Here is a 72,089-nt window from a genome sequence, read left to right as displayed (position 1 = left end):
GTATTCGTTGGCAATGATTACAGAAAGTAGAATTAGAATGGCCTCTAAGTCTACAGCTCTGTCAATGACATAAACTACTGATAAAATTAGCTGAATCGTTCTCTAAAGAGATTTCTCAGACAGAGATATTTACTTCCCTTTTACCTTAAGATTCAGAGCTGAATCTGGGCAAAAGAAAGAGAGAAAAAAATAATTTCTTTCTTTTTGAATCTTGTTTTCCCCAAGATGGCCCACTTCAAATGTGATTTTTCCATAAAAGACCAAGTGTATGAACTTCTGGCTATCAAATAAATAGACCCCTAGGCTATATTTAATTTAACATTTATCTTTTTTGAGTTAAAATAAAAATCAACAGCTACAAGCCAAACATTTATTGATTCATTAACATTTAAAAATAGATATTTATAGATCACCTACCATATGCTAGGCCCCGAGATAAAAATGATAAGCAAATCTGAGGCTCTACAAAGTAAAATTAGCATAAAATATTTGCCATTTTTAATTAGTAACTTGCAGAGCCTAGATAGGATCAGAAAGAAGTCAATGAAACTTAATTTTCATACTGCTATATGACCTAAGAAACATGGTCTATTAAGGGCAGCTTTGGAACTTTGGGTAAGCAAACCAGTATTTCAGCTGTATGATTTGAACCTAGATACCTTAACATATATGTTTGGAGAAATCACATTAAATGGGAGTTTTCTGAAGTAGAAATAAAAGAGGAAACATCAGTCAAATGACCCTAAGTTTGAGATTGGTCAATTGCAACTTTAGTAACTCTGCAAAGATTGATTTTTACTAGTGGATAATAAACAAATTCTAAAAATAAAAATGCTTTACTATTACTTCCTTCCCTACATTTACCACCTCTCTCCTTTTTTCTCTTAAAATGTAAATGTCAACTACATTTTGTTGGACTTCAAGGGCCATCTCATTGTGCTTGTTAAATTGATATGTCAGTCTCACTTAGTTTAACAACCTGGTGCCTTCATAAACTGTGGTACTATGGTTGACTTTGACTTGATGAAAAGCAATTGTCAAGTTTTTTAGCTACAGATGTTGAGCAGTTATTTATTTCCATTGATGGAACTTCTTTCATCTCTTGTTAAAATTCACTCAGCACTCAAAATGGTGTTTGCATCTCTGCCTATAATATTTACAAAGTCTAAACTGCCTAGATAGTATATAAACATTGGTATCGTTGAATACTGTTGCCCTTATTCAGCTGAGCTGAATTTCCATGTGTTTGGCTTATAATGCTGGAAATAAGACCAGTTTTAGTGCATATAAGTTGAGTTTAATTGTAATATCCAAGTGTCAATTAATAAAAATTAGCTTAAATGTGTCTTTATTTTCATATGTTCTATTTTGATTTGTATAGATCCCTGCATAACTAAAATAAGTTTTATTAATTAGAGTTATTCACAGTCATGTCACACTGACTTAATGCCTTTCATTCATTCAACAAATATTTAGTTTTTCTTTCTACCTGGCCAGTTACTAGAGAAGTGATAACTTATAGTTACCAATTTGAAAAAAAAAAAATTATCTATTTTAAAGGCATATGCAAGCCAGCAATTAGGGTTGAGCACAATGAGTGCTTTGCTAGAGATAAGCACACTGTAATATTCTTTGGATAGATATTACTTTTGAGTTAAGTTTGTAGGATGATAGTAATTAGATGAATAAAAGATATGGAAATAAGGTGGCCAGGCTGAACAAACATAAAGTGTAAAGATTTTCTACAATAAGTATGAAAATTTTGTACAATGGCAAATAGTTTAATATGACTGGAAAGTAATATGTACATGAAACAATGTCATCAACATAAAAAGGGCCATTTCCATGTAAGCCAAGTAGGGAGCATGGAATTTTACTTGAAGATAGTAGGAAGCCCTAAAATGTTTTATGTAGCTAGTAACATGGGTTAAGTATATCAAATTTGTGGAAGAATTGGACTGTTAGAATGAAAGAGTTGTAATGAGATAGAAGGCGGGGAATAGGTTAGCATAATCCAAATTACAAATTATCAGACCCTCAACAAGGCACTAATACTGAGAATGAAGAAGACTGGGCTCAGAGTAACTTGACACATGGAATATAAAGGACTTTAAGGTCAAGTGGATTCTGGGGAAGTGGTAAGGAAGAGGGAAAACTTGAGAGAGAAAGATATCCTATTTTATTGTTCAGGGAAGTAACTGAGCAGTATTGATTCCAACCATTGAAAAAGGGCTCTAGGAAAAGGAATAGTTTGCATTTTGGGAGGCAATACAATGACATCTAATTAGTTCCTGATTTATATGTTGTATTAGTTAGGGTTCTCTAGATAAACAGAATCAACAGGGAACACTGGCAAATATAAAATTTATGAAAGTGTCTCATGTGACTGCAGGAACGCAGAGTCCAAATTCACATGGCAGGCTGTGCACGGTGTGCACAGGATGGCCTGGATGAACTCTGCAGGAGAGGCTCACCAGCGGAAGCAGGAATGGGGCCTGTCTCCTCTGAATCCTCCTTAAAAGGTTTCCTGTGATTAGATTAAGCATCACTCATTGTAGAAGAAGACACTCCCCTTTGGCTGATTACAAATGGAATCAGCTGTGGATGCAGCTGACGTGATCATGACCTAATCCTATGAAATGTCCTCATTGCAACAAACAGGCCAGCGCTTGCCCAATCAGATAAACAGCCACCACAACTTGGCCAAGTTGACACATGTTCCTAACCATGACATATGTAGAGTTTAAACGAATTGTAATTTACCAGTAAGGTTCCCCCATACTGAATATGGATATGTAACCTAGGAGAGGTGTCTGGACTATAAAGGTAGATTTGAGAGTCTCCAGTAACTAGGTACACAATAAAACCATAAATTTGACTTTGTTTTCACAGAAAGACTATTTCGAGAGAGAAAGTAAAGAGTATTAAACTCTGTAGAGCCCCATGGCTGGCAGAGAAGAGAGACTTTTCAAAAGTTTTTCTGGAGTCAATGGATCCTAAAACATAGAATTCAACTCCTTGTATTCTCAATAAGATTCTGTATTAAATGAAATATTGTTTAGTACAGGGTTTTTCTAATTTGGAAGGAGATGAAATCTTGATAGAAGGCCAGTATACAAAACAAGTAGATTAACAGCTAATCTGTTTAAGGCAGGACATGCAAGCATGAACTTTTGACCTAAACCTGTTCAGTTTATAGTAAGTGTCAAAGAGTTGCTCTTTGTAATACTCTCAGATGTCAGAAATTATCGTTTGAGAATACATGCTTTAATTTCATACCCTCTTTGTACTTAGAAGAGAACTCATGCACTTTATTGATGATTGCATCATTTAGGAATTAATTTGATGAACAGAACCACATTGACCATTATGCAATGAATGATTTATTATGGGAATTAGACCGAATTGTGGGAGAAGATGGGGAACTAAGGGTTCAAAAAGAGAGTTTGGAGAATCAGAGCAATGTCAGCAATTATATCTCTTGAAGCACTGATACTGGTGAAAAAGTCAGAGCTTACAAGGGACTGTGGGAAGCCAGGTACATCTGGTTTCCACAATAAGATCAGGAAGCAGAACTAGTGGAAAAACTCAATGGAAGCTGTTGCTGCTGATTTAGTGATAGATTTTTCAGAAGAAAAACTGAACACAGAGTGGGTGAGAATGAGTGCATGGTAGAATTCACTGGTGTCTCTGCAGCTTCTTTTTCTATATGTAATCAGGACAACTCTCAGAGAGTAAGCTGTTATTTCACTGCTACCTTCCAACTCTCAGGAACATTTATATTTTGCATAATTCCCATCCAGGAAGAGGATTTCTGGGAAATGTAGCTCCAGTTTAGGAAAGTTGTCATAGAACGAAAACACCATAGTGCCACTGACAAAATTTGAAAGCAGTTTCTCACTGAATAATTAATAATCAACTCATTCAGAGATAATTTTATCACAGTATTCATTTTTCAGTTTATAAGAATATGCTTTTTTGTTCCTTTATTTTTAAGTGGATGTTCTTTTCTAATGTCTGCAATTTTCTCTTGCATCTTCCTGAAGATAGTAATTAAAATTTTATTAAAGTATATCTTTGTTTTATGTGTTTATTGTCAGTTAGATGAACACTTGAATTAGCGGATGTAGATATATGAGATGTCACACTAAAACTGGAATATCACTGTTGTAATTGGCAATTCTGCCTTTAAGCATGGACAATTGGGGACCATGACCAGGGTACCAGGCTGCAGGGGACCCCTGTCTTCCATGAAATTGTCTGGATTTTCCCTCTAGTGCTGTGGAACAGCTAGGCTAGAATAGCTGTCAAAAGAGGATACCTCAAGCTAGGAGAAGACCTACATGGATTTAAGTTATATTCTTCCCAGCATACAGAGTTGATATGATGCACCAGTGAGCACCAAAGACCTCATGGCTTGCCCCATTCAAGAAAGACAGTTTGACGAGCAGATCACTGCCACTGGGCAGGCTGATATTTCTTTTTCAAAACCAGTCAAGTTCCAGAACAGTTCTAACATGTTGATTTTAGGTGATGTCCCTCATGTATGACACAGGACAAGTGCTGGCTCCAGGACATCAATGCTACAGCACTGATCCTTGGCCTTCCCCTCCTTACCTATAGGCATATATCTGGGTTCTCTTTCATTCAAGTTCCAACTGCTGCCGTGAGGATGCCAGCAGTTGTCTTTTATCCATTGCAGGTTCTGTGCCATGTGCTAGGCAGTACTCCAGAGATGGCCTCTCCTTTGTCCTCAAAAGTTCGGAAGCCTTTGTTCTGTAATGCCTACGAGTCCTGATTAATGTACTTTTCTGCCTCTGATCCATATGGTGACATTGAGCTTAACTGGTGGGTCTTAAATCAGGCCTCAGGAGGAGCTGACATTTATGGCAAATAAGTCCATTCTTCTCACTCCATCCATGCGCTCCTCAGCTCTTTTCCCCACTGGTGGCAGTGCCTGGAAGTCAAGGGTGTAGTAAACAATGAAAGAGATCTCCTTCTGGAAATGCAGTGATTGTGGCCTCAAATATTTGTTAGGTGACGTGGTTGAAAGATGTGCTGTCCTACCTTTACCCTGTAGAATATGAATGATACATTTAATATGACCAGAAAATGAGCTATTGTTTATAATTTTCTACACACTGGCAGGAATTTTATTTGTAATATTATCACTGAGACACATTAACAACGTTTAAGATACTCGTTGGAAGTCAACATTGACCGACAGCAGGATGGAGGAAACAGTATCATGAATAATGATGTAAAAAGCATTAAGTAAATGATATTAAAGAAATGTAGAAACTGGATAGCTGTATAGTTTTCATTTAAAAAAATACATTTCTGGAGAACCATTGCCGTGTGGATAAAACCCTAGTGGCTACTTTATTCTCACACGATAGGAGATAGGAAATAGATGGTTCTGGTACATGAACAGTAAGATTGTACTTAGACACAATGGATGATCCTCAAGTGATGGGACAATAAAATAAATATATTAGTACCTTTTCTCTATCAATGATTACAAATGTTTATCAAAATGTCAGTATATCTCACATGGACTGATGAACTGCATAATATATTGTCTAATCAAATTATTTATATGCCAACATATACTTACCTGGGATCCTACATACCTGGGCAGCACTGACTACTGGTAATCTTTACATTTCCATCGCTATTATGATTTAATTCTCACATTTAAAAATCAGTGTATCTATCTATGTATTTGTTTGCTTCTTTATTGTCAGTTCAGTGGAAAATTTTCAGTGGGGGCTTGTGATATGTGATCAGTGGTATTTTGGGACTGAAAGACCATAGTTGGCCTCTCTAAGCTCATTTAAATGAACATCAGCCTCTTGTAGCTCTAAAAACATAAGGAATGAGCATTTATTGCAAATATAAAAGAATATCAGTATTCCACTCAATGTGTGTGTTTATTTGATTATCCAAAATTAAAGCTTAGTTTCCATCGTTCTCTTTCAGAAGTAGGCACTTTGAAAGAAGTATCTTCTTTCTTAATTGAATGTTGCATAATAGTGTCAATAGGAATGCCGTAATGTACTGAAAGTTAGTTGTGTATAAGATTAGGATACTTGTATTTTTTTCAGCCTCAATTTTAGTATGTGCTGAATTGAGAGAAAATTTAAATCATAAAATGTAATGTGGCATCATTTAATATGTTTTCAAAATCCTTCAATAATGATTAGTGATTTCAAAACATAAAATATACAATATGTCAGTATGTCAGTCTCTAATCAATTGTTTGAATGTATTAACTATTTCAGAGCCTATAGTTAAGGCCAAAATCATAGTTCAAATAGCAACTTTAACCACATACTTAGAAATCAGTGCATTATGGTCTCCAATACGTATGAAAATAAATTTTTACCAAAAATATTATATCAGGTTTGGTATTTTAAGGAATCCAGTGGTACATGTGCTTGCTACTTAGAAAGTTTTGCTCACTTTGTTCCCTAATATTTTTTTTCATAAAATTGAAATTTTATTTATAGGATTTTTTGTTTGTTTGTTTTTTGTTTTTTGTTTTTTTTGCATGGGCAGGCACCAGGAATAGAACCCGGGTCTCCATCATGGTATTTATTGGATTTTAATCATCAACTTTGATAATAACCAACTTTGAAAGGGGCATTTTAATGTTAAAGTTAATTTAGTAATTTCCTGGAAATATGAAATCAGAATTTATATACTCTAGATATACAGTTGATGAGGTAAAGATAGAAATAAGCTATTTGACATTCATGCAGAATCTCTTTGTGGAATGGAGATTATTTTTTATTACAAATACCATATTGAGGTTAAAAGAAGACTTTAATTATGTTTAGTCCCAGTTGATGAAAAGAGTAAAAAAAATATTTAGCTCATTTTCAGTACCCAGTCTGAATTTCTTTTCTAACTAGGAATACAAGGACAATTGTCATTTTTTTAATAAGGAAGTTTTCTTCATATCCTCATAAAACTAAAATATTTTTTTCTACAATGCAATTATAATTACTTTAAAAATATGTTTATGTAAGACAAAAAAGGTATTTTAAATAGAGAAAAAAACTTGCTGTTTTTCTTAACAGTTTTAGAACATCACATAGATCTTGTTGACAGACCCTTTTTATAGAGTAAATGTGGTGTCTTGCTTGAGCTGAGGACAGCATTTGGAATTTCTGTATGTGTATAAATTTGTACTGTACAAATTGACAAGATTCTTGATAACATGTCAAGAAATATTTGCAAATATTTCTAGTGTCAGCACAATTCAAATAAGAACCTGGCTGACACAAACCCATTTATGTGTAAGCTAGTAAATAGGATGGAAGGAGAGGAAAGAAATGAGATGAGCTTGTTTGGAACCCACTGCAGGATTTCAGAGTGTTAATCAGTATATATCCTGTAAAAAATAATTGCTTGTCATAAAATAAGTGACTACAGAACATTTTTGCTATTTGTCCCAGCCAGAAGAGGCACAATGGTTATGCAATTAAAAAACTGTGAACTATCTCATATAATGTATTATTCAGATTGCTCTTCCTAGTGAGATCAGACATTAGATTTACTATCCTCAATACCGACATTTGTTATTGAAGAGCTATTTGATCATATTGATTAAATCTACTCTAATCTAGTCCTTGAAACTAATTGGGACTCTTCTTGCGAGCCCTCACAATCATGTGAAACAACTCCTTAAGATAAACCTATTATATTACCTATGATTCTGTATCGTGAGAGAACTCTGACTATTACAGAGTTTGGGGAGTATGATCAGGAACAAAATTTTAAAGGCAAAATTTTTAAATTGATTTCTGCACTTCTGGGGTTGGCTTTCAAAGCTGGTCAGATAAAAAGGCACTCTTGGCTCTATTTTCCATGTTAAAGAAGGTATTGAAAGTTTATGGCATGATATGGTGATAGAAATATACAAAATATAGCCATTGGATGCTCTTCATCAAATTCTGTGAATGATGAGGTGCTGAGTGACTATGTGTTTGATAACGTAGAATAATTTTCTCAAGTTAACAAATATAATGAGATAGGCTGGTAGCTCATAATTATACTGGAGAAAGTGGAGAAAGAAAGGAATGGGCTCAGGGCTTCAAGTTTTCAGCTCAAGCACCACATAAATAACCTTAAATGCCTAAAATTTCTATGTTTGTCCTATCTACCCCTAAAAAAAAAAACATTATCTCCTATAGCCACAGAGCTGATATTTATGAACTCCAAGCCCAGAATCTCACCCTTTGAGAGAAAATTATAATGCAATTTGAATTCTCAACTTGTAGGGTTTCTACTTTTAAAGTGAGGGCTTTGATTGGGAAAGAAAGGGATCCTGAAAAAGCTGGGAACATTGAACTAAATTTTGCTGAGTTCTTTGCAAGCAGGAGTAACCTTTCCACTCCTGTCTTAGGAAGTTAACCATGCTTTGCCTGAGAAATCTCTAATGGCCTCCCCTTAAGTAGTTACATTGTGGGAGACTACTGCTTCTATCCAGGGCCAACCCCACAAATCCACTTTGTTTTTAGATATATAACTAGACTAAAATCCCAGCAGATCTCCAAAGGTGAAGTACAAAGTTGAACTTGTGAGTAGGTATGTTATACTCCAAAAGAACTACATGATTTTTCCAATTTATACAGACAAATAGAAGGAATACATGTGGAAATGGATATTAGGTGTGTTGGATAAGGGCTGAAGGAACATGAAATTGGATCAGGTTAAATTTATTGATATTAGCCCTACTAAACAGAGATTAAGGAGTCAATGTTGTAGCTTGAGGGATTAGAAGGGCTCTAAATGCATGTTTTGTTGTGTGGCTGAACAAAAGGTCACATAAATGAAGTGAAATTCAAGAACTGCCTTCATGTACTGTAGAGGAAACATGCAAAGATTTCCAGAGAATCAAATGTTGAAATGCATTTAACACATATAAGACTTACTCACACACACTGATAACTCCAGAGGGTAGCTTATCAATAAAACAGTTGGAAATAAGTTTGTGAGGGTAGTTCCATAACCCTTGAAGAGCTTTGTGGACAAAATCACAGTGGAAATTGCTGCCATTGAACTTGGATATTTAATACAACATGATGATTGGACTTCACAATGGTAGAGACGATGCTCAATCACCACAGACAAGGCAGGTATGATTACCTGAATGGGCAGCAAAGTCAAAACTGGCATTGACCAGTTGATCATGATCTTCCTAGAAGTGAAAAGTGGGTGGTCAACCAAAAAAAAAAAAATCATGTCACAATGCTATATTTCTGGAAGGTAGGAAATTTTCAGACCCAAATCTCATGAATGAAATCAGTTGTGTCCTCTGGAGGAAGGTTATTACCACACCACAGTAAGATAATCCTCCCCCTAGTCCTTTGTCAAAAGGAACTATTGCCATTGACTTGGGCAACAGTGTCTGGGGAGAGGAAACATCCAAGGACTGTTGGACTCAGGATCCAAGGTGACATTAACATCAAGGCCAAAATTAACTATGGTATCTCTGTTAGAGTCTGGGCATGAGAGGGCTAGGTAATAAACAGAGTCCAGGCCAAGGTCCTGCTCATAATAGGTTCCCTGGTTTCTGGGGACCGAGCCAGCAGTTGTTTCTAGCCCCTAAATATATAAACTGAATATGCACACTTGGGTCTTTGGCCTGAGAAGTGAAAGCTAATATATTTGGAAAAGTGGTATTCTCTGAAGCTATACAAGTACACACTCTCAAGCCATGATGGTAAATCAAAAAAAAAAAAAAAGTATTCTGATAGTATGATGTATGTAAGTGCTCCTGTTAAAAGTCAATGGAGGGCTCTCTCCGCCGGACCGCCGCGCGGCGCACGCGCCCCGCAGCAGCCGAGCCGCCCGACCGCCCTACCCCCTCTCTCTCTCCGCCGGACCGCCGCGCGGCGCACGCGCCCCGCAGCAGCCGAGCCGCCCGACCGCCCTACCCCCTCTCTCTCTCCGCCGGACCGCCGCGCGGCGCACGCGCCCCGCAGCAGCCGAGCCGCCCGACCTCCCTACCCCCCTCCTCCCCCTCCTGCTCCGGCTGCTCTCCAACCAACACGGTGCCCTCTTCCCCCGCCTTCACCGTGCTCCTCCGCCACCAGCCTCGACAGCCTTGCCGCCCTCACCTTTCCTCCTCCAGAACAACTACTGGGGGAGTGGAGATAATACAGAGCAGCTCCCGGAGCCACGAGGGAGATCAAAGGGACAGCGTACCCCATCCTGGAACGGCTGACTATCTGGGAGAACCAGCTCCGGTGAGATCACCAAGAGGCACGGGCTTTCCTGGGTGGGACAGCAAGCGACCGGAGTCCCTCCCTTCCACCTTCCCAGGCCAGCTGGTAGAATTGGACAGGCGGTCCCCTTAGGCCACGGCGGCTGGTGCCCCCACCACACGAGGCCCCCCGGAACAACTGAGATAGTTGGGTCGGAAATCCCCAGACTGCGGAGAACAGTGACCGGGGGATCCCTTCCAAACACGTGACTCCCCCGTCGGCTGGGAGCAGTGCACTCTCCCGGGCTGCGACAGCTGGCGCCCTCCCGCCACGCTTGGTGCCCCGGGCCGACTAGCCAATTTGGCCAGACGCTCTCCTGTGCTGCGACAGCCGGCGACCCGCCCCGCGTTTGGAACCCCGGGCCGGCTGGCATTCTTCCAAGACGCTTCGGTTGCCGAAACTCCCCTACGGCGAGAGTTTTCCAGAGTTGAGGGACCCACAGCAACTTTCGCTGGTGGAACCCACAGACAGGCGTGTGCCACGTGCGCCACCTACGGGGCAGGATAGGAAGAACAGAACCCAGAGACTGCGCAGAAAAATCTTTCAACCCGTGGGGTCGAACACCCGGGGAAATCTGACTAAATGCCCAGACGCCAGCAGAAGATAACGGACCACGCTCAGAAAATTGAACATATGGCCCAGTCAAACGAAGAAACCAATAGTTCAAATGAGATACAGGAGCTGAAACAACTAATGCTGAATATACGAACAGAAATGGAAAACCTCTTCAAAAACGAAATCGATAAATTGAGGGAGGACATGAAGAAGACATGGGCTGAACATAAAGAAGAAATAGAAAAACTGAAAAAACAAATCACAGAACTTATGGAAGTGAAAGATAAAGTAGAAAAGATGGAAAAAACAATGGATACCTACAATGACAGATTTAAAGAAACAGAAGATAGAATTAGTGATTTGGAGGATGAAACATCTGAACTCCAAAAAGAAACAGAAACTATCCGGAAAAGAATGGAAAAATTTGAACAAGGTATCAGGGAACTCAAGGACAATGTGAACCGTACAAATATACGTGTAGTGGGTATCCCAGAAGGAGAAGAGAAGGGAAAAGGAGGAGAAAAACTAATGGAAGAAATTATCACTGAAAATTTCCCAACTCTTATGAAAGACCTAAAATTACAGATCCAAGAAGTGCAGCGCACCCCAAAGAGATTAGACACAAATAGGCGTTCCCCAAGACACTTACTAGTTAGAATGTCAGAGGTCAAAGAGAAAGAGAGGATCTTGAAGGCAGCGAGAGAAAAACAATCCGTCACATACAAGGGAAACCCAATAAGACTATGTGTAGATTTCTCAGCAGAAACCATGGAAGCTAGAAGACAGTGGGATGATATATTTAAGTTACTAAAAGAGAAAAACTGCCAGCCAAGACTCCTATATCCAGCAAAATTGTCCTTCAAAAATGAGGGAGAAATTAAAACATTCTCAGACAAAAAGTCACTAAGAGAATTTGTGACCAAGAGACCAGCTCTGCAAGAAATACTAAAGGAAGCACTAGAGTCAGATACAAAAAGACAGAAGAGAGAGACATGGAGAAAAGTGTAGAAAGAAGGAAAGTCAGATATGATATATATAATACAAAAGGCAAAATGGTAGAGGAAAATATTATCCAAACAGTAATAACACTAAATGTCAATGGACTGAATTCCCCAATTAAAAGACATAGACTGGCAGAATGGATTAAAAAACAGGATCCTTCTATATGCTGTCTACAGGAAACACATCTTAGACCCAAAGATAAATATAGGTTGAAAGTGAAAGGTTGGGAAAAGATATTTCATGCAAACAACAACCAGAAAAGAGCAGGAGTGGCTATACTAATATCCAACAAATTAGACTTCAAATGTAAAACAGTTAAAAGAGACAAAGAAGGACACTATATACTATTAAAAGGAACAATTAAGCAAGAAGACATAACAATCATAAATATTTACGCACCGAACCAGAATGCCCCAAAATACGTGAGGAATACACTGCAAACACTGAAGAGGGAAATAGACACATATACCATAATAGTTGGAGACTTCAATTCACCACTCTCATCAATGGACAGAACATCTACACAGAGGATCAATAAAGAAATAGAGAACCTGAATATTACTATAAATGAACTTGACTTAACAGACATTTATAGGACATTACATCCCACAACAGCAGGATACACCTTTTTTTCAAGTGCTCATGGATCATTCTCAAAGATAGACCATATGCTGGGTCACAAAGCAAGTCTTAACAAATTTAAAAATATTGAAATCATACACAACACTTTCTCGGATCATAAAGGAATGAAGTTGGAAATCAATAATAGGCGGAGGGCCAGAAAATTCATAAATACATGGAGGCTCAACAACACACTCTTAAACAACAAGTGGGTCAAAGAAGAAATTGCAAGAGAAATTAGTAAATACCTAGAGGCAAATGAAAATGAAGATACAACATATCAAAACTTATGGGACGCAGCAAAGGCAGTGCTAAGAGGGAAATTTATTGCCCTAAATGCCTTTATCAGAAAAGAAGAAAAGGCAAAAATGCAGGAATTAACTGTCCATTTGGAAGAACTGGAGAAAGAACAGCAAACTAATCCCAAAGCAAGCAAAAGGAAAGAAATAACAAAGGTTAGAGCAGAAATAAATGAAATTGAAAACATGAAAACAATAGAGAAAATCAATAAGACCAGAAGTTGGTTCTATGAGAAAATCAACAAGATTGATGGGCCCTTAGCAAGATTGACAAAAAGAAGAAGAGAGAGGATGCAAATAAATAAGATTAGAAATGAAAGAGGAGACATAACTACTGACCTCACAGAAATAAAGGAGGTAATAACAGGATACTATGAACAACTTTACGCTAATAAATACAACAATTTAGAAGAAATGGACAGGTTCCTGGAAAGACATGAACAACCAACTTTGACTCAAGAAGAAATAGACGACCTCAACAAACCAATCACAAGTAAAGAGATTGAATTAGTTATTCAAAAGCTCCCTAAAAAGAAAAGCCCAGGACCAGACGGCTTCACATGTGAATTCTATCAAACATTCCAGAAAGAATTAGTACCTACTCTCCTCAAACTCTTCAACATAATCGAAGTGGAGGGAAAACTACCTAATTCATTCTATGAAGCCAACATCACCCTCATACCAAAACCAGGCAAAGATATTACAAAAAAAGAAAACTACAGACCAATCTCTCTAATGAATACAGATGCAAAAATCCTCAATAAAATTCTAGCAAATCGTATCCAACAACACATTAAAAGAATTATACATCATGACCAAGTAGGATTCATCCCAGGTATGCAAGGATGGTTCAACATAAGAAAATCAATTAATGTAATACACCATATCAACAAATCAAAGCAGAAAAATCACATGATCATCTCAATTGATGCAGAGAAGGCATTTGACAAGATTCAACATCCTTTCCTGCTGAAAACACTTCAAAAGATAGGAATACAAGGGAACTTCCTTAAAATGATAGAGGGAATATATGAAAAACCCACAGCTAATATCATCCTCAATGGGGAAAAATTGAAAACTTTCCCCCTAAGATCAGGAACAAGACAAGGATGTCCACTATCACCACTATTATTCAACATTGTGTTGGAAGTTCTAGCCAGAGCAATTAGGCAAGAAAAAGAAATACAAGGCATCAAAATAGGAAAGGAAGAAGTAAAACTATCACTGTTTGCAGACGATATGATACTATATGTAGAAAACCCAGAAAAATCCACAACAAAATTAATAGAGCTAATAAATGAGTACAGCAAAGTAGCAGGCTACAAGATCAACATTCAAAAATCTGTAGCTTTTCTATACACTAGTAATGAACAAGCTGAGGCGGAAATCAAGAAACGAATCCCATTTACAATCGCAACTAAAAGAATAAAATACCTAGGAATAAATTTAACCAAAGAGACAAAAAACCTATATAAAGAAAACTACAAAAAACTGTTAAAAGAAATCACAGAAGACCTAAATAGATGGAAGGGCATACCGTGTTCATGGATTGGAAGACTAAATATAGTTAAGATGTCAATCCTACCTAAATTGATTTACAGATTCAATGCAATACCAATCAAAATCCCAACAACTTATTTTTCAGAAATAGAAAAACCAATAAGCAAATTTATCTGGAAGGGCAGGGTGCCCCGAATTGCTAAAAACATCTTGAGGAAAAAAAACGAAGCTGGAGGTCTCGCGCTGCCTGACTTTAAGGCATACTATGAAGCCACAGTGGTCAAAACAGCATGGTATTGGCATAAAGATAGATATATCGACCAATGGAATCGAACAGAGTGCTCAGATATAGACCCTCTCATCTATGGACATTTGATCTTTGATAAGGCAGTCAAGCCAACTCACCTGGGACAGAGCAGTCTCTTCAATAAATGGTGCCTAGAGAACTGGATATCCATATGCAAAAGAATGAAAAAAGACCCATCTCTCACACCCTATACAAAAGTTAACTCAAAATGGATCAAAGATCTAAACATTAGGTCTAAGACCATAAAACAGATAGAGGAAAATGTTGGGAGATATCTTATGGATCTTACAACTGGAGGTGGTTTTATGGACCTTAAACCTAAAGCAAGAACACTGAAGAAGGAAATAAATAAATGGGAGCTCCTCAAAATTAAACACTTTTGTGCATCAGAGAACTTCATCAAGAAAGTAGAAAGACAGCCTACACAGTGGGAGACAATATTTGGAAACGACATATCAGATAAAGGTCTAGTATCCAGAATTTATAAAGAGATTATTCAACTCAACAACAAAAAGACAGCCAACCCAATTACAAAATGGGAAAAAGACTTGAACAGACACCTCTCAGAAGAGGAAATACAGATGGCCAAGAGGCACATGAAGAGATGCTCAATGTCCCTGGCCATTAGAGAAATGCAAATCAAAACCACAATGAGATATCATCTCACACCCACCAGAATGGCCATTATCAACAAAACAGAAAATGACAAGTGCTGGAGAGGATGCGGAGAAAGAGGCACACTTATTCACTGTTGGTGGGAATGTCAAAGGGTGCAACCACTGTGGAAGGCAGTTTGGCGGTTCCTCAAAAAGCTGAATATAGAATTGCCATACGACCCAGCAATACCACTGCTAGGTATCTACTCAAAGGACTTAAGGGCAAAGACACAAACGGACATTTGCACACCAATGTTTATAGCAGCGTTATTTACAATTGCAAAGAGATGGAAACAGCCAAAATCTCCATCAACAGAAGAGTGGCTAAACAAACTGTGGTATATACATACGATGGAATATTATGCAGCTTTAAGACAAGATAAACTTGTGAACCATGTAATAACATGGATGGACCTAGAGAATATTATGCTGAGTGAATCCAGCCAAAAACTAAAGGACAAATACTGTATGGTCCCACTGTTGTGAATGGACATTCGAGAATAAACTTGAAATATGTCATTGGTAACAGAGTTCAGCAGGAGTTAGAAACAGGGTAAGACAATGGGTAATTGAAGCTGAAGGGATACAGATTGTGCAACAGGACTAGATACAAAAACTCAAAAATGGACAGCACAATAATACCTAATTGTAAAGTAATCATGTTAAAATACTGAATGAAGCTGCATCTGAGCTATAGGGTTTTTTTTTTTTGTTTTTGTTTGCTTGTTGGTTTGTTTGTTGTTGTTGTTTTTTACTATTACTACTACTTTTATTTCTTTTCTTTATATTAACATTTTATATCTTTTTCTGTTGTGTTGCTAGTTCCTCTAAACTGATGCAAATGTACTAAGAAACAATGATCATGCATCTATGTGATGATGTTAAGAATTACTGAGTGCATATGTAGAATGGTATGATTTCTAAATGTGTTAATTTCTTTTTTTTCTTTCCGTTAATAAAAAAAAAAAAAAAAAAGAATTTAAAAAAGTCAATGGAGGGTGGTGCAACGATGGCTTAGCAGGCAATTCTCACCTGCCATGCTGGAGATCTGGGTTCGATTCCCAGTGCCTGCCCATGCAAAAAAATGAATAAATAAAAAATCAATGGAATTCAGGGTTGTGACCCTGTCATACCTCCATTTAGTTTACCAAATTGGACCCTGAAAATCTGAAAACATGTGGAAAATGAGAATGACGATCATAAAACCAACTAATTAGCCCTAATACTGTCCTTTGCTAAAGCAGGTTAATATGATCCCAGCTATGTGGTGAATGTGTTGACAAATGCACTATTTTTCATATCTATCAATAAATAGGATCCAAGAGTTCATATTTAAAAAGAATAAACAATAGTATATATTTATCAGTTTGTTCCATGGCTAGAGTAATTCTCCAACTTTCTATCATAATATAATCCCAAGACATCTAAATTCCCTTGATGTCTAGCAGAATAGCACATTAATCCACTATAACAATAACTTGCTAATTAAAAGCAAAACGTGTCTAGCATATTGAAGAACTTGGTAAGATACTTGTGCTCCAGAGAATGTGAATAAATGTTATGGAGATTCAGAAGCCTGACACATTAGTAAATATTTTATGGATTAAGTACTTAGGGGAATTGTAGAATATCTCATTCAAAGTAAATTACAAATAATTGCACTGCACTTACTCTTCCACAATTAAGAAGAAAGAACAACCCCTGTTTGACAATTTGAGTATTAAGTAATGGGAAAAGTAGCTTATGCAGCTTCACGCTATAGTGAAAAAAGCAACCCTGTGTGAAAGTCTCCCTGGCAATGTGGGAGATGACTCCCAGGGATGAAGCCAAATCTGGCTCCATGGGTTCAACAATTTCATCCTGACAAAAGGGGGAAAGAAGTATAACTAATAAAATATCAGTGGCAGAGAGAGTTCAAATAGAGTTGAGAGGCTACTCTGGAGGATGCTCTTATACAAGTTCTGCTAGACCTTGATACCTATCATAAACTGCCAACCCTCAGCCAGGACCATTCCAGCCAATCCTAAAGAACATCTAGGGCAATGTATAAGATTCCACAAGGGTTCCATGAACTAGAACCTAGTGCCAGAAGCCTACAACCTCCAGATGGGTCCCTGGTTCAGATAAATCCTGAAACCTAGCCCAGCCTCTCCAGAACATAGTTCCATCCCCCTACCCCATACTAATGACAGACCCTTCCAATATGAGAAATTTAGAATTTCCATAGCCCAAACACCCCTAAAAAGAGAGATGGAAAAATCAAAGGTGATGGTGGAGTTATACAAAGAAGATAGGATTTAACAAGTGAATGTGAATGTTGAATCATTAAATTGATTTAGTCTCCAGTATTTTAGAGTAGCTAAAAGTAAAAGCCTAAAACTGTGGAATTCTAACCCAGGTCAAACTTTGAAATACATTTTACAACTAATTGTGGTGCTGTGCTTTGAAAGTCATAGCTTTTTTGTACATAAGTTATTTTTCACAAAAAAAGAAGGAAAAAAAAGTTGATTGTGATGATAAAATATTTAAGCCCTGTAGTCTTCTATATTCTAAAGCAGCTAGATGGAAAAATAGGAAAGAATTGTAAGGTAGCCCATGACAAACTCTGGGATCTTTCTCATAACTACTTGTTCAAGAGTACTTTGAAAACTATTGCTTTTTTTTTTCTTTGCTTTGTAGATATGTTGTATTATACAATAAAAAAAAAACATTAAAAAAGCACAACCCTGACACTTAAGTCATGCGATTTATTATATACTATGATTTTAGAGATATCAGTGTTGGTAAAAAGTGAAGATGCTCTGTAATATTCCATGATGTCAAGGGTGTGTTGCATCAAATATGACCAGGTGACAAGTAAAAAGCACAAGTTTTGTTCAAAGGTTATTTTGGGATAATTGTACAAGTCAAAATCGGATGGCAGCTCAGGGCAACCATGAAAATAGAGTTCCAAAAACGGACAGAGATTTGAGATTTGCCCCAACTCATTTGCTTTGTGTCAATTAAGAAGTTGCTCAAGGTAAGAATATATATCAATTCATATATGATGATGAATGGTTGACTTACTGGACAAGGTCTTTGAAAAAGAAAAATTAAAACATTGGGAACAAGAATATCTGGGTTAAAGTAATGCAAACGGACACATGAAAATGGGAATGAGTGTGAACATTTTCATATTGCATGTTAGCACATGCCAAAGAGAGTCCACCACTGAAGAGGCACTGAAAAAGCAAGTAGGATAGAATTAGGGTAGATGGAGTGCCAAAACAGAGACTTTGGAGGGAGAGAGACAGAGACTGAGAGAGTTGAAGAACCTGTGCTTCTGGCCTTGAAGTTGGAGGAAGGGAACAAGGACCAAAAGTCAAAGTATACTGATGGCCTATAGAAAACAGAAAAGCCAGAGAAGTGTCTTCTTTTCTGTTCCTTCTGTTCCTTCATTCCTTCTAGTGTCCAGAAGGAATGAAACTCTACCAACATCTTGATTTTAGGATTCAGCCTGAAAGATAATAAGTCTGTGTCCCTAATAGGAATAACGTATGGATTCTAACTGGAGTGGTCCTACTTACTATCATTCCAAGTACCCCACTAGAGGGATTTGCATTTCCTGCCCCCACAATTTTGGGCTTTTCAGGTCTTGGTTACCAATAGGGGAAAATCTATACCAAAAGACACAGAAAAAGTCAACTGACGAATAATGGACACTTTGGGTTCCTTGTTCTAAGTCACAAGCAGGGAAGAAAAGGTGTCAAAATCCTGTCAGAGTTAACTGGTATTAATCATGTGAGTTCTATATAATAAAAAAAATATGGGGAAATAATACTTAGGTGATTCACTTTGGCAACACGTAATACTTCCATGTCCAATTTTATATTAAATGGACCAATGCAGCAATAGTGGCCTGAGAAGGGTATGATGGACAGTCTTTCATATTTTTCCTTGATGAGAGTCTATCAACTGAACCATCAGGAGTGGCACAGTTGGTGGCTGATAGTAAGGATCATTTCTAATATATAATAGAAGAGAAAGACTATGAGTAATAGTTGTGACCTTAAGATGAAATATAGCTGTAGCTGAGTCCATTTCACTAACCTTCTTCTAACATTTTCCTAGAGTAAGGGCCCACTTGAATCCTGGAGCAGTTTCTTACTTAAGAAGAAATGGATCTAAGGATTACAAGGAAGATAATATGGTGGACATTATAATGGGCGATCAGTTTCATTTGAATGTAATATTTGCCTCTTGCACAGTGTCATTTCTCTACCTTTGGTGACCTATATCTGATGGAGAGATACAAAGGTCTAACCACCTTAGCCCAATTAAGCTCCATTCTGAAGGATCATTCAAAATCCCAAATTCCCTATGAAGTCAATGTGCTGGTTTGAAAGGATTGATGTACTCTAGAAAAGGCATGTTTTAATCCTAATCAATCTTGTTTCTTTTAATCCCTCTTCAGTACTGGATGTTGGGAACTTGATTAGATCATCTCCACAGAGATGTGACTCACCCAATTGTGGATATTAACTTTTGAGTTGAGGGAGATGTGACTCCACCCTAAAAAAGGAAGGATTTTGGAGAGAGTCCCTTTTTAAGATTGATGAGAGAACCACAAGGCAGAGACACAAGAATGAGGAGAGTCAGAGTTCATGCAACCAGAGACCATTGGAGATGAAGAAGAAAAATGCCCCTGGGAGAGGTTCATAAAACAAGAAGTCTGGAAAGAAAGCTAGCAGGCATCGCCATGTTCGTCATGTGACTTTTCAATTGAGAGAGAAACCCTCAACCTCGTTGACCTTCTTGAACCCAAATATCTTTCCCTGGATGTCTTAGGTGGGACATTTCTATAGACTTCATTTAATTTTGACATTTCCATGGCCTTAGGACTGTAAACTAGCAACTTAAATTTCCCTTTTTGAAAAGCTTTTCCATTTCTGGTATATTGCATTCCAGGAGCTAGCAAACTAGAACAGTCATCAAAGCTATTTTTGGGCTACATCATCACCAAATTTCTCCCTCTGACCAACTCAGCTTTCTCCTCCTGCCTTTAGAAGTATTGAACCTAAGGGCAGTCCTCAATTAAAGATGTGCATGATGAACTCTCTGTTTTCTTTGTGAAGAATCTAAATTTCAGAGAACGTTAAACCACATTGACCCAGAAGTTTGAGTAATGAACTTTAAAATTCTCTCTGATTTCTCTCTTTTCCATTACCCTCAACTCCACTTCATCAGTATGTCCATATACTCTACTACCAAGTATCGTGTATATATACCCATTTCTCTATGTACTTTCTGTTATTACTTTAATATAAGCTACCAAAGTGACTTTGGAATTTATAAATTGACTCCTGACAAATGTTCCTATTACTGCTCTTAACTCTAATACAATACATTCTTCTGATAGTGCCATACATACATATAAATTTTAATATAAATCCCATTATGTCATTCTTCTACTTAAAACCCTCCAATAGTTGGCCAATGCTTTTCATTTTAACTTTGCTAAAAACCCATTTACAGTGTTCTTTCCTGCAGATATGAATTCCCAATTGGTATAAGTTCCTTCAAACTGAGGAATTTTCTTTACAATTTCTTTTAGTGTAGGGCTGCTGTAATTAATTTTGTCACTTTTTTTAAATCTAAAATATACTTGCTTCACATACATTCTCTAAGAATATTTTCACTAGATATAGGATTCTGGATTAGTTTTATTACTCAGTATTTTACGGATATTATTCTACTGATTTCTAGACCTCATGGTTTCTAGTGGAAAGATAAAAATCATTCAAATTATTGATCCCCGGTATGTACTTTGTCATTTTACCCAAATTATTTTTACAACCTTCCATATCCCTTTGGTTTTCAGCTGTTTCACAATGATATTCTTAGATGAGTTTTTCTTTTTATTTATTCTGCTTGTGGACCACTGAGGTTTTTCAATCTATTAAATTATATCTTCCAAAAATTAGGAAAAATTTTGATGATTATTTATTTAAATAGTTTTCCAGACAAATATCTCTCTCCTTTCCTTTTGAAGACACTAGACTTCTTGATGTTGTCCTGAATTTCTGCATTCATTTCATTTTCAACCACTTTTTTTCTCTCTTTAGGAGTAGATAATTACAATTTTAATTTCTAAAATTTCTATTTTTCTCTTTTGTAATAATTTTTATTTCTCTGCTATTTCATATATTTTCCTTCATTATTAGCATTTTTCCCCTTCCACCATTGAGTGTAGCTATAATATATGTTTGACAGCCTTGTTTGCAAATTCTATGTCTGTATCAAACCACCAGCGACTCTCACTGGTTTTTCAATTCCCATGAATGAGTTACATTTTTCTGAGTCCCAATTAAGGGTTGGGTCCTAGGCATTGTATATATTCTATCTTGACTTTCTGGGTTCTGTTTTATTTCTCTGAAGAGGGTTAGATTTTTTTTCTTTGAGCTTTTTCAATCATTAAATTTGTTGGACTCAATTTGCCAAGCCTATCTCTTGGGAAGCAGATCAAATTCTAGCTCAGTTTTTTTATCCTTCACTTAGATGCTGTTTGTAAAACCTGCTGGAATGCAGAATGGTTGGTTTTTTTTTTTTAAGGGAATTTATTAAGTTGTGAATTTACAGTTCTAAGGTTGTGAAAATGTTCAAATTAAGGCAAAGCTATAAAAATGTCCAGGATAAGGCATCCAGTGACTGATACCTTGTCTCATGAGGATATTTGGGGTTTCCCTCTTAGCTGGAACAGTACATGGCAATGTCTGTTAGCTTTCTCTCCAGCCTTCAATGGCTTCCCAGAGGGGCATTTTCTTTCTGCCTCTCCAATGGTCTCTGGTTTTGTGGGCTTTGTTGGTGCTCAGTTTTTTCCTAACAGGTTCCCTCCTAAAGTGCCCCAGTGAACAACCTCACCTCGAATGGATAGAGACATAGCTCCATGGAAACCATCTAATCAAAAGTTATCACACACAATTGGGCGGGTCACATATCCACGAAAACAATCAAAAAGATCCCATCCAGCAATATTGAATGAGGATTAAAGAACATGGCTTTTCTGGGGTACATAACAGCAAACCAACACAGATGCCTTGACTATGACTTTTGCATTTGAATTAGGGGCCAGTCAGAGATGTAAGTAGAGTTTATATGCAAACTCTGCATTCCTCTTTCCCTCCCTGGCTATTTTATTTCTAAATCTAAATTTCTACCTTAAATTTTCAATAGTTATGGCCAATTTATATTGGCCAGGAAGACTCTGTTTTTCGAAGGCCAGGAAGATAGCAAGATCTCAATTGTAGTTTTATCCTCTCTGTGTGCTGATTCTGGCCTGCTCTCTGGCAAGGAGCTATAAAGTGGAATACCACACTGCATCATTCTCTCTTCTAAGTGTTGACACCTTCCAGGTTCTTCCTGAATTTGTCCATTCTCCAAAGTCTTCAGCTTTGTTTTCATTTTTGCTTTTTGTTTTTTTTTATTTTTTTGTATTTTATCCAGAATTTATAGTTGATAAATGTGGGAAGGTCAATTCAATACAAACTTATTTCACCAAACAATAAGTGGAAATCTCAATCATCACAATTCAATTAATATCCAGAGCCATTGTAAAGACTTATAAGGACTACAAAATCTGGTCCCTTTCTATGTCTAATATCAAATATAGATTTACTCTCCCATTTGGTCATCATCGGTAGCCACCAGACACTTTCAGAACTTTTTTTTTCCTTTTGCCTAAAATCTCTAATCCCCAGTCTTCGTATAAATGGCCCCTTCATTTCTTTTCATTCTCACTTTATATATCAGTTCTCTGTGAAGACTTACATAATTATTCAACACCAAGTGATTTTCACATTCATTCTATTTCCGAGTACATAGTGTAATTTTTCTCATTATATATCTTACTACCTGGACTTATTTAATAAATGCATTCATGTTTTTATAATCTTCCTTTCTCCTCTATAATTTAAGTTCATAAGCAAGTACCACACCTGTCTTGTTTACTGTATGTATCGTTAATGCAGCGATGAGTGTTTTAACAAATAGAAGATGCTTAATAAATAAATTTCAAATTGATTAATGAGAAAACTTACTAAACAAAAACATTTTAAATGGACATTTTAAATTGAATACTGTTCACTAAAGGATTTAACATTTCTAAATATGTACCAATCATTTCTCTGGAATTTTACTCAGATATACTTACATGGAACTACTCAATGAATATTCTTTTAGGTAAATCATTTACTTTCCCCAAAGATACCTGTTATTAAATATTTAGTCCCAGTTGCTTAATTGCCATGAGTCAGTTCCTTAAAATAAATCTCTTAGAATATATACACATATTTCCTCTAGCTTCTATTTCCCTGGAGATCCCTGAATAATACAAGAGGAAACTCTGCCTGCAACACTCATCTGCTGAAATTAAACACTAAATATCCATTTCTACTCTTCATGACACCATGCAAACAATGATATCTATTTAATTTGCTAGTGCTGCTGTAACAAAGTACCACAAACTGGGTTGCTTAAAACAACAGAAATTTATTGTTTCACAGTTTCACAGCCCTGGAGGTGAGAGAAGTCCAAAGTCAAGTTCGCAGCAGAGTCATACTTCAGTTGGAACCCCTAGGGAAGCATCAGCTCCATGCTTCCAACTTCTTGTGGGCTGATAGCAAATCCGTAGCATTCTCTATTTTATTCATCACAGGGAATTCTCACCCTTTGTCTCTCTAGGTTCAAATTTTCTCTCCTTATAAAGACATCAGTCTTTCGCATTCAGCGCCCAGTCTACTCCAATACGACCTCACTTTAATTTACCTACTTCCATTTGTAGCAACCTTATTCCAAATAAGAACACATTCTGAGATGCTGGGGAGTAGGACTTAAACATATCTTTTGAGGTGACACAATTAAACCCATAAAAATGACATATATGAAAAATTAAAAATTTAAACAGTTATTTGTTCTGACACTTTCTCAATTTTGAGACTTCTGAAAAAATTCTAGGAGCTAAAAAACAGAGCCAGGGATTCTTGATTTAACAAATGATGTTTTCTTTGTAATTAGTCATTTCTGTTGCAAGAGTTGTTCTGCCTCCACTTTACATAAAGGTCATCTAACACATTTTTGCATATTTTGACCTAACTCTAACTTGAATAACTCAGATTGCCACTCTGTATATTAAAAAAAAATCCTTAGGTCTTTGGTCCTCTTCAAAATAAACAAATAAATGGTTAAAATATTAAAATGTAATAGCCCTGTAACATTAAACCCAAAAAGTATATATTTGTTGTTTGAGCCAGAATATGGGTCTTGTGCATCTCAAGCTAATCACTAAATTGACACATTTACAGTATGATGGATAAAGCTAAAAGACTGAGCTTGAAACTCTGATTTACTACCTCAGGACCCTATGATAACAGGCAAATTAATTCACAATTATGAGTCTCAGCTTTTTCATCTCTAACAGAATAGTAAACCTTTATGGCCTATATAGAATTTTTTTATAAAGAGCAAATGAGTTTATATGAGCATATTTTCCAGAATATGAAGAATTCCTATAGAGCCCATTTTTATTAGCATCAATATTAAAATTCATATTATGACTACCCCAAAGGTCAGCAAGAATATTTAAACCATCCTCCAGGCTCATTGTTTTGATCTGAATTCAACATGAACTTTTCAAACTGCTATTCACATAGTTCAGAAAGCTCTATTTCTCAAAACATTAGTTTGATTACTCTAACATACAAATCTAGAAATTTTAAATGGCAGATTATTTCTAAGGCACTAAGAAGACCTGCATATGGACGATTTCATTTATAATGACAGAAAACCTTTATACTTCAGGATGAATACCCTGGCATTAGTGTTAGTTGTGTTAACCTTTGCAATTACCAATGAGAACACTTTATGATGGACTGCTTATTCAGGAGGGTTAGTAAAACATTTGTTGTACCCTCAAGTCCATTGGAAAGAGCAGATATTTTGGAATCAGCCTCCCACGGTTTCACATCCATCCCCTGAGAGTTGCAACTTCTGTGACCTTTAGTCATTTTCAAACTCTCTGTTTTAGTTTGCTAGCAGCTAAAACAAATACCATAGATAGGTTGGCTTAAACGATGGGAATTTACTGGCCCACTGTTTTTAGGTTAGCAGAATTCCAACACTGATTTCAGCAAGGCAAAGTTTTCTCCCTGAAGAAATAGTTTCCTGGGGCTGGCTCATCATGATCCTTGGTTCTTGGCTTTTCCTTCACATGGAAGCACTTTCCCCTTTCTCTTCCAGATTCGGTCCACTTTCAGCATCTAGTTTCTCATGGCTTCTTCTTGCTGTGTCCAATTTCCTTCACTTATAAGAACTCCAACCATAATGCATTAAGGCCCTCCCTCATTCAGTTTGGGCACATCTTAACTAATAACTTCAAAGGTCTTATTTATAAATGGATTCACATCCACAGGACCAGGGGTTGCGACCTGAACATGCTTTCTATGGAGGACATAATCCAATCCCCAACACTCCCTTAATTTTATTTTTATCATTTGAAAATTGGAAAAATGCACACATAGATGATGAATGCTTGTGAAAAAGATAATGTGCGTTTTTTGGTTGTATTTGTGAATTGTACTATATAAAATGTCGTTGAATTGAGTGCCTTAGCTATATCTTGATGATTATGATGATTAAAATCCTTATAAAGTACTTAATAATCACATTGAACATTACTTTTGTATGAGCTGAAATAACCCATACATGTAAATGCATTATACTTACCTAATTTAGCAAATACTTACTACCTGAAAAGTTTTTCCATATAAGTTCTTGCATTTATATTTTAAGTATGTAAAAATATCTGCATTTTTCAAAGGAGAAAAATTGAAAGATACCTGTCTAGTTGGCACCTCTGGCACTGCCTAGCTGGCATTGATGAGATTAAGATACCTGCCCAGCTAGCATATCTACTTTGTTTTTCCAATAGCACTTTGGAGATCCCTAAGACAATCTGACTAGCTGATTTGAATAGGCTTTCTCTTATTTGCCTTATGATAACCAGGGCCCTTAGTGATGTCAGAAAACCTCAGGAGCACAGGCTCAAAGAACATTTAGGATAAAAACAGCAGTCTCACATATATAGAACAATTTATAGTTTCATCAGAAAGAACTTTAAATTAATATAACTTTATCCATTCAATTAAGGGGAAAGATGTTATTTTTGCAAGTCACCGAGTCAGCATGCCAAAGCTTTAAATGCAACTCTGTGTCCTCTGCCAAATATAGGATTGATGACAAAAGGCCTCAAATCTCAGCTCTTTGCACACTTGATTGTAAGCAAAATCTGAATTCCTTCCATATCTTGAGTGTTGTGTTCCCCTGTTACAAACTTGTGAAATTACTGAGAATCTGGTAAAAAAAAAAAAAAGTGAAATCACTAACTTAGATAGGCTTCTAATGCAACCATCTCTATATATACATATTTTTTTTCTTTTTTTTCCATATACTTTTGAGTCCCTTTAAAATCTATTTTTTCCATAAGTTATGAAGAGTTTGGTCTAAGCACATCCAACAGAAAGTTATAAATATTAACAGGCTCAATACAAAGCCAGAGAAAACTTTGTGTAACATAATCATTTTCATGTTTTTCACCGAAATACTTCTACCAATACAGCACAGTGAATGCACGACCCCCTGAGACCAAATGCTTTGGCCTAAGGCAACCAGCCATAAGAAAAAACATTCTTTGAAGTCTTCTCTTTCATATTGAAGATTCTCATACATTTTTACATTCTGCCCGATATTATATCCTTGCTTATTTTAAAATTAAAGTATTGTGTGTCGCCAAAAATCTTCAAGCAAAATTTATACTCTGAGCTTTAGGGATTTTTCATTCAATGGAATATAGTGGCTACAATTACTGATTCTGCAGTCAGATTGCTCATTGCAAGTGTCACTGCCATTGCTTACTAGGTCTGTGAATTGAGGCAAATTGTCTTAGCCTTCCTGTCTTAGAAAAACGGAGATTTTATTACCAAGTGTGATAACAATTATTATCATTCTAGGGGCTTTCAGGCTCCTTCCATACTTTTAGTGCCTCAAATATTGCATATATTTAACATTGAGAAGTACAAATAGTATAGGATTCCAGGGCACAAAATAAGAATGCTTATCAGAGAGGTTCACAATAGTGAAAAATGCATATGATTGAATTTCAGTTCTATCTGTTTAGTCATTCCTAATAAAATCTTAGTAAAGGAGATTAATAATAAACAAGCCTTCTTTGATTTAATAATAATTGCCGGTGACAATGATAATAAAAGGCAAAAATATTTCAGATGGCTAACCAAAATCTTTGGAATTGGGCTTCATCCTTTGAATACTAGTACAGAAGATTTTAGAAGAAAAATAAGAATTTTTAAACTTATAGAATTTGAGAAACCAATTTCAAAAAGCTTTCAAAAACCTTAAATGTTTAACTTCTGGAAAGAATGACTTGAGTTGATAGAATCCATTTGTTTAACTGATAGTTCAGTTAGATTTCCCAAAGTTTTAACTAGTCTTATATGATATTTTCATAACTGCCTGACATTCTGTGATTACTGTAATATATGATTCTAGATTGAAAAAAAAATTCTGTTATTATGACATATGTTGACTTTTCTATTTTAGAAGCAAATAGTTTACTGTTGAATTCATCATGGAAACATAAACTAGAACCACCCATCCAAGTCATGAAAGAGGGCATGGCAGGCATCGGTGAACCTTCCATTTTTAACCTTCTTGGATACAATCTCTCTCCCCCAGGAAAAGACTAACCTAGTGTCTGGGCTGGAAATGGCCCTAAGAGATACAACAATTGAGGAGACAGTTATTAAAAAGAAAAGTATAGCATCTTGGTAATGACTGAGAGTCTTGAGAATTTGATCTAAGAGCCAAGCCTTTCTTGCTTCACGCTAAATTCAACAAGACAGATGCTATACTCCAAACTACTGGACTCAAACATTTTGAGCTCCCTCTCAACCCAAATCCCAGTCAGAGGCCAATCTTCCAAGGAAGAATATACACTGTGGTGGTTTGGAGCTAGATTCCTGAAAACAAAACAAACAAAAACATATTCTTAAATGTAATCCTTTCCTGGGGGTGTGATCCCATTGTAAGGAGAACCTTTGGATCAGGTTACTTCAGATAAGGTGGGGCCCAACTCAATCTCTATGGGTCTTAATCCTATTATTTGAGTTGTTTACAAGTAGAATGAAATTCAGACAGAGAGAGAGAAAGACACAGTAAGCAAGAAGCTGAAGGTCAAAGGAATGCAGAAGAAAAGGGAGAGGATGCCACTGGTATTTTGTATTGCCATGTAGCAGTGTAGCCAAGGACAAACGCTCACCAGCAACCAGCCCCAGAGACAGTCTTTGGGAAGAAAACTCTGTCTTGATGGTGCCTTGATTTGGACTTCTCCCAGCCTCAAAATCATGAGCCAACAAATTTTCATTGGTTAAACTAACTCATTGCATGGTATTTGCATTGGCAGCCAGAAAAGTAAAACACAGATATACAAGCATGCACACACACTCACCCCCACCCCCACACAGAGCACTGTCAATGAAAACTATGCAATTCAAATTCACAGTATTAACGGATATTTCTTTTCTTTTCTTCTCATAAATGATGAAAAAGATATTTATACTATATATTGTTGGGCAGCCCTGCAGCATATACAAATGTAATATAGTTGCTAATAAGAGCACAAAGCATGTGGGTGGTAGTATTGCGCCAAGGGAATGATTCCTGATAGGAACTTGAATCTACAGAACAAGTAAGAGAGATTCATAACATAAATAAGAAGGATAATATAGAAAAAGCTCTAAGCTTTTTCTCATTTCCTCTCCTACTTTTTTAAAAAGCATAAAATTATATAATATAATTATAACATTGAATTGTTTGTTTGTATCATTTACAGGTTATGTGTATGGCAATAATAAAATGAGGGAAATGAAATAGAGTTATATAGGAATAGCATTTCTATCTCTCACAGAAACTGTGACTATATCTGAAGCTATTTCTAATAAGTTAAGACGTATATGGCAGTCCCTAGAACAATCACTAAGGAACCAAATTTTTGTAATGAAAAAATTATCAAAGAAATTAAATGTTAATTTGGAAAATATTTACTTAATGCAAAAGAAAACAGAAAAAGAAGAATAGAGGAATGAAATGCATAGAGATAGAAAACACAAATTAAAACAGCAGATGTAAATCCTACTGTATCAATAATATGTTAAATTTCAATGGTTAAGCAATCCAATCAAAAGACAGTGACTGCCAGACTAATAAAAATATTAATCCAAACATACGCTGTCTACACCAGAAACTCTTTTGATTCAGAGATACAAATAGATTGAAAATAAAAAGATAGAATAAAATATATTATTCAAACAGCAATGACAAGAAAGCTTCAGTGGCTAAACTAATGTCACACAGATTAGACTAAAATAAAAATATTACTAGAGATAAAGGGAGGGATTTTGGAATTATAAAGAGTCAATCCACCTGGAAATTATAACGATTGTAAACCTACAGGCACCTAACAGCAGAGATAAAAATACATGCAGTTAGAATACATAAAGAACTCCCAAAACTCATTAGTGAAAAACAAGTAGCCCAATTTAAAAAGGTTGTTGCTCATGAATAGATACTAAGAACATTCAAAGACATTTGACATCATTAATTGACAGGGAAACACAAGCCAATACTACATAAGACATCACTTCACACATGCTGGGGTGACTATAATAAAGCTTCAGATAATAACAAAAGGTCCACAAGGATGTGAAGAAATTGGTACTCTTATACACTGTTGGAGGGAATGCAAAACGGTGCAGTCATTAGTAAAATACTGGCAGTTCCTAAAAAGGTTACACATACAGTTACCATATGACCCTGAGATTCCATTCCTAAATACATTCCCAAGAGAAATGAAAGCATATATCCACAGGAAAACACACACACAGATGTTTATTACAACATTATTTTTAACAGCCAAAAAGTTTGGAAAACATTTGGAAACAATCCAAATGTCCATTAACTGAAGAATGGGTAAATATATTGTGACATTTCTATGCAATGGAATATTATTTAGCTATAAAAATAATGGTGTAACTCATACACACCGCAACATGGGAGAACCTTGAAAATGTTATCTTAAGTGAAAGAAGCCAGTCACAAAATGCAACATATTATACAATCTCATTGATGTAGAATGTTCCTAATAGGCAAATCTATAGGGACAGAAAATAAATTAGTGGTGGCAAAAGGGTAGCAGGAAAGTGATAGCCCATTGGCATGGGGTTTCTTTTTCTGTAATGAAAAGGTTTTAAATTTAATTATGGTGATGGTTGCACATACCTAGGAATACACTATAAAAAACATTGAATTGTTTACTTTAAGTGGGTGAATATTGCAGTAGGTGAGTTTTAGCTCAATAAAGCTGTTATTTATTTAAAAGAAAATCTAGACTTGTGGCAGCAGAGAGGATGGATTGGACTAAATAACAGAGCTATCCTTTAGCAGGCAATTGATTCCTGCGGAAGCTTGAAATGTATGGATAAAAAGGGGTGTGATTTGATATCAATTTCTGAGATAAAATGCATAGTATTTGATGAGCAGTTGGTTGTACTGTTAGAATTGCCCTAGACCTGCAGTCCAAAATACTTAGAAAGAACTTCGGTGAATAGCACTAATGTCTCAGTTTGTGCCAACTTGTTCACTTTTAAAGTGATCTCAGAGCCTAGGCCTTGAATGCCTGTATTTGGACAAAGGAACAAATTGGACAAACTTACTTCGTCTCAGCTTTCTAAGATATAAAATGAAGGAGTCAGGGACGAATGATCTTCAAATTCTCTTCTAGTTCTAACATTGTCATGGTCAAAAATTCATCTTCATTGGAACGCAAAGATTGCTTATTGCGCATTAGATGACTGTACAGATGGAGAATAATCACTATTTCATTGTGTGGAATAAGTGAACCATGCTGCACTTCTCAAGTAAGTGCTACCTAAACATCAAATTTCACCTTCTGTTTTATTCTATTACATAAAAATGGGTTGCAATTTTCACCAACTGATGAACACTGTTTGGGCCCCCAGTGTTGTGAGCTATCTCATTTATTCTTTGATATGTTAAGAAACATAGGACAGAAACATATTTTTTTCATTTTCATTTCTTTACAATTATCAATTTGAGTTTTTGGAATAGAGCTCTTTCCCTCTCAAAAAGAAATTGCTATGTAATGCATTTCAGCAGCTATTTTTAAGACCTTAAGGACATGTCAGTTGATCTCACTTTATAATTATATATAATATTCCTAGATTTCAAGAGTGGGTTTAATGCTATATCACGAGCTGATTTGGTTCATAATTAGTGAATAGAGGGACATATATATTAGAAAATATAAATATAACTCAATAAAAATATTCTGTGTTGTCATCCAAGAAAAGGCTTAATTAATTACAGAGTTCTATCACAGAAGTTTTTCACATATCCTTTTTGCTATTTTCTGAAAATGCATAACAATAAAGCAATGTTTCAATTAAAAGATACAATTTCTGCAAGGAATATGGGGAAAATAGGGGATGGATGAGAAGTATTTGGCTCACTTGATGCCTGATTCTGTAACTTTACACAGTTGTTCAAGCATCACAGTAACGGTTTCTTTTATTTTTAATATTTTTATGGACAAAACAACATACAAACACAAACATTCTTGACATACGAACATTCCATACTTGGTGTACAATCAATGTTTCACAATATCATCGCATAGTTGTATATTCATCACCCCTATTTTTCTCCTATACCCCTTACAACTCCCTTTCATTGATCACTATGTATTTCAAATAACATTTGTTCCCCCTATAATTTGTTCATTTGTTTCCATATTTTTTGCTCATCTGTCCATACCATAGATAAAAGGAGCATCAGCCACAAGGTTTTCACAAATCATGTTCAAGAAACATGGCTAGTGGAACACAACTCTACAGTTTCAGGTACTTCCTTCTAGCCACTCGAATGCATTTTAAGCTAAAAAGGGGATATCTATGTAATGAGTAAGAATAATCTCCAGGATAACCTCTCGACTCTGTTTGAAATCTCTCAGCCACTGACACTTTATTTTGTCTCATTTCTCTCTTCCTCCTTTCAGTTGAGAAGGTTTTCTCAATCTCTTGATGCTGAGTCTCAACTCACCCTAGGATTTCTGTCCCACATTGCCAGCAGAGTAACAGCTTCTATCCTCATGTTTCCTAAAAATAAAAAATAAAAAGTGAAACCCAGGCTTTATCAGGACAAGTAAGGTCAGAAAAGTGATGGTATTATCAAGAAATTTTTTTAAAGGAATTTTTGAAAGAGCCTGATTAAAACAGTATCAAGAAGCATAAACATACTTTATTTAGAAAAAGAGAGCGAGAAATGTCTACAGCGATCAATTTATTGAAATTCAGTTTTTTTTTTAAACAAATGGATATGATGACTTGGTTGCTGCTATAGAAGGTTGATTATATTTTGAGCAAATGGACTTTCCTAAATGTTAATTCTGTGAAGATGGATGTCATATAATTTTTGAGTTTTATTTTTTATCATTTGTGGAGTGAGAATTATAGCAATGCCTGAATGTGTTAATGTGTATGTGTTTTTCATGAAAAAATGCTCTCTAAATTTAAAAAAATGAAATCATATACTTTAAGACAAACTAATATTTTTAATTATGTATTATGCATGGTATATAGTATGTATATAAGTAATTGATCTTGTCTATTCTTAATATTCTCAGGAAAATTAGGCACCATCCATGGATTTTTGTTTTGTATTTTGTTTTTGCCCTAAAGACTTTATTTCTGTTCAGACTGAAACATGTATTTTCTACTCATAAGAAATTTTCAAAATAAGGATTGTACTGCTGAAAAAAATGACTAACTTGTCAGCATTCTTTCAACCACTTGGCTTACAAGATTTTTTTTAATATTATTATCTAACATCCTAAAGTAAAGTGAAAGCACAGTATACTTATTGCAAAATGTATAGATTTTGCTTTGGTTTTTTAACCTTAAGTAAGAAGTTTCCCAGTCCATTTTGTCTCTCAGAAGAGTAGTTATTTACAATGACCTTAGCATAAATTTTGTGTTCAGTTCCAAAAGATAGTTTTTCCTGATACAACTTATTAAAATTTCCAGTAAAACAAGTATATCTGTTATAGCTTAGTCAATAGTTGTGTGCAACAAAATAATATGTTAGAAAAAACAAAAAAACTAAAGCCCATGACATAATTGTTAGTAGGTCAAGTTTTGGGATCCAACAGACCTGATGACCCATTGTATTTAAGTCGCTCATTAAATGAGTGTCTCTATACAGGATATTTAAATCTCTAAGTTTCAGAGTTTCCATGTATGTGCTATGAATATGGTAGTAAATCCTCCCTCATTTTGTTTACTTATGTGCCTTACAAAAGCCCTAACTTATTGTAGTTACTTAACGAATATTAGAAATTAAGATGATGATAATGACAAAAATCATTAAATTATTTTTAGGACTTCATTTTTTTCTCCAATTAAGTGGTAAGCAATGTATAACTTAATAGTTAACAGAGGATAGAAAATCCAGAGTCATGAGTTTTAAGACGTGTCTCTTTGGAATGGGAAATGTGTCTTTATTTCACAGTCAAATCTTCTAGAGTCTGAAAACAAAAAAGGGAGCTAGAACACAGTGCAGACAATTGGAAAAGATATTGACCGAGAATAAATGCAAATAAATACAATTCCATTTCACTGAAATCAGGGAGCAGGTATTCTCAATAACACAGAAGGTCTCTAGTAAAGGAAGAAGACTGTAATATTCTCCATATTGTATTCACATAGTAGTCATATTAAATTTGTATTGCGGTCACTGGAAATGGAGTGGGAATCAAGAGTGAGAAAGACAGGGAGACAGATACAGAAATAGAGAAAAATTGAGGAAAATGAGACAATAAGTGGGAATATTACTATATATATTTTATAATATATATTTATATATAATATATATATTACTATATATATTTTACTTCATGTGGTTTTGCTTTGTCACCTTATTCAGCAAGTCCAGTGTGAGAACTTGCACTGAGGAAGTGTCAGTAAATGCCATTAAAGATACCTCAAAGCATAGCTCAGACCTTTATCAGAAAAGCTGGGGGTCTGGGAAAGCTGGAAATCTGTGAGTTTTAAGCAAAGAGGTCCTAAACTTGCCCTATTATATATTCTGAGGTAGTAAACAGAAATATACCACCTGGCAGTAATTCATAAAGTTACCTGGGAAATTACCTACAAAAAGATGCTACTGAGGGGGTTGGCATAGAAAATTACAAAAAGTCCAACTCCTGAGGATTCTGAACAAAATTCCTTTTAACAAATAGTTGAGGATATAGTCATACTGCCCCTTAACCCATGGTAATATGCCTAGAAGACATATGCTTTTTTGTAATTATAAAGCTTGGAAAAAGATAATGATACCTTATCCCAGAGACCATATAATGTAGGAATACCAATGGCATCGTCTAGAAGTTCATCCCTTTGTTATTGTTATTAGAATCATCTTCCATAGTCTTTTAAATTGAACATTACTGTTCTGGTCTCACCACCTTTCCCTGTGTGACAGTCATTTAGAATGGATCCAACAGTCATTGCTAAATGATACTCAAATAGCTTAATTGATTTTAAGAAACTTAAGACTACATTATATCAACATACTCATTAGAAAGTTAAATAACTGAGCATTTCTTTCTAATTTTATGCGCAAATATTACAATCTTTCATTAAGGTTTTAGAAAAATAGGAGAAGACACATCTGAATTGGTTATGTTTGAATTTAAGTGGTTTTATACTCAACTTGATTACTTTTCAAGATTATGAGCCAGAAAATAGAAGTCTATTTCTCATAATAATAATATTAATAATGATAGTAATTATACTTATACTAGGTTCTAGACAATGCTCCGAGAGCATTCATATATTACTCAATTATATTAATTCAAAATCAATGGAGCAAATATAATGAAAATAATATTAAATAGATATCATTACATTAAGAACACTCAACATAAAACAGAACATGTTTCCCACTTTAAACCTATTAGTCAAATCTAGGTATCTTTTCCTAAATATGACAAGAAAGTTCTGACTTAAATGACGTCCCTATGCTCTTCACCCCTCTTTCACTCCTTGGTGAAATACTATGAACATTCAAGAATACAGCACAAATGGCCATGTGTCTAAGTGTTCTTATTTACCCTATCCTCTTTGTTTATATTCTAAAAACTGTGTACTACTTTTAGCTCTTCTCTACCAATTTTATATCTATTTGATAGTGGATAAGAGTGGGGTAGAGGAGAAAGACAGATGATGTTTTGGAAGATGAGTGGTATTTTGTGGCAATGTTAAGTACTTAGAACAAGAGAATTTTTGTTTTCTGGGTTAACTTTAACTTTCCAACCAAGATAGGAGATAGAATGGTACTGGTGAAGATGCTATGAGGAAAGTGAAGGGAGAGACTGAAAGAATAATTGAGAGAATAAGCAAAAGTGTTTATACAGGTTGGAATGAGTCAACGCAGAAGGCTAAATCAAAAGATGCCTTAATAGCAAAATGTATTTGATTTATTTCCCAGCATCATAGAGGTTCTCTAACCAGATTGTGAATCAGTAGTTAATTGACTATAGATGGATCTGAAAAATTCTCAAGCCTCTAGAAATTATCTTAATGAGGTGATTCTGAAGAATTAATACCCATGAAACATTGGTTGTGAGGTCAAACACAACGCTTACACAAATCTCTTCAGGTTTTTTTTTTTTTTTGAGAAGCAGTGGACATAAGAGAAGTAAAACAATGAAGTCACCTGCCAAGGTTTAAAGCTCATCGATTTGAATATTTACAATTAACTGCCCTTTTAGAATCAACAGGGTCCAAGTAAGGATGGATTTGACTTATATCAGCTGATGCAAAGCCCATGAAATTATCATTATCATCTGCGGCAATGCACGACCATCATCATCATCATCCTCACCATCATCACCAATTGAGTGTCTGCCATGTGGTAATAATTTTCTATAGTGAGTGGTTTATGCACTTTTTTTTTCTCAAGAATTCTCATAACAGTTCTCCAAGACAATATAGATAATTTTGGAACAGACCTGGCTCTTAGAGTTGTTAGAAGGTTAAATGAGTCAGCACATTCAAAGTTCTCAGAGAAGTACTGGCATATGTTATGTGTTATTATTACTATCCCAAATTATAGATGAGCCTACTGAGACTCAGAAAGTGGAAATTTAAGTGTATATGTGATTGTATGATGGACAGGTTATAAAAGAAGAAATTAAGGCATAAATAATGAATAAATGAAAAAATGATCAACCAAATAGGATAAGCCATAAACCATGCAGGATAAATTAGAAATTAATTATTTAGAATATATATATATATATATATATATTATATATATCCTTCAATTGTCAATAGCCCTAGAAATTTAAAGAATTGAAGTTAGATATAAGTTGATATAATATGAAGACGATCGCTGTTATCAGGTGTGTTTTGATTTATATCTTTGATTTAATTTCTTACTCTGTAACTCTACTTTCTCATGGAAAGCAACATGTCTATAAATACTGACATATATTTTTTGACAATACAAAAACAACGAGATGAATGAGAATTAATAAGCTATTGGTAAAATATTGATCTGTCACCTATACCTCAAGGATGTGAAAACCCTATGATGGTATGGGCCTCTGTTCTGAAAGAATATGTAAAAGAAAACAAACTTATAAGACCCTCATATTGCATGTTACAAATGCAATGGTATAGAAATGATTTTTGAAATTCTAATCATGATAATTTGGGGGGTAGCTTGCTGAATAGTCCATATTTCCCACCTATTCTATTTGGAGAGGGTGTTCCTTATCAAAAATATTATCTATGTTTTACTAAATTTTAAAAATGCTAGATGAGACAGTTAAAAAGGCATTTATTTTAGTTGAACTTTGTTTTATATTTCAGTATTATCATATCTTTATTAATATAATGTGGACTATAGTATCTATCAAATAATTAGCCTTCAATAACCATATATAGGTGGCACAAAATAACAGAAATATGCTTTGTGATTCACAAAAAGGGTCTTTAGTATAAGGATTTGTGAAAACTCAATTGACCAGGGAATCCTTTTGGTATCAGGGTATTTCCCATAATTAGTGTGCCCATGCTACATTGTGAAATGCTAGTCAGTTCAAAGTGTTTGATTTTAAGATAAAGGAGGTAAGGTTCAGGGAGAGAAAATGACCTCTTTAAGATCACATTTATATTTAATTTCTCAAGAGGTCTTACACTTAGCTGAGAAAAAACTTATATTTTATATTTAAGACAAATATATTTTATAATTTTTTTTAGAACACAACACAGATTTGGGTGTTTAGAAAGTACAACAAAAGTCATTAGCAACTTCTATTTGTCTTGAAGCATGCCAATTGTCTAACTGTTGCTAAATAAGTTGATAGATACATTTCCTATTATATTACCCGGTTTGATGATGTCTATTGAGTAAAATGAGAGTTTATATTGCAGTGGAGGTGGTAGCTACTTTGTCATATTAAACCAGTTCTTGTGATGGACTGTCCTAAAATTTTCCACATCTACGTAAAATAAAATAAAATGACATCGAACGAACACACTAGGTTATTACTCATTTTAAAACCATTTGTACAAATTAAATTCTGATGTTTACTGTCCTAAAACTGCTGTATGAAATTCAAAGCAGCAGAGGAAATGGAAAATGTTAAGAGCTTAGGAAGTATAGTGAATTATGCCATAACAAAATACTAATTCCACTTCAATCTTTCCTGTTCTGCTTTCCTTGGAAGTGCAATTTGCCAAATCCATTAATAGACTATAACACTGACTTTTTCCAATTCATTATATTTCTTGAATTTTTAAATGTTTTTCTCAGTTCATTTAAAAAAAAAAACTAGTCTTAGGAATGAACATTAGTTATGTTTCATTTATTTCTTAGTCATTCAACTGTTTAATAAAGGAATTGTTGTCTCTATTCGGTTGACAACTATTTAAAAATACTGTTTCCAGACTTAATTTATGAGTTATACTACTTGGCTACTTGGTTAAATTAAATAGGGAGAAAGAGAACTCAACTAAGGTTTGCAAAATGTACAAAATTTTATAGATTATGTTGAAGTCTTTGGCTATTGATTGCATTTTTTTTCAGAAAACACATTCTCCGCTCACTACCATATATATATATATATATATATATATATATATATATACCTGTGTCTTTCAATAGTCAATAGCCCTAGAAGTTAAAAGAATTAATGTTAGATATAGGTTTATGTAATATAAAGATCATAGTTTTGTGTTCAGATGTGCTTTGATTTATGTCTTAAACACATGGCTAATGAGACATATATTGGGAATTTTAATTAATACCTCTGAGAACAAATATTGTATGTCTTAAAATGTTGCTATGAAGAATTATGAGGTTAGTTTATTTACAGCATCATATTCTAATATACACGAGGCATTTAATGAATGTCAGCCCTTTTCTAGGACTTTTCTCCTTCAAATAAAGACTCCCATACATTCTATCTAATGTACCAAAGCAAGACTGATTGCATGTTGAACATTGCATACAGTATGAAAAACGTAAGAACCAGCAGATGTAGACAGCATTTTAGATACCTTGTCTCAGTAGTTACATGAATTTACATACATTTGACCATTTTGCTATTATCTTCCAATATCTAAACCCTTTAAGGATATGATGAATTCATTCCCAATATGAAATAATGACTTTTGCAGGAAACCACAAGCTCTATATGATTTTCAATTCTGCAGGTTCTTATTATGCTTAGAATTATAGAAAAAATCCAACACATATTGAACATCAATTATGGCCACTCATCTAACTTGATGCTCTCTTACAGTATTTAGCATAGACCTAAGAAAATATTTAAATTCCAAACTTAAGTTTGAATGAGAATTATCAAGCAAGAAAAATGTAAAATAAGTTCTTTTCAGGTAGAGGAAATTAATTTTAGTGGGAGGTGAAAACCAGTAAATATTCAGAAATGACTCCCACATGTCTACTTTTAGAAGTTGGGGCGGTTGTAAGGTTATTTATTTCAACGCTTACATTGCAGGTGGTTCAGTTTTAATGTAATGTGATTTTGTACATGTTAAAATTGAGATATTTTGGAAGACAAATCTTAACTAAAATTGAGAGTCATGTTTATTTAGTTTTGGAAGACTAGGGAGGAAATACAGACTATGTAGAATAAATATAGCAAAAGATGGTTTGTGAAAAAGAAATGCCAAGAGAATAAAATGTAAATAAAGGTGGGAAAAGGGGAGTTATGATACCACAGAAACCAAAGAACTAAGTTGTTTTAAAATGTAGGGAGTGGCTGGTTATCTCATGTGCTGCATGAGAGCTCAAATATCATTGTATGTGAATGTCCATTGAATATTTGAATGCAGAAGTCATTGGTATTTAGAAAGTAACTTTAATAAAATATGTTAGGCAGAGTCCAAATTGGAGTATATTTATCATTATTCATATAAGGAAATAAATACAAAGTACTTAGATGATTGAGAAATAACTTTAATCTTCATAGAAAATATAAATACACAATGAGCAAGGTAGTCTATCTTCAGCCCAATGTATCACAACAACCACACACAAAAAATGGCTTTCCAGCCTTTCCTGAGGCTTCTAGAAGCAAGGAAGTGAACACTGAAGGGACCTAAAACACAAAAACAAAAACATTTGCCTTCTATATGAACAAACATTAAGATGAGATTAATTTTCATTAAAAACATTAAATGAATATTGGGCTGTAGAATTTTCAGTGCAAATTTCACAGAACACAACACTCAATCACAAATTGATCATATTAACTAAAATATGGCTATATAATACATTTTCAAAAGTAACACCTCTATTCCAATTATTTCAGGAAGGAATGTATTGGGCAAAAGGAAGTGAGAAAAATTGATAGGTAAAGAATCGAAAGAATAGCAGAAATTAGAGAATGAAATAAGATAACTATTTTTAAATGTTTTACTCAATTCAAATGAATGCATAATTTACATTGAATAGTAGCAGCAAAATTTAGAATAAAACTTCATCAAACCTCTTTAAGATGATAGAGGAACTAATACTAACACATTTCCTTTAAGAAGGAGATGAAAGGAAAAAGGAAAAAGAGATGAATCAGAAGATGACATCTATACAGAGTGGAAAGTGGAAATCCAACATACATGTCATTGAGAGGTGTGAATATGTGAAAATGTTTGTGAAAAGAAACAATAATTAAAGTGAAATTTAGGAAAATATTTCTAAATGTAATGAAAGGTGAGTCTTGAGATCAAATAGTTTCCCTTTATAACAAGTCAAAATTATAGAGAGAATCCCTAGACCATTTGTCAGCCTTTGCTAAATTACACTTGCATAACAAATAACTTCAAATTCTAAGTGGATTACATCAGCATAGATGTGTTTGTTTGCTTATATTTTATTTTGGTGTTAATGATCAGCTACTATAGCTGTGCTCTGGCTTGGGTTCAGATCAGCCTCACTGGTCTTCTCACACCTGGACACAGGCTAAAGGACAGCGGTGGGCATAAGTACAAAGGAGCAAGAAGCTGAGTCAAATCTCGTAATCACACTTAAAGTTTCACACATCTGTGTCATACACCATATCCACTCACAGTCCATTGATCAATATGACTTGCATGGCCAAGGCCAAGCTCAATAGCAGTTGGTCATAGAATTATTTCCCCTCGAGTGGCACTCAAGGGAGTGAATGATTGTGAATAGTGATTCAATAAAATAATTTACGGATGCCTAGAGTGTACAATGAGGGTGAGTAAATTACAAATTAAAAAAAGGTTTTTGCATGAGGAAGAATGAAGGAATGTCAGTATTGCAGGCTGTTGAAAATAGGTGGTATATGGGAAAAAGTAAAATCATTGCAAGCTAGGATCTGTATCAATGCTAACAGTGTAATATGCTTCCACTTAATGTAACAAAAGCACTATGCCAAAACTAAATATCAATAGGTGGGGGGATTGGGAAAACAGTATGGATTCTTTGTGGAAGAAAAGGAAATGTCTTCAGATAGAGTATGGTGGCGAAAGCCTGTCTGTACACTTAGGCTGGATTGTAGGATGTGTGAATAAAACTATTTAAAAATGAACAGAGAGAAACAAGCACTAGAAAAGATGTGGAGAAAGAGATGTACCTACTCACTGTCAGGAGGGAAATGATAGGTGCAGCCCTTTGGAGGGCAGTGTGGTGGTTCCACAGGAGGCTAGGGATGGGTTTGCCTTATGATCCTGAAACCCTGTTGCTCAATATATAACTGGAGAAGCTGAGTGTGGGGACACAAATAGACATTTGCACAGTGGTGTTTCAGCAGTGTTTGTGATCCATAAGAGTACAATGACTGAGGAATAGAAGGGGAAACTATGGTGAATGCACACAATGGACTACTGAGCAGCAGCAAGAAGGAATGAAGTTATGAGGCACGCAACTAGGTGAATGAACCTTAAGAACAATATTTTGAATGAAATGTCAGGAAGAAAAAGACAAGTGTTATCATGCCTCAATCATCTGCACTAACTATAATATAAAAATCTGGTGAACTAAAGTTGAGACCATGAGATATCAGGTTGGGGCATATTGTAAAGGGTCCTAGATTGTAAGCTTTTATAGCAGACAAGGATATTCAGAAGTTATAATAGTTAATTCTAAATTCTCAGATACTGAGCTGTTTGTATATAATATGCTTTTTTTTCAGAAACTTCAAGTATTTAAGTGACACCTGAGACTCAAAATTAGAGCTCTGAAGCTATGAAAACCAGCAGTACCCCATATAGGTACTGTTTAAAAAGTTGGAAAAGGGATCAGACACTGAGTAGATATATGAATGATCAGGAGAGGTCTAAGCTATATCAGAAGACTGGGTAAAGGATGATATCATCCATATCTTAAAACTTCCACTTCTGTGTGAGACTAAAGATAATGATGTCCATTTGGTGCAAAATTTTTCTTTTGGTTAGTACATTTTCTAATTTAACTTGTATGGTCAGTTTAGTTGAACACCATAAGTACATGGAATCTTGAATAGGGCATGAGGTCCTGTTGGTTTGTCCAGGTTAAAGTGATGCCCAATGTATCCCAGAGTAATCTGGGCAGTGAATAAAGAAGGGTTTGCAAAGTCTTCTTGGGGGAATGGGGAGAAAGGGGGAAATATTCAACTTCCCCATTTGGGAATTTCTGATATTCTTGCAAGCAGTCAGGACAACCAAATCAATAGGCCAAACCCTCGATCTTAGGGTTTGCCTTTATGAAACTTATCCCTGCAAAGGATAGGCTAAGCCTACTTAAGATTAGGCCTAAGGTATCACTCCCAAGGAACCTCTTTTTTTGCTCAGATGTGATGTCTTTCTCTAAGCTGACAAGGCAAGTGAACTCACTGCCCTCCTACGTGGGACATGACTCCCAGGGGTATAAATCACCCTGGCAGCGTGAGATAGAAATCCCTGGATAAGCTGGGACTCAGCATCAAGGGAATGAGAAAACCTTCTTGACCAAAAGGGGGAAGAGAGAAATGACACAAAATAAAGTGTCAGTGGCTGAGAGATTTCAGAATGGAGTGGCTTATGCTGGAGGTTATTCTTACACATTATACAGATATCCCTTTTTCAGTTTTTGATGTGTTGGAGTGGCTATAGGGAAGTAACTGAAACTATAGAGCTGTTTCAGTAGCCATGTTTCTTGAAGATGATTGTATAATGATATAGCTTTCGCAATGTGACTGTGTGATTGTGGAAATCTTGTGTCTGATGCTCCTTTTATCTAGAGTATGGACAAATAAGTAAAAAATATGGACAAAACCTAATCAGATAATAGAGGGAACAAATGTTAAAGTACATTGAAATACTAGTGGTCAATGAGAGGAAGGGGTAAGGGGTATGGTATATATGAGATTTTTCTGTTTTCTTTTTAATCTCTTTTTCTGGAGTGATGCAGATGTTCAAAAAAATGAACATGGTGATGAATACACAACTGTGTGATGATATTATGAGCCATTAATTGTTTACCATGTATGGAATGTTTGTATGTCAAGAATGTTTGTATGTTTGTATGTTAAGTTTTCACAATAAAAATATTAAAATAAAAAAAAAAAACTTTGGCTATAACCTGAGAGTATGTTTAAATTTCAAATATATAAAAAAAATAGTATTGAATCTAAAGAAAACAAAATCAAATCATCTAAGTGAATGAATACTAGGCTGTCTTAGTTTCCAGAACTGTTATGACAAATACCACACATTGGGTTGGCTTAAACCATGAGGATTTATTGGATTCCTATTTTATAGGCCAGAAGTTGCAAATCAAAGTATTGGCAAGGCTGTGCTTTCTCTTGGAGTTGGCAGAATTCTGGTGACGGATGTCTTCCACCACATGGCATGTCCTTGGTCTCCTCCTATGGCAATCTCCACTGCCTGTCTCTTAATCTTCAAGTTTCTCCAGGTTTGTGATTTCTGCTGACTCACTGTTTCCAGTTTCCTCTCTTTCGAAGGCCATTAGTAATATTGATAAAACCCATGCTGATTCAATGTGGCCACACCTTAACTAACAGCGATATCTTCAAAAGCTTGTATTTACCATTGTGAGCATCCACAGGAACACGGATCAAGATTGAGAACATGTCTTTGGTTTTGTTAGGGTATGTGATTCAACCCACCATACAGGGCATCCTCAGTGTTTATTTCAGAAGTGATGACATCAGATGGAAATAGAACACAAGCAGAATTTCTGCAAAATAATAATTCTGAACTAATCCAGTTATGTATGATAGGAATTAGTCTTTCTCATATGTGAAAAGCGCTCACAGAAATTGCTACTTAAATATATCTCACGACAAAAAGTTTGAAGACATATGTCATAGCACATTAGGAGATGTATCAAAATAATTAAATTCTTGTAATGGCATAAAGTGATTATTATTATTAAGCATTGGTAAAAGAAAAATGTGGAATTACATTTAGCACTGCTGTGATACAGATACAGAACAAGATGTTATTGAAAAATAATTTATAAAAAAATAAAATATATTAAATAAATAAATTAATAGTAGTAATTCGGCTCCAAATTGCATTCTGAGCAAATTAAAACAGTAATTAAGGTAGAGGGTGCTAAAAAAGTAATAGTGTGCTAAGTGTTACATATTAAGTGGAATATAGAAAAAAGATGAGGCACTTGTAATTCGAGAAACACAAGTTTTATGCACACTTCCAAATCTTAATCTATGACTGAAATAGACAATAATAAAGCACATCATTTTTATAAGTTTTATATCCAAATTAACATGTCTATTTAAAAAATCAGGTATTACAACTCAGAAATTATTTAGTCAACAATTGAGAAGAAATTATTTAAAAGCTCTTCCTAGCCCTGGCACTAAATGAAATAATAAGAACACAAATATGGATATAAAATGCTACTATTCTAGTATGAGTTCAAGTTTTTGTTGGTGTCCACAATCCAGTATTATTAGGAAAAAAAAAGAGAAACAAATACAATAATCTTGAAAGCAAAATCAAATTTAAAAATACAAGAGACAAAACATAAAAGAATTAAGAAATATGCTAAAGCACTGATACCAATTTTCTTTGGGTTGTGGGTCTTTATAGAAACCTAAAATTGAATTTGCTTCTGAATTCCCCATTCTATTCTCTGAGACTGTTGTTATAGACATGTATCACTATGAACAAAGGCAAAATTTACAAATCAAAAATGTCTATTTTGACAGCAAGAGGACCCAGGCAAAAATCCTAATGCCTTATTATTTGGTTGGAAATTGGCAATATTTGGGAATTGTAACTCGTGGAAAATACACTGATCTAAATATACTGAATTCCGTTGAATCTCATCAATGTTCTAAGAAGCATGCATAATATTATATCACACACTGCAGGTGATATATATCTTCCTCAAAGGAATATAGCCCCTTCATTTAAAAATAATTATACACACACACACAGACACACTTTCATGCCTTCAGAATAGGTAACTTTCTAAAGCATTAAATAATAATAACTGACCAGAAAATGAAGCAGTTCATAAGATTGAGCTCTGGCAATATAGAATTGAAATTTATAATAGCTTAGAGTTTATGTAATCTTAACAATCAAGGTTTTCCTTCATTTTATCACTGTTGTGCTTATTCTTTTAATTCTTCTTTTCTTTAATATAAATTAACTTCCAAAAGTCGCATGATACACATACAAAATATGCTAATGTAAAGTCCACATAATTCCTGAAGGCACAATTCTTTACACGGCCTGTGGAAAATGGATTTCTCATGGCATATTTGAGGGAAAATTTACATTCCAAAATTGATCTATAATAGATGTTCTGGTTTGCTCTTAGAATGAAGGGTACAAATTTAAGTCTATGTTAAATATTGAGTGCCACTGAATTGTACTTTTGCTCAAGGGGAAACATAAAAGGACATCAATCACAAATATAGAAAAGGTAATTGCACAAGTGATAAAGGGTCGAAGAGAAAGTCTGTGGGGATTTTCCAGTATAATTATTCTTATGATTATGTGCACATTTTGATTCTCCAATTTCTTTGTTTTTCTTTTTGATCCTCCTTGCACAGAATTTTACTGTAACTATCTTTATATTTTCAGTACCGGTTAAACTAATTCTCGTATTTTCGCAGTGGATTTCTTCAGTGTGTCTTCTCTACTTGCTCTGTAGAAGCAAATCCCATCAACTCTACCTTTAATATATATCCATAATCTGCCACTTATCATATTTTCCCTTCTCTACCTGCTCCCGCTCTACCTCTCTATCTCAAGTGGATTATCACAAATTCCCCTGATTGGTCACCCAGTTTCTTCCATAACACCCCCCTTTCGCTACCATACCTTTATAAAGCTATGTCAGTTCATAGCATTCCTCTGCTTATCAATCTCCACTGCCTTCTTATCTCATTCAGAATTAAGAGCCAGTTATTCAGTGAAATGCAAGTCTCCGCAAGGCCTGCCACAACCTTCCCTGCATGGCTTCTCTGATCTTATCTTCTCTCTTGCTTATTCACTCTTTTGCAGATGCACCTGCCTTTTTTATTGCAATAAAATAAAACATCCTTCTGTCTTACAGTCTTCACTCTTCTTCTGCTTAGAAATCTGGAGTACCAGATTTACACATGGCTGTCGCCTTATTTCTGTAGGTCTGAGATCAAACACCACCCTCCTAAAAACCCAATATAATAGCTGTAGTCTACCTTGCCCCACTTACATGATACTTTCTCTCTCTCTAATGCTGTTTTATTTTTCTCTGTGGCACTCATCACCACCTGGCATATTATAGATGTACTTTTTGCTGAATATCTACTTCCCATAAGAACATATTACAGCCGTTATCTTTTTCTATCTCTCAGTCTCTTAAAGTGTGCATGGCACATAGTAAGCACTCAATAAGTAAAATGAATGGACATGCTCTGAGATATTTTATTTTGATCACTCTGAGATTTAATGGAAAACCTTTTGGTCTAGTTGTGATATAGTTTCTACAAAAAGGATATTTTATATTTTAATTCTGTTGCCCTTTATTATAATCAGAAGTAATGCTGTCTATAGAGAAAACTAACAAAAGAGGCATCTCTTCATTCAAACTGTCAGAGTAATGCATAGAACTAGTATAAGTTAACCTGAAAATAAAGCAGAGGTTTTTGTTTGTTTGTTTTTTAGAGCTTAAACTATACAGAGAAGAAAGAAGGCAAAAATAATGCAATTTTTTGGTTTCCATAAGACACTTCTCCATATTACTCTTGACAAATCCAGATATGAAATACATTAGGAATCAAACAACTTGTTTATTTTCATTTTATCGATATGTTGAGTTCAACACTTGATTATGTGTCTCTCATTAATCTGGTCATGAGAAAACAAGAACAAACAATCATCCAATCTCCAGCTATTAAAAAAGAAATTTATTTTTCTGAGGTAATTTTATCCCAGTCTTTTAAACTCTACCACTCCCATTTGCCTTTGCAAAATCATGCAAGGAATAAATAAATACAAAATAAGTCATTTAGCTTGTTTATATAAAAACTACTTGCTCTAAATTATTAAATAACACACTTTATCAATTCTCTGTAGGTAATGTTGACTAGTAATATAACTGCGGTCTTATTTTACTAAGTTGCAAGGTTCTGTGTCCTTGAAATTAAGGCATTTTATTATACTTTTCAAGCTAAAGAATGCAACAGTGTATTAGTAGGTCATCAAACAAAGGATGAGAAAATATGTCTTCTCAAATGAAAATGTTACTCTATTAATTGGAGAAGAAATTAATTTGGCTAGAAATTTGATTCAAAGAAATATAATATTTTATGGAATAGAATATAAAAGGCACAAAAAGTGTTAATCTAAAACATAATAAAAGAAAATTTTACTCTGTCAGTGGTATGAGTTTTTCATTTCCCTTCCATATAGTGTGTCTGATATAACTGTTTTTCTAACATCATCTGCACCATCCGTTATGTTATTATGGAAGATATTCTTTTTTTATGCATAGTCGCTATTCCTTTCAGCTCACCAAAAAAAAGAAAAAAGGAAACAGGTATAAGCTAACTGCTTAAATGGGGTATATTTCAACTCTTCCAGTGTTGACTTAAAGTGTCATATGGTCACAGGAGCTCAATGTTAAAACATTGGGATTATAACACTTGAAGAACTTGAAAAAATGCAGTATCAGCTTCTTGAGAGAAGAACACGTGCCTCTATTCTCATTTCTCTCAAAAAAAACCTATCAATATTCTATAATTAGGTCAACTACACTATTAAAATCAATCTCTAAAAATGGAGACTGAAATGGAAATCACAGAAGTCACTCTTAGGGAAACATCCTCAAAAAAGTGGAGTCCTTGGAAAAAATGACATAAATTTACCCAAGGCCTTGAAATTGAAAGTTGTCTTTAGAAAATGTTAAGCGGTCAGCAATTTCAACGTCTGGCTAATGTCACTATTTCATAGGAATTGGGGATTGCTTTGGTCCTTTTCTGTAAATATTACAAAACAGGTCTTTCATTCTAAACCCTCCACCCAAGTAAGATTTCAAAGGCAGTCATTTCAGTCAAACTTTGGTACAGAAGTGTTTATTAGGGGTTAATAATATTCAGTATTGTTCAACTTTTACTGAATTCATTTGTATAGTGATGAAACTTTTCCCATGGACATCTGTGACAAAATAATAAAGATAGCAGTTTTATCATAGTTTATATTTTGTTGGGTACAGCTTTTTTTTCCAGGATGTTATATTCTGTTTTGTTTTATTTTTCAATCCCAATCTGTGTATGGCAGATGTGCTAATATTCTGTTATTCAAGAGTTTTTCTGAGATAGAGAATTGACTTCTCTGTCATAAATATGAATAGAGTAATAATCTGCAAAAATCACTCTTTTGCTAGAGATTCTCTCAACCACAAGTGATTCTCTTTGACTAGGTGACTTGTAGATGAAAGACTAATGTAAACATAAGCTTTTGTTAGGTGGGTTTCCCTGAATCTAGGGTGCAGTGCAAAGCATACTATGAAGGTCTGATCATGCTTGTGCATTAATTCTAATTTGTTTAATACCATTACAGGTGACGGCTACATCATGCCGGGTGTTTATCTTAAAATTGGCATAAAAATTAAGAAGTTAAATAAAAGATGAACAAAAAATACCTGAACTCAAGGACCGTTGCAAACACATTTTTTTAAATCTATATACTAAAATTCTTGCATCATGTTGATACACTAAAATATTGGGAAAGACGTAGAAAGACTAAAGAAAAACAAATGGGAATTTTAGCTATGGCCCTTGGAGAATGTGGTTTTATTATTCCTTATTATACTGATAGTTTTATCTTGTGCTTAATATGTTGAGAACTTGTTGAGGGAATAGATATTTTGACTGTTTCATAGTTATTTAATTTCAATTCCTTCTACCTCATCCATGTGGTTCAACTGAAATAGATTATGAATTAAGAAAGAACAAACAAACCCCCTGAAATATGATATTGTAAGTCTACCCATCTCCCAACCACTTACATTTGTTTCAGGTCCACAGTAGATCTTAGAGACCTACCATATGGGTGTGGCTTATTTTGGATACAGTGTTAAAAGTTTCAGTGGGACCTTGGGTCCATTTCCCAGGTCCCAATTGGAATGCTACAAGAGTAATGTTAACTTAATTTTGTCCTATGACTCTATTTGGGAAGCCATCAGAATACAGAGTGTGAGTGAAGTTTTTAAAAGGACTAAATACTCTGAAGGGGACACTGCATTAGGAACCTGAGTTTGTAATAGTGGCTCCTCATGTTTGTTGCTTTATTTTATACACTCCATAATACTAATTCTATGTCGATTCCAACAATTCCAACAAACAGTTCTGTTTAAATACCTGGAGAAACATTTATTTCATTTGAGCCCTTTAAAGCAAAGCTCTCTAGCTACTATCTTAGGAAAAAGGATTTAGCAATGTCAACAATAATTGAATCCTCTTCAAAATTTACAGCCTTCTACCCAAACAGCTTAAGTCAAAGTGAGCTTTTTCTTCACTTTGATTGTAACACTCTATAGCGTTCTCGTCTATCATAGCACTTACAGCTGATAGAGGCATCTCCTAATGAATTTTGATCTCTAAGAGAAAACAAGAGAAGGATTCTGTTTTTGTTTTGATTTTAATCTTTTTGTTCCCCAGTACTTAGTGCTGGATTGGTAAACAGTAACTGCTTAATAAATATTCATTAAATAAATGATCAAAGAAAAAAGGCAAAAGAAACTTTTCCAATCAAGTAAGGTAAAAAAATCCAAAACACACTATTGAATAATTTTATTCCATCTTTGGAGAAATAACCTTTCCCATTACCCCACTTTATTCTTCATAAAATTAATATGCAATTGCTTACTATTCAATGACAGACTTTCTTAGATTGGAATTAGAACATTATTATAATCTTATTGAAATTGATTTTCATTATAAACCAGAAGGATATTTTAGGTAATCTCTAAGAGTTCTGACAGACATGTGATCAACTTGAGCTCCCATGAGCAGTATAGAAAAAGATAATTGCATTAGTTTATTATTAAGTAGAATTTTGCTATGAGCTCCTAAGATGAAATGAACAACATAGAGGAAAGAAGAGAGGGGGGTGGATACGAAGAGAAAGAGGAAGGGATAAGATATTTGGATTTAGGAAAGAAAGATTATACTAAATAAATTCAGAAAAGCACATGAGTAATATAAGTGATGAGCAGGTGTACCATGTCTTCTGTAGATGAGGCTTTCAAAGGATAAAATGTTTTTTCTTATCATCATAGCCATGCCCCTAACAATAAGAAGTTGGATGACAAATTGACAAATTTATCATTTTGACATACAATTTTCTGGGTCCTTTTTGCACAGCCATGCTTAAGTTGTGAAAATATTTCAGTATGAGAATAAAGTGATTATGATATTTTTTAGATATTATCTTAGACTTAAGTTTTACTTCTTTAAAAACTTGTCCTGTGATCCTGAATTTTCTTTTGGATTTGGACACATTTTAGATGATAGTAATTAAAATTATTAAAATAATCAGATACTACAGAAGGTCATATACTTGGAATACCAAGTTAAAATGGGGAATTCACTTTCCATTTCTGCAAGTGAGCTGGATGTTTAACAAAATATTGAAGTATATAATATCGATTAGCTATTACTGCATAACAAACCACTTTGAAACTCAATGGCTTAAATCAGTATTTTTTAAACTCACAATTCTGCAGGTTGCAAGTTCTGCAATTTGGAGTGGGATTAGCGGGAAAGTTGTTCTGGCCCAAGCCAGAACAATTGTTGGGCTCATTCAGGCATTTGTTTTGGTTTTCTAGGTTTGGCAGGTTTATGATGTAACTAGAACTGCTGCGGGCAACAGGAGCCTTTCAACCTCCAGCATGTTTGCCTGGGCTGTCCCATGGTGGGGGCCCATGGCCGAGCTCAAACTGCAGCTAGTGGGTCAGGTTTAATACACATCACATTTCAGCCCTCTGCTCCTTTTGTGTTTGCCACTGCCCTGGTGGCCATTGAAAGGCACAAGGAAAAGCCTAGATTTAGGGGAAGGACCATAAACTCTACCTCTCGGGGAGCAGTGGAAAATTTAAATCTGACTTAAGTTTCTCTAACGTGGTCATCTCAGGGCAAGTTGGTACAACAATGGGCACCTTCTCACTAGGGACAGTTGAAGATTGTTCAACATCTACCTAACTATAAATCCTTTATTTTTCCACATTACATATAGGTGTGTTTTGTCTGAGCCCTTGCCTACCTCTCCTCTATCTTTTACTCCACTTTTCCCATGACTTGTTGACATCCCCTCAAGAAGAAAGAGAGAGGGAGGGAGGGAGGGAGGGAGGAAGGAAGGAAGGAAGGAAGGAAGGAAGGAAGGAAGGAAGGAAGGAAGGAAGGAAGGAAGGAAGGAAGGAAGAAGGAAGGACAAAAGAAAGAGAAAGAAAGAAAGAAAATGAACCGACTCAAATTCCTACACTTTCTATGCTGACATTAGCATTTGTGCTTTGGTACTTACTTCCCTGCCCTGCCCCCCACCCTGCTCTGACAGGTTAGTCATCTCTCCACGTTTATATCTGGAATATCCTACTCATGCTTCAAATATTAAAACAAAACCTTATTCCTCTGCATTTCATCCTCCTCAGCCAAGTATTATTTACCGCATGCACACATACACACTCACACACACTGACGCACACATACCTTTTCTCTGAGCAGAATATTCCTGAAAAGAAAGATAAATTTGTAAATTAAATTACAAAAGAAAAATGGGACTAGGTGTATGGCACGGAGAGTAAGAGGTAAGTTGTGTGTTTTATTTGTTGTTTTATTTTTAGCTTTTCATTTTGATGCAATTTCAAATTTACAGAAAACTTGAAAGAAAAGTAAAAGCAACTCCCTTATAGCTTTTACCTACATTGCTTTAAGGGAGAGCTGCCTTTATGGTTTTCAATGAATGAACAAAGACATAATACTAGGCAATTATAGATTTTTTTTTTGTATTGAGGGACTCAGAGCTGAATAACTAAAATGTATAAATATCAGCTCACATTTAAAAGGCTCTGCGAGACAAAAGCAACAGGATAGCATAACAGCAGGCAGAAGCAGCAGCTTCTGAAGAGAAACTTCCATATGCGTAACTATCCACTCGTCTATCTGCCTGCCTGTCTGTCTGTTTGTCTATCTATCTGTCTGTCTATCTATCTATCTATCCATCTATCATCTTTCAATTACAGCTGTTTTTATTTTTCTAAAGCCTGCAAAATGTAATATACCAGAAATGAGTTGGCTATTACAGAGGGGATTTTTTTTAGAGGATAAGCTTACAGTTTTGAAACCATGAAAATGTCCAACTCAAGGCATTATCAGGACACTACCTTCTTCTTGAAGACAAGCTGCTGGCTATCCTGGACTCCTCTGTCAGATGGCAAGACGCATGGCGGCATCTGCTGGTCTCTCTCTTCTCTCCTGGGTTTCACTGCTTCCAGCTTCTGGCTTTGGCTCCCTCTCTGTTTCTGCGGCTTTCTCTCTCTCAGCGTCTGTGTTTCTCAATCTGTTTTCCTCTGAATTTCATCCTCTTAGAAAGAATGCCAGTAAGAGGGCTATGATCCACCTGGGGCATGTGCAACTGAACTAACCTAATCAAACCCCTCCCCCCGCCATGGGTGTACACCCACAGGAATGGATTACGAATGGATTTGCTTTAAGAACATGGTCTCCTGGGATCCTTCAGCTTCAAACTCCCACAATGACCATCTGAGTTTATGGTTCAATCTTCTATATTTCACCACCACCACCACCCCACACACACATCTCACAAGGTTTTGTGTGGTTATCAGTTTTCAAACTCATTTTGATAAATACCTAGGAGTGAAATCACTGAATCACATGGAAAGCCTATGTTTAACTTTGTAAGAAAACTACCAAACTGATGTCATACTGGCTGTAACATTTTGGATTTCCACCAGTGACAAATAAAAGATTCTGTTTCTCCACATCCTTGCCAGCATTTGGTATTGTCAGTGTTTTGTATTTTTGCCACTCTAGTGGTTGCATATTGGTGTCTCATAGTTGTTTTAATTTAGTTTTCAGTTCCTAATAACATATAATGTTGAATATCTTTCTAAATGCTTACTTTCTATGTGTACATCTTCTCTGATGAGGTATCTGATCATATCTTTTTACATGTTTTGAGTGGGCTGTTTCTTTACTTGTTGAATTTTAAGCGTTCCTTATATATTTTGGTTGCAATTCCTTTATCAGATATATGTTGTGAAAATATTTTATCCCAGGCTGTGACTTGTCTCTTCATTTTCTTAACAGTATCTTCACAGAGCAGAAGTTTAATATTTTAATGATATCCCAATTATCAACTTTTTTCTTTCAGGGATCACGTTTTTGGTGTTTTATCTAAAATGTCATGTGAAGTTCAAGGATGTCTAGCTATTCTATTGCTATCTTGTAGAAGTTTTATGTGCTATATTTAGGCCCATGGTCCATTTTGAGTAAGTTTTTTTGTGAAAGCTGTAATGTGTACATCTTGATTCTTTTTTTTTCCTTCACGTAGATGTCCCATTATTCCTGTAACCCTTGTTGTGAGGAAAACCTTTCTCCTGTTAATATTCTTTGCTCCCTTGCCAGAGGTTAGTTGATCATATTTTTTGTGGTTCTATTTCTGAGGTCTCTATTCTGTTCCGTCCATACATTCATCCATGTTTTTACCAATAACCACATTATCTTGATCAGTGTATTTTTATGACTAGCCTTCAAATCAGGGAGGGTTTTCCTCTGACTTTTTTCTTCTTCAGTAGGGCATCAGCTATTCTGGTTCTTTGGCTTTCTCAGGAATACCGTGGAATAAGTTGATACCCATAAAATAGCTTGCCAGAATTTTTATTGGAGTTACATTGAATCTATAGACTACATTTCGAAAAATTGATATCTTAGTAATATTTTGCCATATTCATGAACATGTAATATCTCTGCATTTATGTAGAGCTTCTTTGATTTCTTTGATCAAAGTTTTGCAGTTTTCCTTATGAAGATCTTGTACATATTTTTCTAAATGTATACCTAATTATTTCTGTTTTGTTTTTGGCGTTTATTTAAATGTTATTGCATTTTCATTTAAACTGTAATTGCTCATTGTTGGTAAATGGGAAAGAAATTAACTTTTGTAAAATGACATTGTATCCTATAACCAAGTTATAATGGCATATTAAGTTGGAAGAAAAACATATTCATGTTAATGGCCTAGTTATCCATTCCTAAATATCTTATTTTAAAAATCAATTAAAATGCAGAAATAAAACATAATGGGATAAAAATGCATTTTATTATTATTGCTTTTGGAAAATAATGTTTTGATTTAGAATTATAAATTTTTCCTGCCAATACATTAATACACTAATAATACACATATGTACATATCCATTGCTGTTGTGGGTGGTTCAAATTCCTGCCCATACTACAGTGATTTTTCAAGTGAATTTCCATTGCTATAATTGTCCAACGCTGCCTGTATAATCTTTAGGTTTATCCACACAATGTCTTCCCCCAGGGAATAATCCTATCCAAAAAGGAAGCATTAATTAGACTAATTAGGACTGTATCTTGTGTGTACTCCTTACGATAACTCCTGTAGCTACTACTTGCTAAAGTCAGACTACTGATAAAATAGAGCATATTTCTAAAGGGACAAGTCATTAGCTTTTTTTTTATTTCCATGCCCAAAATAAACGGATGATTCAGTGACAGGATAGACTTCACTGAAATGATTTTAAAACGTTCAACTGCATTACTATAATAAAGAAAAATGGTTTCTTTTAATAAACATTTGAAATAGCAGACTGAATTTCTAATCATTCATTCATCAGTTCTTCACACTTATTAAGTGACTCAGAAATTTTATGGGGTTATGATGACTCAAAATATAAATAATAATGTCAACTCTCACACAACTTAAAGACAAGTAGATGATGCAGACAACACAGAAACGATCACTACAGATGTATAGGGTTTCAATACAAACAGTGGAGTGCTAATGTGCAATGTGTGCTGATTTCATGGGAGAGGAAAGTGCTCATAGAGCCCTTCTCTGATGAGGGTTTGGGAATTGAGGGGTAAGTGTCAGAAAGCAAAGTGAAGAGGGAAATGAAGAATCAAAGAAATGAGACAACTTATAAACAAGGTTGCTGAGGCTAGGATGGTTTTGTTTACCTGAATAATTAAAAAATGATCTGTTTGTTTGGCTGGAATGTAGAATGTGATAGGGGAGGGGAGGGTGTGAAACTGGAGAAGGAGGTAGGGTCAGTTCACACGGAGCTAAGTAGTACGTGTGAAATTCCCTGCCTGCACCCGCAGCCAGTGGGAGGCACTGATAATTTTCAGACACGGTCAGTTTTCCCTTTTAATAAGATAACATTGGTTTCTGTGATGAAAAGGAATTAGAAAAGGGGAAGATAAAGTTTGAAAAACTATAACTATTTTATTTTATGTTGCTTTCTATATTTGCTTTAAGAGTCCATGTACTAGGATGCAATTATTCTGACTATTAAAGCAAAAATAGGAAAACAATACTCTTTTTTTTAAAAAATGGAAATTGACCTCTGTTATATAGTGTTCTGACCATAATATGTCTTGGGCTGTTATGGTGACCACATGGCATAGAGACCCGGGCAACTTTTGTAGCTTTGTTCTGCTGTCTTCCACTTACCACTTTCATCTCCTTGTCTGAGGTCCTCTCCATCTCTCACTCTGCTGTCTTTGATTCAGCAAAAAGGAAGTGGGGGAAAGGAGGGTGGTAGCACATTCTTCTGCTTTTAAAGAAATAATATAAAGATTGTCCACCTTACTTTAGTTCACCTCCCAGCGCCTCAAACCAAATGAGTGAAATACGCCCAACACAAACGAACAAATATTTTATGACCCCACAGGTCTTAAACAATAATGATAATAAAATTCATAGTGTAAGAAACTAGAGCATTGATTACCAGGGGCTGGGAGGACGGGAGGGAATGGGGAGTCAATATTTAAATATACAGAGCTTCTGTTTGGGGTGATGGAAATATTTGGGTAATGGATGGTAGTGATGGTAGCACAACATTGTAAACATTATTAACAGCACTGAATTATACATTTCAAGACAGTTAAAAGGGAAAAGTTTAGGTTGTATATATGTTATCAGAATAAAAATTTAAAAATAACAACAACATAGGACCGTACCACACAAACAGTGAACTCTAAAGTAAATCATGAACTATAGTTAATACTACAATTACAATATTCTTTCATCAATTGCAGCAATGTACCTCACTAATAGAAGGTGTTAATAATGGGGGTATGTGTGTTTTGGAAGCTGTTATGTACCCCAGAAAAGGCCATATTCTTTTAATCCATTCTTGTGGCTGCAGACCTATTGTAGGTGAGACCTTTTGATTAGGTTCTTTCATTTGAGACGTGCCCATCCCATTCAAGATAAGTTTAATCCTTTTACTGGAGTCCTTTATGAGAGGATAACAGACAGGAAAAAGCCCAGAGAACTCAGAAAGAAAAAGCCCCAGGGAAGCTAAGAGAGGACCCACAGAGGAAGGGACTAGAATCAGGAGCTGAAGGCAATGAGACCTGGGAGCAAAGAACCAACAGAAGTCAGCCATGTGCCTTCCCATGTGACAGAGGCATCCTCGATGCCAAAATGTTTTCAGAATCCAAGTATCATTTTGTGGAAGCCTTAATTGGAACATTTTTTATGATGTGAATATTGTAAATTGTAAGTTAATAAATCTCCATTGCAAAAACCCCAATTCATTTCTGGTATATTGCATTCCACCAACTTTAGCAAACCAAAACAGGTGTAAGTAGGAATTTGGTATTTTCTGTATGATTTTTCTGTTAAACCTACAGTTATTCTAATTTTTTAAAAAGACCCTATCTGGCCAGAAGAGAGGCTTAGAAATAAATTATCTAGATTGTAAATACCTTTATTCTTGTGACAATGAGAATAAATATGGGGAACAATAAATGTATTTTTTCATGGTCTACATACTTGTCCAGCATTCCCACTGGAAAGCATTTCCTCAGAAAGCACTAAGAATATTCCAGGTACCCTACAATATTGATAAATCATTTTTTCTTTCATACTTTTCAAACGCTGCTTCTTGCAGCACTTATGTTCCAGAAATTCCTGCAAATGTTTCTTTTACAATGTCAAAATGCTTGTGCAATTTCACATATGTGCTCTGATCAGACACCATTTCTGGTGCTTGTTGTTTAATAATAAATAAGATACAGAATACTGTCTGTGGATTCCTGTCAGTGTAATGGAGAAAAGAGACACAGAAATGGAAATTTCCCATTCTAATATGGTAGATACAATGATATAATTCTGCATAATGAGATTTCTCTGTCCAAGTGGGGTATGTGTGTGTTTAGAATATTAATTGAGAATAACAGAAGTTTGTTTCCAGAGGATCAGTTAGGTTGCTGGAAAAAATAATTTGACCTCGTTTTTTGATGCTTGAAGGCTGAAAGCCTTCTAACTCCATCCTCCATATTTCCTTCTGCCTCATATCTGTCAGAGTAGTAACAAAAGCCACAGAAAGCCTTGGCACCAGCAGGAAGTTGAAAACACACACATCCCAGCCAGAACCACCATTCCAACCACACCCTCTAAGCACAATAAAACCCAAAGCCAGTCAGGCACCTCCCCTTGCTCTCTCAGGTCACTTTCAGATCTGTTTTGAGAGTCTTCTTTGCTCTACCCAGAAAGCCTCATTAAGTGAATAATAAGTCTTTTGATCCCCCTTTGGTGAGTCTGTGGCATCATCAGTCTCATCATCCAAGTGAAACTTTGGATGGTGGATCCAATCTGATTTGTGGAGTGACCTCAACAATTGACAAGCAGGAGGTCTAGATGATGATTGCCACAGCAAGGGGTCTTTCTTCTCTCCCTTTGCTTGGTAACTGGCTATCTGCTGGTGGGCATGCACTCTGAGATGCTGCCTGCTGACTAGTGTGTTCTTTGAGCTATGATGCTGCTTACTAGAAGGCTTATGCCTTAGTCTTACTAATTTGCTCAGCCACACTGAGCATCTGTTTAGGATTGAACTGATTAAATTGGAAATCTCTATAGTTTACATTTGGGGTATGAATATGTGGTTGAGAAACTCCTTAATGGAGCCTTAATGGTCTATCCCTACCTCTGTGTCTCAGGTTGAATTGCACATCTTAATTCCAGTATAACCTGTGACTGAGGCTCGGCTCATGGGAATGACTTTTACCCGTGACAGGTGGTTGTCTCAAACAGGCAATGGGACCCCTTGTATACGGTGCTCAGGGGGACAATCTGGTATCTCTACAAGCTCATCAGGACACCATTCATATAGAGGGAGAACAGTCACCATGTGGCATACTGAGGTCATTTCTAAAACCAGATGGCTCACCAGGATCTTACAGAATGCCTCTGCTGCTTCTGCTGCCTATGCTTCTGCCACCAAAAAAAGATCCTCTCCCTTAGGCTTTCAGGGAAAAGATCCATGACACACTGTTGTACAGTGAAGGAATTTAGTCAAACTTGATTTAGGCCCAGTGTTCTTAAACTTAATAAAGAAAAACTTGTCATGGAGGAGACCCTAAACCTGAAGATACTGATTTGAAGAAACTTATCATATTCATAGGGTAGAGAGGACTCAACCTCCCCCAAAGGATATCTGATAACCACCAGCCCTCTTCCCCCAAATAAAAACAGCATAAACACACATACACACACAATTCTGAATAGAGGGGACCAATTAAAAATAAAAAGACCTCTGAAACAGAGATCCAGAACTTGATTCATTGGAGATTCAAATTCCTAAAATAATTTGTACAACAAACAAATAAGAGGGGACTGAATGGATTTGGTGCCCCTACAACATAAACTCTGAACTTCAACAACTGCTGAAATGCACTAATGTCAAATATTAATGTCTTTAATTGACACAAACTCAATTATATACAGTTATATCTGGGGATCATAAAAATTAAACAAGATGCACACTATATACTCAGACTAGTATCAAACAAAATAGAGAATACAAAGTTATGTCTTACATTAAACCATTGCTTTGCCTACATTCTTCATTGTCATGGGATCATTTGTCCTAATATATTCCACAGTGGGCAGAGAATCTATGACACAAAAAGTAATAAACCGAAGTTGAATTAACTAAAGAAAACGTAAAGTAAGCTTCCCAAATTATGACGTCAGGGATCTTTCCCTCTGGTTATAATAATGAGTAGAGACTGAGAAAGGCAGAATAACGTTCCCCCAAAACTCATTGTGTATTGATCCTCAGGACCTGTGAATGTATTACATTACATGGGAAAGGGGAATCAAGGTATCTACAGAAATAAAGTTGTTAACCAGGTGATTTTAAGACCGGGAGATTTTCCTGGTTTATAATGGTGGACCAATGTAATTTCAAAGTCCCTTAAATGTGGGAAAGGAACCAGATAAGAAGGCCAGATCAAGGCAATGCGAGAATAATTCTACTAAGATGGTTTGGTTTTGGAAATGGGGAAAAAGGGCCATGAGACAAGGGATGTGGGCTACTTCAATTAGTTAGAAAGGCAAGAAACTGGATTTTTCTCTAGAATCTCCAGAAGCAAGAGCAGCTTTCCTAACACCTTGATTTTAGCCCAATATTATTTTCAGACTTCGAAACTAAACAACTTGAAGAAGCTGATACCTGCCTCAATTTACATTATAGCAGGGTCTTCAAAAATTAAAGCTAGATTGGTCATAAAGGATCTATTTGGAGAAGTGCTGATTATCCCTTCTTCTTCTCCATTTAGCAGTATGTTCTGGACTGCTCTTGAACCTGGAAGGAATGAATGGAGCTTTCCCTTCATGGTAGATTACCACTTGTTTAATGTCATAGTACTATTCATTAGGGTTACCAGGTCCAGTATTATTGAAATTACTGACTCTGTCCAATCATAGTCGGTAATTATTTTGATTTTACAAATTTACCTAATATATTCTGCTTTAGTACCTATTTCAACAGCCCTATCAATTTGCCTTCACCTGGTGACCTGGGGGGATCTTTCTTACCAGCTCTGTTATCACAGAGTATTCATGCAGCAAGATCTTAACCTCATGAACAATCTCTAGGAGCATAACTATTATATTACATTGATTATTTTCTCATCCAAGGACATTCATTCGACACATTCATTCAAGACACACAAATGCTCACAAATGATCTCACAAAGAGGGATGGGATATTGTCCCACACAATCTATAAGGCCTCACCACCTCAACTTCGTTTTAGGACACTATTTAATCAGTCAAGGGTCACTCCATCCCTGACAATGTCAGGATAGCTATTGATCTTAATCTCTCAGCACCCACAATGTTAAAACACTCCCAGTATCTTTTAATATGTTTGGATTCTGGAGGCAATATATTCCTCATTTATAGAGTTTACATAATTCCAGTTAGGCTGTTAGTAACAAATCTGCCCATTTTGGATGAAGTTCTCTACCACATAAGCATCTAGAATATGTAAAAATTGCATACCCAGAGATTCCTTCACTATAAATGTATTAGCAAGTGTCCACCTTGTTCCCTTCATGGCCACTCACAGTGGCCATCAATTGTCTATGGGCTTCTGGTGCAGTAAAATGACGCTTTTATGATTCTTTCTATATGTGTCATAGAATGAAAATTGCTGACCATATTTTGAGCTCCTTTGGAGATGGAGGCTCTCACAAACCCTCAGATCATGGCCCTCTGTCTTTAGCTGCTATTATTCATGCCTTTGATGACAAGGAATCAGCAACCTACAAGCTTGAGACAGCCACAGAAGCCCCTTTGCAAAAAGGAAGCGATAGGTACAGGACAGAGCCAAGCCTGGGCTCTGGTGTATCCCACCTTTATGAAGAGGTGTCCTCCACTGTCCTCAATCCCTTGCTAGAAGCCACATTGCTAAAAGATGTCAATCCCCACCCACATTCCTTGACTCCCTGAGAAGTCTCTTGAGGTCAAAGGAGTGAAGAGCAAAGAGAGCTCATATACTTTGTGGTGGTAGTGCCACCATTGTGTATGATAAGACTCACTGATAAGCTGCCTTTTCCATTCTTTAATTGTGATGTCACTGAAAAAGGGAGAGTCCAAAAAGCTAAAACAATTGGCCAAACTTTGGGAATTTATCTTAGCACTGGATGTCCTACACATTCACAAGTTTTTACAGACTCATGTGTCATTGAAAATGACCTGGTTATGTTGTTTGGTCAACAGCTGCAGCAACAATTCCTCACAAAAGTTTGCCCCCACTGGGGTAAAGAACTCTAGGGATTGCTTACCCCAAATACTCAAAATATAAATCAATGTCACACATTTATATGTGCAATGTATATGCATATACTAAACCACAATACAAGGCCTCACCAAAGATACCACTTATACCATTTAAAATTCTAAATATTACGGTATTGTTTGGTCTTCCTAGATGATTCAGGCACTGGAAACATGATATAAAGCAGTTCCCCTTAAATGCACACTCTGTTTCACCACACCAACTTGACAGATTCCAGGAATTGCCCATCTTTAAGGAAATTCAAGGCCTGACTGCAATGGGGTATTGTCTGAGCAGTAATAATTTTAATGAAAAGCAGACAAGCAAGCTTGAACGATTGTGAGGATTGATCGCTTTTCAGATATTGTGCATTAAGAGCCAGCAGGCATTTTACCAGCAAAGTAGTCACTTAATTTCCTGCTTTAATTTTGGAATCCATGCTTTAAAGGATAAGATTCTCCTTTAGTGACTGAACATGATAAAATAGCTTAGTGTTAATAGTTCTCGATACAAAAAATTCACTACCTTTTAAAAAATTTTAGATAATGAATTCTATTAAGTATGATATCATTATGGGATTGACTTTTCCTGTGTGACCTTTAAATGGAGCTTAAATGAACAAAGTATTCCAAAGAGTCATTGTTTATTATCTTACTTTTCTCTTAACGTGCGAGCGTCTACACAGAAAGGAGAAAAATACTCATTATAGTTGTATTGTTCATGTAATATAAATAGAGATGTTATAAAGATAATGCTGATATATTATTAAACCAATAGTACTTCATAGGAAACAAGTAAAATAGAGGGAAAAATCACCCTTAATTTCTTTAGCCTAATCTAAATTAGCTTCCAGAGTTTCATACATTTTTATGATTGCAATCATGACATGTACAATGTACTAGCCTAATTTTTTCCTAATTTTCCATTATACTATAAAACATTCCTCAGTTATTAGTTTGCAAAATTGCCATATAAATTGCTGAATAACATATTATTTCTAGAGTTGGTTAGCAACATTTTCCTACTCTAATATAGCTTATAGACCTGAGAAATAAGACATAATTTCTGCAGTACAGGGAATTATTATGGCTACAATTTTTTTCAGGGTAGGAGATGAGGTAAAGGAGTAGAAGGGGCTGTAAACCAGGGGAAAATAACCTCACAGGTGGTTTTGATACACACTTCCATGATCACTACTGCCACACTCTAGTGATGATGAGAACGCACGATTTCAGCTTGTGGGCATGGTGACTTCCAAAATTTTACTCTATCAAAGTCCCTTATTTAATTAAACAAACATAAAATCTGTCTATTATTATTGCTATTATTATTATTATTATTATTATTATTATGAGTTTGATTTCTTAGAATAAATTCCCAGGTGTCAGAATGTTGGATCAAAATAGTTTTGATTTGTTTTTTTTTTTTTAATCTCTATACTTTTTTTACTGTGAAAAAGAACACATATACAACAAAGCAATAAACTTCACAGCACATCACAGCAGTTAGTTATAGAACAGATTTCAGAGTTTGGTATGGGTTACAGTTCTACAATTTTAGGTTTTTTCCTTCTAGCTGCTCCAAGACACTGGAGACTAAAAGAAATAGCAATATAATGATATAGCAGGCATACTTATTTGCTAAATCCTATCTTCTCTGCTTTAACTCCACCTACTCCTTTGATCTTTCTCCCAGTTTCTAAGGGTATTTGGGCTATGCCTTTTCTAACTGTTTCATGTTGAAGGGGCTGTTGATAATATGGGAAAGGGGGATAGAATTAGTTGACATTCTGGAGAGGCTGGCCCCCTCTGGGCTTCAGGACTTACCTGGCCTAGGAACCCATCTGGAAGATGGAGATTTCTGGAACGTGATCATAGTAATCATAGTGCATGGAACCTCTGTAGAATCTCAGATAAAGCCCTAGGTGCTCTTTAGGGTTGATAGGAAATCTTTATACTTTTAAGCTCTATTTTTGCCTATAAGTATTGCACCAATGACAACTGCTTTGCTCTAGTTAAATGTATGAATAAACATCATATAGATATCTAGAAGGATAGGTGTTAGCATTTTTTTTTTTTTTAATCTTATAACTTATAAGATGTCTTAGTTTGCCAGGGCTGCTGTAACAGAGTACAACAGACTTTTTGGCTTAAACAAAAGGAATTTATTACCTCATAGTCTGAGTGGCTAGAAGTCCAAAATCAAGGTGTTGCCAGAATCCCACTTTCTCTGCTAGTAGCTTGATGGTGATCTACAACTCAACATCTTCCTCTCTCACATGGCCATCACTCTCCTCACTCTCACTCTGGGCCCACCTTTCCTCTACTTATTAGGACTCCAGTCTTGTTTGATTAAGGCTCAGTCTGGTTCTGTTTGGCTTCATCTTAATAGGACCTGTGAAGATTTGTTTACAAGTGAGTTCACATACAAAGGACGGGGATTAGGACTCAAACATGTGCTTGTGGGGACATGATTCAATCCAGAGCATTAAGTAAAATTGACACCCTGAGTTAGTTTCTATTTCTTCAGTCAGTATTGCTTTTAGGAACAAATGCATGATTAAGGCTTAGGTCAAACATAATATAATGCATTCCTTATATTCAGTTGTTGGCTAAAAACCTAGCATGAAGTGGAGCTATCAGCGCAATTGTCAGTATTTTCTATGGGGATGCTAGAATAAAGGTACTTTTTCTTTTTTGTGAGTAACTTTGGTAGACATAACCTCCGAAGTTGCTATTAGAGTCAGCTGGCTGTTAAAAAGAGAGAGATTGTTTGAGTACGAAGTCAAAACTAAGTGAGAAGAACTTAAAAAAAAAAAAAAAAAGGAACCAAGATACTCTATCTGTATGGGCCTAAAATCAAAACAAACAAACAAACAAACAAAAAACATACCAAAAAACTTATCATTTAATGTGAAAAAAAATCCCTTTGTTTATTTTGCGTTTTCTAAAGCTCTTCACATAGATAGTCAGGTGCAGCAGGACAAGTGACACCAGAATGGTATGACATAAAATGTATTAGTATTGACAGGCCCTAGAACAGAGAGCGGTGACAGCCTCACGTGTTCCCCACAGGGAAACACGTCTGGAGTTGGGCTCAGCCGGGCAGATGGAGAACAAGAGGTGCCCAGTGGACCTGGAGACTCTGCCTTTCTGGTGTTCTAGGGAAGGGGCTGCAGCAGTCGGACAAGCAAGAGCAGGGATTGGAGAATTTGTATTTGAATTCCGTGGGGGCACAAACCTAGGTAAGCTGTGAGGAGGAGAGGAAGAAGCTGCTCATTTTGGATAAGCAGGCATCAGGGACAGGGACGCCAACGGGGGCCAAGATGCTGAAACAGCCGGACAGCCTGACCGTGCAAAGCCCCTGACCACACTGCTGACCTTGGAGATGATGCAGCATCAAGATGGCATGAAAAAGTGTCCTACTTTGTTGTAATTCACCACAATTTCTTTGTATTTTTTAAGCCAGCTTGAGTTGAATTTGTTCTCTTTCAAGTAAGAAATTCCTAACTGAAGCCTACTATGAAGAATATTGTTAAGCATCAGTCCAATATCCAATAGTCATGGGAAGGAAGTGTGAGATCAACGGAACAGATCAACTGCATGTTTCATGGTAGGTACAGGGTAAGGACAACCAGTCTTTTAAAATGTCTTTTCTTTTCACCCTGGTGAAAAAGCAAAAGGGTGCTTGGGAAGAGATTACCTGGGTCATCATTCTGGACATGGTGGTTCATTCATACTTCTACAATTCTTTCCAGGAAGGACAGTTCTTAACATGCAACGAAAATGGGATCATTCACATACATCAATGAAATTATGATCCTTTGTCTATCAATATAAATAGAGCATGCTATAGACTCACCTTAAAAGTTTTGTGCTTTTAGTTTCTTTACCACTCAACTTTCAAACAACATGTTCTTCCAGAATCACTGGTAGAACTTTTAGAACAAGTGAAAATGGACTTAGTCTTCCACATGTAGCACTTGCTTCCTATGGGCCCATTCATGGACCCAGAAAATTTGTTTATAACGTTTGTATTTATGAAGCAAAATGTGTCTCCTTTTTCTTTTTTGGTTATTAATTTTTGTGTGCTTTCAGAGAATTTAGCTTGTCCTTTAAAAAGGGCATTTTCAGAAGTTTTTTTTTATTTTAGTGAATTCCAATATACAGAATTTATTTCTCTTTTGAGTTATACTGCTAATTTCATTTCTAAAAATTCTTGATTAAGTTTACTTTTTACCTCTATTTTATTCTAAATGTTATGTTTTGCCATTTAAATTTATGATATATTTTGAGTTAATTTTTGCATAGAGTTTGTCTTTGTATATCATTTCACAATTGTTTCTTGATTTTTATATGTTGTCTTGGTAATGAATGATTTTTCTAAATTTACTTACTAGTTCTAGTAGTTTTATATGAATTTCTTAGGTTTCCCTATACACACATACATGTTAGCAAATCAAAATAGTTTAGTTCTTTTTTTTTACTTTTGTACTTTTTACTGAATTTTTTGCTTTATTACTCTAGTTAGTTTTATAATACATTGATACTGAGTTCTGTCAAATATTATTTGACAGTAAGATGACAGATCAGACATACCTACTCATGAAAGGTATTTTGTATGTGGCTGGGTTTCCTATATAGCATTTAGATAAAGATTTTTTAATGTCATTTCCTTTATGCCCCTTTGCAGTCAAACCACCCTGCTCTCAGGGCCCAGAAAACCGCTGGTTTACTTTTGAACATACTATATTAATTTTTAACCTTTTGCATAATTTCATATACCTTTTTATATTTTCCTTTAAGCCTCATAACTGCTGAGATTCAGCTAAGTTGAATTTATGTATTAGCAGTTTGTTTCTTTTTATTGCCGAGTAGGATTTCATTGTATGGATAACACAATGTGTTTATCCATTCACCTGCTGATGGATATTTGGGTTGGTTCCACTTCTGGACTACTTTGAATAAAAACTATAAAATTTTGTGAATGAGTTTTTGCACTTAATGCAACTTCTATTTCTCTTGGGTAAAGATCTTGAAGTTGAATTGCTGGGTTCATATGATAAATATGTTTATTTTATAAGAAACTCAACTTTACATTTGCAGAAGTAATTGTAGCGTTTTATATTCCTAATATGTGGGAATTCCAGTTGTTTCGTATCATCACTGATATTTAATATCATCAGTCTTTCCAACTGCAGTTGTTTGACTGGGTGTATAGACATCTCAGGGTGATTTTAAATTATAATTCCCTGGTGACTGATAATATTGACAATGCTGAACATCTGTATATCTTTACTATTCATATTTATCATTCATATATCACTTTTTCAAAGTGGTCATCAAATGTTTTGCCCAATTTTTTCAGTTACTTTGCCTTCTTTTTATTGACCTGTAAGAGTTCTTTATATCTGCATAATTCAAGTTATCTTTTGCAAAGCAATGGCTTGACATTTGTTTTTCTTTTCATCATGTGGAAATTTCTTTATTTTAAATTTTGAATTATATTTTCTGTACAAATGGAATTAAAGTTTGAAGTTTTTCTGCTCTTTTAGAACTAAGAATCTCACTTATTATAAGAATATCACTTACTGTCTTCTGGTTCCTAATGTTGATGATGAAAATTTAGGCCTTAGTCTTATTGTTCATCTGCTATACTCAGTTTTTCTCTTTCTAACTAGCTTTTCTGTAGCTTTCTCTGAGACTTAATATTTTTCTTTGAGTTTCTTCATTTTGGCTATGATATATTGGTTGGTATATATAAATGTGCATGCCCACACATTTATTTTAAGTGTTTTTGTTAATGTTATCATTTAAGGTTAGCTGACTGTGCTAGTTAGTTTTAATTGACATGTAACAAATAGCACACATTAGTAACTCAAACATAACAAACTGATTGTCTCAGATTTTCTGTGGGTCAGTTGTCTGAATGTAAGTTCTCTGGTCAGGGTCTGTCAGGACTGAGAACAAGATATTTTCAGGGGCTGCGTTCTGACTTGGAACTTGCAGTCCAATTCCAAGCTTTTCCGGGTGGTTAGCAGAATCCATGACTTGAAGTTGAAGGACTGAACTCTTTAATTTTTTAGTGGCTGCCTTCCAACAGAAGCTATCGGCCCTGTAGATGGCTCTTAGATCCTAGCCATGTGGCTGCCTCCCGAGGCAGTTCACAGCATCAAGATTGTGCTGTTGTAGGCTAGCCAGAGACCATCTGCTACAGTTTATAATGTCTTTTAAGACTGAACTGATGAGACCAGGCCCACCAGAAAATTCCCCTTTTGATAAAACTCAAAGCCAACTGATTTGTGAACTTTAAGTTCATCTGAAAAACTCTGTTTACATAAAATGTAACACAATCTTGTGGATGACATCCTATCAAATGGGATGTGTGCTGTAAAGGGAAAGGAATCTTAGAATTCTGCCTACCACACTGAACTTCCAGGATTGGTTGACTGTTCTTTTATGAAAACAAGAAGATGTTTTAAATGCTTTTATAAACATTCGGGAAATTTTAATCTCCCTCTTTCTTCCTCTTCAGCTATCCCTAATCCACGTATGTTAGAGTTCTCAAAACTTTCCAAGCAATCATTGAGAGTTTGAGTATTTGATTTGCTATTTTTTTTTATTCTTTCCATCCTTTAGTTTGCATAATTTAAATTGTTCTGTGCTTTGGTTCTGGTTCACTGATCTTTTTCGCTGTCATGCCCAATATGTTTTTATATCCACCGGCTTATTTAAAAAAAAATAGATACTGTATTTTTCAGTTTTAGGAGTAGTTTTTCTAGTTTCCATAACTATCCTGAAAGTCTCCATTTCTTAAACTATCAAATCCATCTCTTTCTATGTATTATGTATAATATTAATCACAGGTACTTAAAGTTCCTACCAGAAAAATTCAATAACTGAGTGTTTTGTTATTAGATCCCATTTGTTTACATGGTCAGTAAATTTTTAATTATGTGCTTAGCGTTGTCAATGAAAACAATGAATTAATTCTATTGTCCTTCTCATAAGATTGTATTGTGCTATGTTCTTGAATGCATAAAGGCTTTGGTTTTTGCTATATTTGGGAGTGGAGGGTCTGTGTCGCTGTTGGCATTAGGTTTCCTTATGGTCTCTAATTTCATTTCAGCTTTTCAGAAAAGCTGTCTCTGAGTGTTCTTTCCAAATAACATTGTGGGCATGTGCACTCACGCACCTGAGATGTCTCTATCTCACTACTATAAATTACTGTTTGTTCCCTATAACTGATGTGTAGTATATATGTATATGATTTTACTTTTCCTTATATCTCTAGAATAAAGCAGGTACTTTGCCTTAATCGATATTAATGATCAGGCAGTTACCAGTATTTAAGAGGAATGCAAAACTTGTTGTTGAATGGAGTAGTCTGTTAGTTTCTTTTAGTGAAATCTAATTAGTTGTAGATTTCAGCAGTTTTTGAGCTGCTATAGCATGCAACCATATTAAAAGAAAGTCTAAATCAGTACTGTCCAATAAAATTGCCACTTTATTGTGGTTATTTTTAGTTAACTGAAGTTACCTAAAATTTAAAAATTAGGTTTTTCAGTCAAACTAGCAACATTTTAAGTATTCAATTATCATATGGGTTTAGTGTATAGCAGAGGTTATAGAAGAAAATTTTATTGGATAAAATAATTTATTTATTTATTTTATTTGTTTTATCATAAATAAATATTTATGCTACTGCTTTCTAGCATACTGAATGTCTTTGTTCAGTTTTCTCCAAGTTTTTATCTCAAACAAGCCATGAGGGAAAAATGCATAGAAGAAGACAAAAAATACATCTTTCCAATGTTTTCTACATGTATCCAAGATGTCCCATATATCCATCTCATGGTCATTTCCAAATATCTGAATTTTCATTTGTATATTTGATTTTGGTGTACCATTTCTCTTTAAATTATTTCACATAGACTCTGGAATCAATTATTAGGTTAAGAATCCAGGCTACCCCCTAGCTATGTGATTATGGAAGAGGACGTCTGAGTGTCGCCTGTCACCTTTGCCTATGACCCATTAATGGACCTTGTGCTCTAGATCATGTGTGCGGGCTGGTGCTTAGGATGGATGATGAATATGGGTAATTCCCTTCTTGGGGCACCTTGTCATACAACACAACCCCTGGCAACATCATCAGCATGTAGATGTAACTCATCTTGCATAAAAGTCTTTTCTCAAAATAAAAAAAATAAAAGGACATATCCCACTTGATTAGAACTAGAGAGGGGTTCCAAAATGGTAAATCAATGAAAAAGAAAAAAATCTCCAAGATCAGAAAAGCAATTTCCTTCTCAAACTCTGCAGACTAGATTCCACCCCCTCACTTGGCCCTGCACAGATTGGGAGTTGTATAGAAAAAGCAAAACCAAAAGTTTGTTCTTTGAAAAGAATGATACATTTGAGAAGCCCTTAGCTAGACTGAAAAAGAAAAAAAAAAGAGAGAAGATGCAAATAAATAAAATCAGAACTCGGGGTGGGGGTGGGCATTGCATCTGATTCCACAGAAATAAAAAGGATCACAAGAGGACATATGAACAACTGCTTGTTGACAAATTAAATTGCCTAGCTGAAATGGAAGAATTCTTAGAAACACAAGAGCGATCTACCTTGAGTCTAGAAGAAACAGAAGACTTCAACAGAGCAATTACAAGTAAAGAGGTTGAATCGGTCATCAAATACCTCACAACAAATAAAAGCCAGGATCAGATGGCTTCAGGTTAATTCTACCAATCATTGCAAGAAGAATTAATATCAAATATGCTCAAATCCCTCCAAAAATTTGAAGAGGGAAAACATTATCTAACTCATTCTATGAGGCCGACATCACCCTCATACCAAAGCCAGATAAAGATACTGCAAGGAAAGAAAATTACAGACCAAATCCACTCATGAAAGTTGATGCAAAAATTCCTCAACAAAATACTGGCAAATCAAATGCAACAGCACATTAAAATGATGCAATATTATCAAGTGGGCTTTATACCAGGAATGCAAGGGTGGTTCAACAACAACAAAAATCAATCAGTGTAAGCTACCACATTAACAAAAATAAAGAGAAAAACACATGATCATCTCAATTGATGCAGAAAAGGCATTTGACAAAATCCAGTGTCCTTTCTTGATTAAACACTTAGAAAAGTAGTAATAGAAGGACTTCCTCCACATGATAAAAGGCATTTATGAAAAATCCACAGTTAACATCATAGACAATGGAGAAAGAACAAGACTAAGATCTGGAAGAAGACAAAAATGCACACTGTCATCACTGTTATTCAGCATTGTGCTGGAAGTTCTAGCCAGAGAAGTTAGACAAAAAAAGAAATAAAAGGCATCCAAATTGGAAAGAAAGCAGTAAAACTTTCCCTATTTGCAGATGGCATGATGCTATATAGAAAGAATCCTTAAAAGCTACAAAAAAGCTACAAAAGGTAACAAACAAACAAAATCAACAAAATGGTGTGGTACCAGATCAACGCATAAAAACCAGCAGCAGGGCAGGCCACGGTGGCTCAGCAGGTAAGGATGCTTTCCTGCCATGCCCGAGGACCCAGGTTCGATTCTGGTGCCTGCCCATGTCAAAAAAAAAAAAAAAAACAAACAAACCAGCAGCATTTTTATACACAAGTAAAGAGCTGAGGAGGAAATCAGGGAAAAAATGCCATTTATAATTGCAACTAAAAGTATCAAATAACTAGGAAAAATTGAACCAAGGTTGTAAAGGACTTATACATAAAAACTACAAAAATTTACTAAAAGAAACCAAAGAGCAAATAAATGGAAGGATATTCCATGCTCATGGATTGGAAGACTAAATATAATTAAGATATCAATTCCACCCAAAATTATTTACAGATTCGATACATCCCAATCAAACTTCTAACAGCCTACTTAGTAGAAAAGGAAGAAACAATTATTAAATTTATATGGAAGGGTAAAGGGGCCCCCAACAGCCAAAACCCTCTCGAAGAAGAAGAATGAAGTTGGAGGACTCACACTTCCTGACTTTTAAAGCTTATTACAAAGCTACTGTGGTCAAAACAGCATTCCTCAAAGATAAAGATACATAGACCAATGGAATAAAATTGAGGGCCCAGAAATAGGCTCTCACATTTATAATTAACTGATTTTTCACAAGGCTGGCAAGTCCACTCAACTGGGAAGGAATGCTCTCTTCAACAAATGGTGCTGGGACAACTGTACATCCATATGAAAAAGAATGAAGGAGGACCCCTTTCTCAAACCTTATAGAAAAATTAACTCAGAATGGATCAAATAGCTAAATAAAAGAACCAGGACTACAAAACTATAAAATACTGCAGTAAGTTTACAGT

This window comes from Tamandua tetradactyla, chromosome 8, assembly GCF_023851605.1.
Source record: "Tamandua tetradactyla isolate mTamTet1 chromosome 8, mTamTet1.pri, whole genome shotgun sequence".
NCBI classification, from domain to species: domain Eukaryota; kingdom Metazoa; phylum Chordata; class Mammalia; order Pilosa; family Myrmecophagidae; genus Tamandua; species Tamandua tetradactyla.
Note: the sequence above shows the minus strand (reverse complement) of the source record.